Source organism: Carlito syrichta, unplaced genomic scaffold (genome assembly GCF_000164805.1).
Source record: "Carlito syrichta isolate Samal-C Ts95f unplaced genomic scaffold, Tarsius_syrichta-2.0.1 Scaffold303982, whole genome shotgun sequence".
Taxonomy (NCBI): domain Eukaryota; kingdom Metazoa; phylum Chordata; class Mammalia; order Primates; family Tarsiidae; genus Carlito; species Carlito syrichta.
The window spans coordinates 221,894-293,982 of record NW_007248078.1 but is presented as its reverse complement, the minus strand read 5'-3'; the positions used below and the strand labels follow the sequence as shown (position 1 = coordinate 293,982).

Below are 72,089 nucleotides of genomic sequence, written 5' to 3'. Positions count from 1 at the left end.
CCCCTGCTGAGACATCACTGGATTCTCGTCCCCTTTCTAATTCCCCTTCCCGTTTGGGGTGCTAGCTGTGAGAAACTGGACTAAGCCATTCCTTCTCTCTTTATAGCAGCCTTTTACCAGTCACACTTCTCAGTAACCTTTGCCCCATCCCAGCTGTTAAAGGGTGAGCTCTAAACTCAGCCTGGGTTCATGGCTCCCCACTCCCAGACGGGTGCCCTTTGGCACGTTGCTTGACCACTCCATGCTTCAGTCTCCTCGTGTGGCACATAGACCTTAGGGCATCTTAGACAGGTGCAGTCCTGTGCCTGACATGCTGCTAGCACCCAGGAAATGGCAGTTCTCATTGCTACATCCTCCCCAGCGACAGTGTCTCCTACCTGCCCAATCATATAACATTTTTTGTAAGTGGGTTTATAACCGTAGAATATATTATATCCCAGGACTCAGGATGACCCATTCGAGGCTGAAGTGGAGAATAAAAGTGGGTTGTGCCTCCACTCAGGAGCATCCTGGACAGACAACAGGATACACGTCCCCTCCAGTGGTTGTAAGACAACCACTGCAAACCCAAAGAATCCTATGTCCCTACTAAATGTGTAGCTCTCTATACACGGTGAAACATAAAACACGATATTTCATGAAATCAGGTTCTTAATTTTGAAATCTAAGTCACCATTTATTTACTTTGTAACAGACTAGGGTTTGGGTGGGGGCTTGTTTTTGAACAAAGACGCCGAAAGCAAAGATAATCTGTGAGCACCACCTTGTGGTGAGATCTACAACTGCCACATCTCTTTGGACCCTACAGATCTGTGTCCATGCAACACATATTCAACATGCTGGAGTTTGGAACAGAGCAATAAACAGAAGTTTCCGGCCCAGCGGAACTCACTCTCTAGTGCGTTGACAGAAAACAAACAAGGGCACAAGGTGAAATAGATAACATGTCTGACGATGGGTGCTATGGACAAAATAAAGCAAGGACAAGGGTCAAGCAGGAAAGTGCAATTTAAAACTGAATGGTCCATGAAGGGGCTCACTGAAAATGGGAAATCTGAAGGGAGGTGAGAGAGAGGACGAGGCCAGCGTGCTGTCACCTGCAGTCAGGGCTGTCTAGACAGAAGGGAAGGCGCAAAAACCTGGGTGGAAAGACACCTGTGGATTTGAAAAGACTCGAGGGGAATGCCCAAAGGCAGTTGACAGTGATGGAAGATGAAGACAGAGGAGATGCAGAGGGCCAGACCAGACAGGCATCTAGGGTCATAGCAAGGATTCCCATCTACTTCTAATAAGATGGGAGCTTCAAGATGCTTTGAGCAGAGGACTAAGATGAGCCAACTTCCTTTTTAACAGAACTGCTTTGACTGAAGGGGTCAAAAGAAATTAGCTGGGCATGGTGGCATGTACCTGTGGCTTCAACTACAAGGAGGCTGAGGCAGGAAGTTTGAGCCTGCAGTGCCCTATGATCATGCCTGTGAATAACCACTGCACCCCAGCCTGGCCAACATAGTGAAACTCTGTCTCTAATTTTTCTTTTTAAGATAGAAATAGGCAATATTGCCTTTAGAGCCAAGCTAGAGGGGTGTCTTTACTGGAGCCATGCTTTAGAGGGTCCTGCATAAAGCAAGCACACAATGTATAAATGTACTACAGTATCCAGATCACATTTATCAGAGATTGGGGTTCAATTCTGGGGCAGCACAATCTGTTATTTTTTTTTTTTTTTTTTTCCCTCTCGCGCTTCTCTCTTCCTAACTCCCTATTGACCCCAACAATCTGTTATTTTTTAAATGTGCTCCTGTGACTACCATCTTTCAGGAGCCCCAGGAAACTCTTCACCATTTCTCCTGCCCTATGTGCATCACACTTAAGGTGACCACCTCCAAGCACCATCAAGTATTGCTGCAAACATGGGTATGACCACTGCTTTGGCGGGTGGAAGACTTTGAGCAGTGGGTGTGCTTAATTAAAGGAAATGCAACTTAGTTTCTCTAGTTCTTCCTCTTGGGGAGCACAAGTGCCACAGATAACAAAGTTATCAACTCTACTGTGCAGAGCATCCATGTTCTTGCTTCTTTGTCTTCCACTTAATCATTCTTGAGATATGAAATGCATGGCATTTGTAAAAGTGGCTCATTTAATGGCTAAAGGATACGATTCAATATTAAACAATTCTTATCACTCTTCAATTTGTGTTTATGCAGGTCCAGACAGAAAATCCATGATGGATCTAGGTTCTAGAATATTGTTTTAAGAAATGGTGAAATGGTAATATAAGTGATTGTTGGTTTATATGATAAAATTTAAATATTTTGCAACATTGTCTACAATGACAATGCATCTTACACAAGTCTCATTACTATATTTGAACATGGTACATAAAATGACTGGCTCATTTCCAAACCTTGTTGCCAATTCAGAGGAGCAAAATTTCTCTAAATGGAAATTAATTTTTAAAAAATACTAAGAATTTTAGTAATGACTAATTTCATAAAATTACTAAGAATGACTCAACAAAGGTGATCTAATTGACAAAACTGTCAACAGAACATGAAATTGTATGAAAAGTTTGATTACAAAACACATTTTTCTGAAATTAAGTTTTGAAAAAAAAAAAATCTAGCCGGGCTCGGTGGCTCAGTGTGTAATCCCATGCCTTTGGGAGGCTGAGGTGAGTGGATTGCCTGAGCCCGTGGGTTCGAGACACGCCTGGGCAGGCAAGACCTCATCTCTACAATAAATCAAAATATTAGCTGGGCATGGTAGCGTGCGCCTGTAATTCCGGCTACTCGGAAGGCTGAGGCGGAAGGATCGCCAGAGCCCAGCAGGTCAAGGCTGCGGTGCCGGGAGCGGCCACTGCACTCCAGTCTGGGCGACAGAGTGAGACTCCAACTCAAAAAAAAAAAAAAATCTGTGAGATAAGTATAGAATAATTCATGAATTAATGTCTTTATTGTATTGTTCATTTAAACATCACCTGCACATTAATAGGACACCAAGACCTGCACAATTATAATTCAGTCATCTTTGATATTTTGTTTATTGTCAGTCATTAAAAAAGCCTCATTATTTTCAACAAAAAGGTGTACATTTCAAAGTAGAAGGATAGAAGATGTTTTAAATAAGCTTTGTTGGCTTGATTTATAAGTTTTAAATATTTCGACATATGATGTGTTTCGTCTTGGATGGAATGTATGTTGAGGGAACCCTGGTAGGAGGTTATTGCAATAATTCAGGCAATACATGGTAGGGGCTTGACATGGGTTGTGGCAGGGAAGATATGCCAAGTAGTCAGACTCTGTATACATTCTGAAGGAAGTGCCAGAAAGATTGTCTGACACATTGAGTCTAAGCGTGAAAGAGGAAAATCAAACATCACAAGGTTTTTGCCTGAACAACTGGGTAGAAATTGTCATTATGTGAGTCAAGGAAAGGTGTGGGTGGAGCAGCAATTTTGGAAGTTTGATCTTGTCCTGATAAGCTTGAGATTTCTGTAAAATTCTCTGCAGTTTAACCCTCGGTGCTGTACGTTTATTTGGTAGTCATTAGGATAGAGGCAGGGTAGGAGTTATATTCAAATCCTTGATATGAAAGAAATTCATTCTTGGTTTTTCTCCTTTTGACAATATGGGAGACATGATGTAGCTGAAAGAAGGGAACACTTGCTGCTCTCAAAGTAGAAAGTGGCACAAAGAACATAGAACCTCCTTCCCAAAGCCACTCCCAGCCAACAGCTTCCTTGGTTTGGATGTCCTAGAAAAAGCTCATAATCAACACTAGTCTCAAATCCTAACCCTGAGCTCTTAACTACAGACTTTATCTCAAATGTCTAACAGAAACACAAATCTAAGAGGCTCTCAGATATCATAAATCTTACACATGTATTGTTGCACCCTTCCTGGTTCTCCGGCTGGCTCCCTTTTTCATCAAATTCGGTGATGTGGTTTTTTTATTCTATCTTCCTAGGCTAGTTGGCTTTCAGCTTCTCCAGATTACTCCAACCCAGTGACGGGTTATAAATAATAATGATGATGATGCAAACAAGAGGCAAAATTCTAAGTTCCTGAATTTCATCACTATCCAATCTTCAAGTTGGAAAAAAAAGAAAATTCTAAGTATCACTTCTTAAATCACTTGCAAATTATCTTGCTCTCCCTCTGACAGATATAAGCACAGTCACCACTAAAGCAATATTACAATCTAAACAGTGAAGAACTGCTAAAGAAAGGGAGAAATGTCAGGAGTGAACTTTACCCCAGTTGGATCCTTAAGTGAAAAATGAATGGAACATTTCCAAAATTGGTATCCTACAGAATGCTGTTCCACAGGGTGCTACTTGATGAGTCCTATACTCAGCATAAGATCATGTTCTTGAATCTTTGGGGAACATTCAGTTATTCTCAGCACAATAATTTGATGACTTATCAAATTATCTTTGCCATGAGCAAGCAATATCTCTATCAAATTTCTTCTTTTTACATTTCACTCAACACACAAATCTAAATAATACATGTTTTATAGACAAACTCTTGGGATCATTGGATAAACCCAAATTAAACAAATTTATTTTCTGTGAGAACACCAGAGACTACACTAAGATGCTTTATAAATCTTCCAGAGGGAGATATAGACTATAGCCCTTCCCATATTTATTTGACACAGAACCCATTCTTTTTCCAGTAATTCATAATAAGAGCTTCTAGAAGTGGCATTCCTCTGAACAAGATTTGGGAAACACTGTTCATAGATAGATAAATAGATAGATAGATAGATAGATAGATAGATAGATAGATAGATAGATAGATAGATAAATAGATCTCAAAAGTAAATGATGTTTGTCAAAGTTGGCACAGCAAGATCAAAAAGTTCTCAGTCACCCACTCCCTGGACTGATGCATCAAGATTTGTAAATCTGCATAACTATACCTTCATTAAATCAAATTCAGTTTGGAGTCAATAAATTTGCTTTTTAAAAAATGAAACCACTGAATTATCAAATATTCACAATTATTAGACATTCACATTGCAAATGAATTCCCAAATCTCCACCTGCTCCAGCAATGTTATCTCTGAATAATTGGAATTAAATATTATAGAGATGATGATCACGATGCCAAATAATTTTCCTAATTAAATGTTCTACCATAAAGAAAAGCCAAAATTTAGATCAATAATGATTTAATTTTATTCTTGAATCTTTTGAGGACATTCAGTTCTTCTAAGCACAATAATTTGGTGAATTATTGAATGATCTTTACCATGAGTGAGCAGTATCTTTTTTTTTTTTTTTTTTTTTTTGAGTTGGAGTTTCACTCTGTCACCCAGACTGGAGTGCAGTGGCTGCTCCCAGCCACTGCAGCCTCGACCTGCTGGGCTCTGGCGATTCTTCGGCCTCAGCCTTCCAAGTAGCTGGAACTACAGGCGCGCGCTACCACACCCGGCTAATTTTTTTAATTTATTGTAGAGATGAGGTCTTGCCAAGTTGGCCAGGCGGGTCTTGAACCCGCGGGCTCAGGCAGAGCCGTATCTTTACGAACATTTTTTTTACATTTTACGCAACACACGAGTCTATATAATACATGTTTTATGGGTAAACTCTTACATATTAATAAATCTTAAAGACTAAATCTAGTCTTGTCACGCTGCGTAGCCCCCTTGAATTAAACGAACATGAGAATAGCTCCATTTTGTTGGAAGGAAACCTTCCCATGAGAATAAAAACTTTAAGAAAGACCTTCTGTCTTACTATGTCAGCTGCTAGCTTCAAATTCACACTGAAATAAGCAACACTTACATGATACACAGAAGATATTTCATAAGAATATATTTATTCATTATACATCTTATTCATATTTTTGTATACAAATGTCATTAATTATTTAAAAAAATGAGTAATGCCATTATAATGCTGAACTAAAAAGGTTAGCTACGAAGTTAACAGGCACATGATTTCAAATATATATACATATTTTTTCAAGGAGATGCCTTAAAATAATGGTAATTGACTCTAGGTGACATCATTTTTTATGTTTTCTGTATTATTTATATTATGAAAAACATGGAAGTTGTTTCGTTGTTTTTTTTTTAAATGGAACTACTACTCTATGCTAACTGACGTACTATCCTCAACTCAGACCACAGTTTTGGAGACACACATTTATGGTGAAACTCCCGGAATTTCCTCCGGGTACAAAAGGAACCCAGTGAAAACACTGTCGTCCTCAGCGCTGGCATACACGCCGTTCCAGTCTTTGGACACTTCGAGCCAGACTTGGTCACCTGCACTTAATTTCAAGATGATGAGGAGAGAGGCCTGGTCTATTTCCTGACCATAGAGCGTTTCCCTGGACTTGAACTGCCTCTTATTCCGGGCCACCAGGCTGATCCGAGCAGGTCGGCCCTTCACTGTAACATGGTAGGAAAAGACATACGCGCCAGGAATCGTGCAGTTAAATTTCCCGGTGGCGGGACTGTAGCTCCCCTGGTCGTTGTAGAGAAGCCTGTCGAACCGGATGGGGGTGTAGGGAGGCGGGAATGGTTTGGACAAGGCAGCGCTGAACGCCGCCCTCGGGACGCCGGCCGCCTCGCCTTTGGAGCCCTTGAAGCCCCGAGAGCCCTTCTTCCCGATGGGGCCGCGGACCCCCTTGCTCCCAAGCTCCCCCTTCGGCCCGGCAGGTCCCGGGAGACCGGGAGGACCTGCCTCTCCCCTCTCTCCCTTCACTCCCGGGTCGCCTCTGGCCCCAGGCGGACCGTGGGGGCCGCGCCCGCCCTCCGCCCCAGGATCTCCTGCGCTCCCCTTCTCTCCCTTCACGCCCCCCTCGCCTTTCTGTCCTTTTCCTCCCCTTTCCCCAGAGCCTCCACAGTAGCCCTGCTCCCCCATCGCTCCCTTCTCCCCCTTGGCCCCAGGCCCTCCGCTCAAGCCTGGGGAGCCCACGGCCCCTGGGTCTCCCTTCTCGCCTTTGGTGCCGTTCCCACACGTGTCCCCCTTGGAGCCTTTTTGTCCTTTCACGCCTGCCGGGCCCGTGTTTCCTGTATCCCCCTTAGGGCCAAGTCCACCTGAAATGGGAAAATTAAAATAATGTTTAAAGACCATGAAGGCGATAAACAGTATGCTATTACCACAGAGCTCAAAAAGTGGAAATTAAACCTGCTAAAAAACTGGGACCCAGATGGCACTTTGGGAGGCTGAGGTCGGAGGACTGCTTGAGCCCAGGAGTTCAAGACCAGCCTGGACAACACAGTGAGACCTCATTTCTACAAAAAAAATAAAATAAAAAATTGCTGGATCTGGAGACACGCACCTGCAGTCCCAGCTACTCAGGAGAATGAGTAGGGAGGATCACCTGAACCCAAGGTGAAGGCTGTGGTGAGCCATGAACCATAGCCTGAGCAACAGAGTGGGACCCCAACTCAAAAAAAAAAAAAAATACTGGGACCTGGAAACCCCGTATTTGCCTCAATAGTGGCTATGCATAGAAGGATCTTAGAGTGAGCAATTTGTATCACGCCACATTTTTAGAAGGGAAAAAAGTGAATGCTTCCAACAAGCAGTAACTTATATTCACACCTTGTATGTCTAGTTCTTTTTGTTTGTTTACTTTTAAGACAATAAAGAATATTAGAATGTAGTGGTTCACTGTATTCCTTTATCCTTTGTATGTTGGCCCAACCCAAGTCTTCTCCTAAACCTCCATATTGTCCATCCATACCCAAAGTCGGGCAGGCAAACAAGCTGAAACCCAGAAAGAGTCAGGGGTGTTTATTTTCCACTGACAGCTAGTGAGAGAGGCAGAGATCAGACCTTTTTGCCTAGTCTTCAAACTTCCAGCCCAGGGTTACTACATCCAGTCAGCACATTGAATGTTTGGAAGAATAATGGTTATCTGCACGTTCAGCTTGCCTCTCTGATCATTTTAAATGCAAAGAGGAAGAGAATGAAGGGTCGTACTGCACCTGTGACTGTACACAGTAGGTGCATTTTGTGCTCTACCTTGTTCTCCAGGTTTCCCTGGATATCCTGGAACTCCACTGGGTCCTTGGTCCCCACGTTCTCCTTTAACTCCTAAAATGATACCAAGATTAGCATTTCTACCAACTCTATTGCTAATGATATGTCTAACATTCTATTCACAACCATGTCGCCTTCCAGTGTTTTCTATAACCAAGATGGCTTAAAGGTAAAATAGTGAGGAAAAAGAATGCACTGAAGGTCATTAGGAATACTTAATTCTAATTATGGTAGACCATATAATTCAGCCTGGACAACATAGTGAGAACTTGTCTCTACAAAAAAAAAAAAAAAAAAAAAATCAAGAAATTAGCCAGAAGTGGTGGTGCGCACCTATAGTCTCACCTACTCGGGAGACTAGAGGCAGAAGGATCGCTTGAGCCCAGGAGGTCAAGACTGTGATGAGCCGTGATTGTGCCACTGTACTTTTGCCTGGGTGACACAGTGAGACCCTGACTCAAAAATTAATAATAATTTTAAAAATAATTCATCTTAGCCCTCAGCAATCCTGGGGCTCTTCAAACCACTCATAAATCTCATGACCGCCTGCTTGTGTATACGTATGTGTTGTTTTTTTTCCTGTTATGAATTTGGAATGAGAGTTGAAATGTTTTCTTTATACATCCACATTGTCATGCACCACACAAGTTGAAACACAGAGTACAACATACCACAGTTGGCTAAAACTAGTCATAACAAAAATCCATTTGGGAAGAAAAATGTCCTTGACACAGAGCATCAGGAAAAATCCAATTTTCATTGTGTGTTGGAATATTTAATACACTTTTTGGAAAAATTGTAGAGCTGTGAGAATTCATGTTTAAAAAACTTGGAAGAGCTGGGTTTTCAGCTACTAGCCATATTACCGTAAAAAATATTTTTATACTAGGCCTTGAAAAAAGCCCATCCTGTTATAGTAAAGTCACATCAGATTTATTTTCACTGTAAGTGATTATAACAATAATATCTTATTCTTATTGAATATTTGCTTTGTACTAGGTGTTGTTGCAAGCTCTTACCATCCTTTAAATTTAATCCAGTATTTTTATTTGATATAATTTGTATTTGATATTAACATAGCTGCTTATTTAACATGGAGGCTCATATAACAGAGTACATTTATCAATTGGAATATGTTTAATTTACTTAAATATGTTTAATTTATTTATAGAAACTCCCCTTCAAGAAAGGTAAAGCAGAAATTTTCATTATCATTTTATCACAGAAGAAACTGAAGTATGAAAATAATTTAGAGATTTATACAGAGTCTAGCATAACTACATATAAAATTGGTTGACATCAATTTGCCAACTATATTATTGGCAATATAACTAACATCTTTTGTTTTATTTGCATCGGGGAAAAAGAAATCTCAAGTCAAATAAAAAATAATGAAAATAGGCTCCCCCTAATTTCAGAAGACCAACTAGAAAATTTTACCACTGGACACTCAGCAGTTTTCTAAGGTTCTGGCTCCTTCATTACCACTCTTCATAAAATACAAAATTTGGAAATTAACCCATAGGCCATCAGGATAATACCTGGATACATCTTGAGAGAACCCAACCCTAGATGGCAGTGATGAAGAAATATTGTTCCCAGTCCTCACCAGTATTCAAACATCAACCTTCACCACACAGTCATTCCGGTTCTTCTCAAGTTCATTTAAGGACTTTAATTGCCTACACCGAATTTACTCAATCAAGTAATGATTGGCCAGAATGCAGTCAAAATGCAGTCATTCGACTCATTTAGTTTTTTTAAACTTTCAATCTTAACCAAGAATCCAAGCTAAGTCTGGAATTAAAAAGAAAGTAGAGTTGCCACTTTACAGAAACTGGCTGAATGAATTTCCACTTTTGGTCCTTTATCAAAGCATATTCTTAAGAACTTTATTTTATGATACTTCCCTGTTTTTTCTACACTTCCAGAAGTCTGGCTTCCAAAATGTATGAATCACTGGGGAGGTTCATCACTCATCTTTATTTCACAGGGTTTCCTGCTAACATAATTCAGGCACAAAAGGATTAAATGTTTCCAAGAAGGAAAATCACCTAACTGACAAGTGTGAAGTAGCTCTCTTCCTTAGCATCTTTTTTGAGTAATTACTTCACTGAATGTTCTACCAGAAATGAGTTAGGCAGTTCCTGAGCCATGTGGAGAGTGATGTATAGATGATATTAGGTCTTTTGACATGTGACACTGAGGCTAAAACATTTAACTTGATGGATAGATGGTATTGCTACAGGCTGCCGGCATTCACTGAGGAATTTCTAAATGTTCCAGTGAATCTGTAACCTTTCTTCAATACCTTTAAGCACTCACAGAATCAGGGATTTCCTGGGGCAGAAAGCCTTCTTTACTGATCCACCTTTACTGATCCATTATAGACTTTCTAAGCTGGAAAAGAACTATGAAAGTACTCATAACTACAAATCTTCTGTGATAATAAACAGGGTATAAATATCTAGTCCATTTCCCCTAATTTTCAGGTGAAGAAAAGTGAGTGACTGGTTATATGAGGGTAAGTAGGAAAAAACCCTTTCCCTGAGACCATGTTCTGTGGCTTATAGTCACTTGTCAGCCAGGTGGCTAATGAGAGGTTAAAAAATCACGTATGTGTCTGTCTGTGTGTGTTTGTGTGTGTGATGTTCCCAGGTAAGTTTTAAATTTCTCAATTGTGGCTCTTTATAAAGTTAACATTTTTATATCAAATATAACTCATAATATGCTTTACCAAGTATTCACATTTTTAAAAATTGACCCACCTTTAAGAATCTGATATTTACTTAGCAAATTGTTTTCCTTAAAAAATGATGCAGACATGAGAAGAAATGAATTACTTACCTTTCTCTCCTTTGTGGCCTTTTGGGCCTTGGGGACCAACAACTCCTGGTGACCCTGGGATCCCCATACCACCAGTCTCTCCTTTAGAACCTGGAAATGGATTTTAAACCCATCAGAATAGAAAATTTCTCTTTTGAAATGCATTGGTTCTGGCGGGGAGGCAGTCATTTTATTGAGATCAATAATTGTCAATGTCCTAATGATAAAATCTGGGTGACAATAAACTATCACTGAGTTCTAAGGGCAATATTTTTGTCTGATATGCAATTTTGTACTACCTGAAGAGATAAATTGAGCCCATTAGTCCTTGTCACTGTCCCCATGGCAGTGATCAAATGATTCAGGGAAGCAGCACTACATCAAACAATAAGAACAAAATGATCATCTGACACTTAACCTTGTATGGACCACACTTTCAGATTAGAAGGAAAAACACAATACCTAGGGCTTTGGAATTTCCCATTCATTCACTTTTTATTCATTTACAAGCTATTTCTGAAGACTTCTATGCACCAAGCACCATGCTAGGTGTTAGAAATGCAGCCATCAACATCTCAAAAGCCCCTACTCTCATAGAGCTGAGCGTATATGAAAGATAAACATCAGGAAAATAGCCACACAGATCAATAGAAATTGACACACTGCAATTAATGATATAGAGGAAAATAGGAAGGTCCTAGGGTAGGTTATGGTAAAAGGACTTAATTTATGAGATCAGAAGAGGCCTCCCCAAGAAAATGGTCTTAAGCTAACACTCAAAGAATAGCATAGGAGGTCCCAAAGCTGAAAATAAGTAGATCATTGTTTCAGGAAAACAAGAGTAGCAAGACAATGGTGCTTTTTTGTTTTGTTTTTTTCCTCTATGGTCAATGGTGTTTTTAAGAAACTGGAAGAAGAGCACTATGGATAAAGGTTGTAACCAAAGATGAAAGGAGGCAAAGAGGCAGGGAGGAGTCAGTTTATGCAGGGTTCAAACCCCGCCAGTTCTCCTTGCCCAGCCTGGCAGTCCAGATCCAGTCCTGGTCCCTTCCACAGGGGCCCTATGCCTAGGATAATCATCCTTCCTGCGGCCCCATCCCTGATCAAGCCATAGGAATTGTCTCCAACCCCTGCAATAATCCCTGATTGCAATAATGTGTGGTCAGCCTCTTAGAATGTGAACCATATAGATAAGTGCAATCAATGAAATTATGATATTTCATCTTAGTTTCATCTTAATTATTATAATAAGACTGATGGAATGGGGAAAATTATATTCAAGAGAATTCCTCTTTGAAAGTATATTGTATTTCTTTGAAAGGAAAGCTTTAATAAATGGATTGCAATAGAGGTCAAGGCTGAAGGCAGGCTCAGGTAGTTAAAGGTTAAGTGCCTCTTTCTAGAAAAGGAAGGATGTCAGGGAGGAGAGGTTTGAAGAAAGAATACACAGAGGAGACAGAAGCAAACAAGATGCCCATTACATTTCACTGTGCCATGTGTTCCCTTCTCCTTGGCCCCTAAATGCTTGATATGGTTATACTACAGAGAGATATGATTGGCACAGGGAGCTCGAGGCAGCTGCATACAAAGACACAGGGCAGGGAGGCTGTTTCGTACATCTAGGTGAGATGTGCATCTAAGTTTGATCAGTGTAAATACCATAAGGCTGAGCATAATGGGAAGATCCAGGGCTTGACAGTGTACAAATCTGGTTTGACTTCAGGTTCTGCACTCACAAGGAGTGCAACCTCTAGACCAGAGAAGTCCAGACTTTTGAATTCCCTGGGCTACACTGAGTATCCTTTTGACTTCTCTGTGCCACATTGAGTAAAGAGGAATTGTCTTGGGCTGCACACAAATTATATAATATAATTAGTGTATACACATAATAAGACTTCTTTCATTTTTTATAGTTTTATTATAAAGTATCAAGTTTATTATAAAGAAAAATGAGAACAATATATAACTAGTGGAAAATTTGACCTTGTTCTCATATAACTAATCGATCAATGTCTGGTTCAAAAATTAGCCAGGCGGGGTAGCATGCACCTGTAGTTTTGGCTACTTGGAAGGCTGAGGTAGAAGGATCGCCGAAGCTCAGCCTGTGGACGCTGGGATGGCCGTGAGTGTGCCACTTCACTCGAGCCTGGGTGACAAAATGAGACTCCAACTCCAAAAAAAAAAAAAAGAAATAATGTAAAATGCCTAGTCACTCATGAAACACAGCGAGTACTTATTATAACGGAACTAATGAGAGAAACAGTAGAAAAAAACTTAAATGGAATTTTGCCTTTGCTGGCTGTGAGATATATTGGAATACTTCAAAACATTTTCATTCAGAAACTTTATAAAGTTAGACTCATGACTTTTCAAAGCAGATAGTGCAAAATGTGATATATACCTGCAATGTGTACATGTGTGTAAGTGTACTCAAGTGACCAAGGACTGAAAAATAATGAAGAAAAATTAAAATATTGGGTTTGAATTAGTTTATTTTCCTCTTTCAAGTTTGTTCAATGTTGTCTTTATACTATATTTCTAATTGTTAAAATAGAGAAAGAAAATAGTGGTTTTGAAAACACTGATAAAGCCGGAACAAATATCCCTTTCTGAATCTCAAATGCAGGATCTTTTTGTATCAGGCTCAGAGTATTCCACAAGATAGGACCAGGTCCCTACCACAGCTGATTGTAGACATAAAAATAATTTATTGAGCACTCCATTCCAGGCACCATTGTAAGTTCTTGTATGCATTGTCTCATTCAGTTCTTCTGACGATTTCATGAAGTTAGCATCACCCCTATCCAATTTCACTATCTATGAGTGCACCTGTCCTCACTGTGCTGTGTGTTCCACAATTTTTTACCAAAAACAGCATGACCCCCATGACCCACCTTCTCTATTCATCTGAGCTCACCCTGAGTGACTTTTTTTTGTTTCCCTAGATGAAAAAAGTCCTCAAAGGGAAACATTTTGCCATTGTGCAAGAGGTGAAACAAAAAACAGAAGCACTAAAAGGCACAAAAACTGATGAGTTTAAAAACTGCTGAGCAGTGGAAAAAGCATCTCAATCAATGTACTGCATCAAACAGAAAGTACTTAGAAAGTGACTGAAGTTTAAACATGTAAGAATAAATACACAGGCCGGGCACGGTGGCTCCAGTCTGCAATCCCAGCACTTTGAGAGGGCAAGGTGAGTGGATTACCTGAGTCCACGGGTTCAAGAACAGCCTGGGCAATTTAGTGAGACCTCATCTCTACAATAAATCAAAAAATTAGCCAGGCGTGGTAACGCATGCCTGTAGTTCGGGCTACTTGGAAGGCTGAGGCAGAGAGATCATAGGAGTCCAGCAGGTAAACGCTGGGGTGGCCATGTGTGTGCCACTGCACTTCAGCCTGGACAATGGAGTGAGACTCCAACTCAAAAATAAATAAATAAATACACAAATTTTTTATAAATAAATTCCGGTTTTGGGGGGTCCCGCCTCGTATTTAGAGAAGAGGTTGAACTCTGAGAACAACCCATCTGAATTCAATATACTGTGAAACAGAAGCCCTGTTGTTAATAGACCTCACAGCCTTAGTAAACAGTTTAGCAACCTGCTGTGTCTACTTGACCATGCCCTTGGGGTTATCACCCCCAAGCAGCTTACCAGCCAGATAGGATACTAAGAGTTCTGGTAAGTATGATATTCTCAGTCCCATTAAATGTTCAGTAAGGTTTCAACTACCCTGAAATCTTGGTGCCACAGGCTAGTGTCCATCTCCTTTGGCCCTTAATCCTGCTCTGCATAAAAGCTGAACACATTCCCTAAAACGTCCCTACAGTAGGATAAAATAAGTGAAAAGCTTAATGAGGATGCATAATTGCTGATTTTATAACTTCAAATTCTTCAGGCAGGACACAACAAATATTCATATGCATTTTTTTCAGGGCATAGAGAATTTGAAACTGACATTCTGATCTTAATTTTACCTTGAATTTTCTGCAACAGGACATGCAAAAGCCAAAATGTATTAGAATAAAACTGAGAGTCTATTCATTATGTACATATTAAGGACATCTGAAATTCTAAAGCGCACAACCATGGCGTTCAATGGAGAAAACTGCAGGGCAAGGACACAGTGTTGCCTTAGAATTCTAATAAGCAAACCGAATCCTGAGCTCCATTCTCCTCCTCCTGGCATTTCATTTCTAATCCTCGCTGCAAATAGCACTTAGGAAACCCATCAGCCAGCACACATTCTTACCAGGCAGCAGAAGTTCCAGCTACCCTTTTAAAATCAACCACTAATGAAAAGATTGCACTGGTAATCAACCTGCGCTATGTGAAGGACCACAGCCCCGTGCTGGGGTTGGAAGTCTCTGAGTGAGCTCTCATCAGCGTTCCCCAAAGATCTTTCTGCGGTGATGCACACACTCTCCATCTACACTGTCCAATGCAGTAGCACTGGCTACAAGTAGCCATTGACTATGTGACATGCGGCTAGTGTGTCTGATGAACTGAAATTTTTTTTAGATTAAAAAAATATAGTTCATTTAAAAGTAAATTAGAGAGACAAAGAGGGAGAGAGAAGAGTCACCTCCTCAAGGTGGGGGAGGAGGCCAAAGCCAGGAAGCATGGTGACAGCCATGGCTCAAAGAGCACATGATCACACCAGAGTCTAGCAAGACAATGGCCGAAATTTTTATCTTACTTAATTAAAAAAAATCATTCTTTTTTTTCTGAGACAAGGATCTCACTATGTTGCCCAGGATGGTCTCAAACTACTGGGCTCAAGAAATCCTCCTGCCTCAGCCTCCCAAGTAGCTGGGTCTACAGGCTTATCTTATTAAATTTTAATATTTATTAATAACCACATTGGACAGGTTAGTAGCTAATACAATGGGCTACACAGCCCCCAGTTGCACTTGTCACGATATTATACCTAGGCCTGTCATCGTTTACAAGACAATTAGAGATCTTTGGGGCCATTCCACCCCCCAGCCACCTCTCAACCCTGAGGATGTGAAGGTGAGAAAGATGGCTTTTTGTGTTTTCAACATGGTTTCCTGTGTTTTCAAATACCTGGCTTTCCGGTCTCTCCAGGTTCTCCTTTCTGCCCTGGGACTGATGAGCAGCAGTCACAGCAATTAAAAAAGAAGTCAGCCGGGTCAAGAGTGACATTTTCAAGGGGAAAAAGAGTGGCAGTACCAAAGGCAGAATCCAGGGCCGACAGCTGGGTGGTTGGTTCTGCCATTCCGGGCCTTTCTGTGAAGGGGGTCTCCTCTTCCTCCCGAGGCGAACCACTGGACGGCTTCAGGCCCTTTGGAATCTCTTTTCCCTCAGATTTCTTCGTAAATTTGGTGTAAGGCGTGGTCTTGGCTATTGTGTTCAGACCAGCAACAGCCAAAAGAATTAAAATGGTGCAAAGGCAAGAAAACATCCACATGGTTAAGACTGGAAGGAAGATATGATAGAAAAACGTACACATATTACATGAGGTCACAATGAAAATACTAAGTGATACAAATACATGATTATATTTTTAAAATACAGATATGAACCATAAGAATGAACAGCATGCAAAATATAGAATGATATGTTTGGGGTATATTTTATATGTAAATGTGTGCTTGAATCACAATACAATATTTTATTTACTTAAAATAAGTATTATAGAGAACACTTTGATTCTCCTTTCTGGTTGTTTTTTCAGTATTACATGGTCTAAAATATTGTTCTCGATCATTCAAATTGTCTTCCCAAATAGCAAACATGATCTATAATAAATGCAACATGACTTAATAGCGCATATACCCTGTGGAAAATAAATATCTATAATTTCCTGACTGATCTCACTTAGATTTATAGGAATCAAATACTTGTATTAGAGGGAGAGAAAAAATATTGAGCTGAATAGTTTATTCCAGTAAACTCAATTACTTCAAGAAAAAAATACTGGTGAAATAGTCCTTAAATCTACTAGGGATAATGGTCCCATTGTGAAAGCAATTTTTAAAAATCTTTTGTAATAAATGGAGTGAGAGAGACAATAAAAAATCATAAACTTGGATACGTGCTACATTTTTAGATTCTTCACTTACCATTTAACTCTCCAACTCCTTGCTTAATAATTTGGGGAATTTTTCTAAAACCTCACATTTGTCCTTGTATTATTTTAATGGGGCAAAATGTGTTTGTTGGTTTTTTGTTTTGGTTTGGTTTTTTGCGTGTTTGTCTGAGTCAGAATCTTACTCTGTCAGCCAGGCTGGAATGCAGTGGCACAATCATGGCTCACCACAGCCTTGATCTCCTGGGCTCAGACAATCCTTCTGCCTCAGCTTTCCGAGTAGCTGGGACTACAGGTGTGCACGACCATGCTCAGCTAATTCTTTGACTTTTTTGTAGAAGCCAAGTCTCACTATGTTGCCTAGGCTAGTCTGGAACTCCTAGGCTCAAGTCATCCTCTTGCCTCAGCCTCCATAAGTGCTGGGATTACAGGCATAAGCTACCACACCCAGTCTGTGGTCATTCTTAAAAGGTCCTTATTAATGTCCAGAGTGATATAAGGTTCCCATCAAAGTGAAATTTTGATAGTTCACAATATCCCATCAACTCCCAGCAGTCTAGAGGCTGCTAAAAGATAGACAAGTTTGGAAGTGCACATTTTCTGATATGAGATGGAAGGAATAATTTGGATAAATAGGAAGAGGATAAAAAGAATGAAAATAAGGATAGTAAAAACACTTACAATTTGGAGGTGTCTTACTCTGAGCAGGTGACTTTCATTTGTCAATATTATCAGCTTTCAAAACAGTTCTGCCAGGCAGGTGACACACCATTGTTACCTTCACAGATGAGGAAACACGCACTAAAAGCTTATAAACCTTGCCATGGGTCACACAACCAGTAAGTTATAGATCCAGATTTGTTTAATTTCAGAGCCTAAACCCTTTCCCAAAAATCACGTGGCTTTTATAAGAATGAGATTGAAGAACAATAAATCCAAAGGTACCTTGATTGAACAGAGCTGCAAAGGACCTAGATATAAATCAGTGCAGATGAGGCAGGAGAGAGACAGAATGCTTCACTTCCAAAATCATATAAAGATCCAAAATGCCCACTTTCCTTTCAGTTGTTTTGCTGCCATATCCATCCAGTCAGCCAATATTTATGGTATATTGACAATGTCACAAAAAATTAAAAAATATAAAAAATTATATGTGATGACACCAAACATAAGCCATGGTTTTTATCTTCTGGGAGTTTACAGTCTAGTAAGGACAGATGAGAGATAACAAAGAAAAGAGAGAAAAGTGTGAAAAGACAGCTGATCTCACTGTATCTTCCCAAATACAAAACCCACCCACACACGCACATACACATTTTGGCCAGCAGGAGTGCACACATCAAACATGGATACAATGAATCAATCAGCTAAATCCACCCCTGGCAAAAACTAGACAGCAGAAATATTCTATTTAGATATAAAATAATTAAACTTTCATTGGTTCATGCAATTGCATTCAATAAAATATTCATTTGTTCAACAAATATTTATTTGAGCACCTAAGAAGTCTGGGCAGAGTCTTAGGGTTTTAAAGAAAAATAAAAACCCAGCCCCATCCCTAAAACTCTTCTATGCAGTAAACATTCAAAAATAAGCAGATCCACATATTTAAGCTAAAGAGAAACCGGAAATCGGACGGAAAACCCAAAGTGAAATATGGGTGGCTTTTAATTCTCTCACAACTTTTCTATAAGAAGAATTAAAGTTTGCTGAGTGTTCATGCTCTAAAATGCTTCTAATGTTCTCTTAGAACATAAGAGATTATGTGAAACAATAATCATTCTTTCTCCTTACTAAAACTAATTTGTGTTAGTCTTCCATACATACAAAGTATTTTTTGATCTTGCAGATATATGTGATAGCATCCTGGTAAGCCAGTCATGAGGGGACAAGAATGAGACAGCTGATGCGGGACATGGGAGGGGAAGGAACCAACACCGAGAGCATGGCAGGGATTTTCTTAGCCACTTTCTGATTATTTCAAGTGTACCACAGAGGAATCGTGCAAAATAAGATTTTCTATGTCCATATAATGGATTATAAAACAGAGGCACAAAGAGATTAAGTAACCTGCAAAAGACCAGTGTTAGTAGTACATAGGCAGGCTGGGATTGAAATCTAGGTCTATGTGATGCTAGTCAGCCCAAGAACTCCCCACTATGCCATGTTGCTTGAGAAGCTATAGAAATGACCCTTCATGGAGCTCAAATCTGGGTCGTTCAGAAGAAGAAAGTGACTTCCCACAAACAGGATATGGGAACTCAATGAGAGAGATGAGGAAGGGGAGAGATAAGAAGTCTGACTTTGACAGGGGAACATATTTTGGTGTGAGGTAAGCAAAGTTACAGAGAACACAGCACAAGAGGCTGAAGGGTGAAAGGAATGAACAGAGCTAACCACTATAAGGAAGGCACTCAGTGTCCCCATTTGAGGGCATGAATTGTTCTCATATATGTTCCCTTGCCTTATGTTTTCCTACTTCCCAATTTATTATTATTATTATTATTGTTGTTGTTATTATTTGAGTTGGGGGTCATACTCTTCATTCAGGCTGGAGAGCAGTGGCACAATCACGGACTCAGCAGTCCTTCTCCCTGACCTCAGGCAATCCTTCCATCTCCCGAGTTGCTGGGAACTTCAGATGCATGCCACCACACCTGGCTAATTTTTTTTTCTTTTCTTTTTTCTTAAACGTAATACTGTTTATTTAACTTCAAAAACATTTCAGCATTCTAAACATACAAAAAAAAAAAAACAGAACGTTGCAGATCGTGTTTAAGTACAGAAAGTTCTTGAACTTTCAATGGTGCAGTGGCTTTTCACTTTCCTAACAATGAAGAAATCTAGTTTGTTTCAAAACTACTGCACTTAACTAAAAAAAAAAAAGGGAAAGGAAAAAAAAGCCCAAAGACTTCTCATGCCAGCTGACCCCTTTTGTCCACAGCTAAGAATGGCAGCAGGATGCTACGTCACTATATACAAAACAAGACAACCTGGAGCTACATGGATACCGCCGCAATGTCCACAGGTCCAGCCTCACAGTGCATGCCCTGAGCTATGGCCCCTACAAAGGCATCTTCCCCACAGTCTCGATGCCAACAGGAACGTCAAGAGTTTGTCTCGGTTGTTTTGCTCTTTATACAAACTATAGATATGTACAGCTGAGAACTCAGGATTTCTAGTGCCTTTGCCATTTCATCAAATTTAGCTTTCTCTTTTCCAGACATTGTCTTCCATCTCTCAGAGCACTTATTGGAAAATTCTGCAAAATTGACAGGGACTTCTGGGTTTTTCTTCTTATGCTCTTCTCTGCACGTCTGCACAAAGAAGGCATAAGCAGACATCTTGCCCTTTGATTTCTTGGGGTCACCTTTAGCCATCCTGACTGTATTGTTCGCTAGTCTGGCTTTCTTATTTTTTTGTAGAGACAAAGTCTTACCATGTTGCTCAGGCTAGTCTCAAACTCCTGGGTTTAAGCAATCCTTCCTCCTTAGCCTCCCAAAGTGCTGGGAAAACAGGTGTGAGCCACCACACCTGGCTCCAATTTAAATACAGAAGTTAAAGGGTAATGTTGACATCACTTTAAGATTGTGATCAGGCTCCCAAGAGCTTGGACATGAGGAAAACATGGAGCCTTTCCAAAGACAGTGGAGCAAGAGTTGGTAGTCAATTGATTATGTAAACATATCATTTCTTTTTAATTAGAATTTTTCACGGTTGTGTAAAAACATGAAAACCCAGTCAATAAAATTTCCACAGTGAGCCAAGCAAGTATGAACTTTTGGCCAAATTTTAAGTCACTGAAACAATAAAACTTAAATTAGATGCTAAGCCTGAAGTTTACTGTAGGTATAAATCTTAACAGAAGGGCTAGCAATAAAGATCAAAATAGGAAACTGAGGACCCCAATAAGAGAACCCAAATACAATAAGCCCTTTCAATCATCCTGGAGATGACATAGATGGTAGGCATTTCCAGAGCAAAAAGCAAGGTCTCTCTTGTTTCTGTGTTCCTAGTGGCTAGCATCATGTTTGGCAAATAATAATCTGCTCCATAAGTGTTTACTAAACATAAATGAATCAAATGTAGTAAATTGCATAACATCCCCAAGGTTTCATTCCCAATGTTTTACCACTCCCTTTGTTCACACCCTTTGCTAAGTGGATTTTGTACCACCCCACACCAAAGACATGAGGTCTGTATTCTAGTCCCTTGGCTCCACATTCAGCCATGTGACTTTGGCCAAGAGAATAAGGTAGAAATGACAGGGTACCAGTCCCAAGCCTGGATCTCAAGGTCCCTCCTGTGTTTCTACTTGTTCTCTTGTACTTTTGCCATTAGGATATAAAAGGCCCAGCTTACTGGTCACAGGAGGAGGATGAAGAACACACATGGAGCAGAGCTGCCCAGCTAAGCTGTCCTTACCAAACACAACCTAGAGCAGAGTCTCCAGCTGACTAGAAGACACTTGAGTGAGCCCAGGGAAGACCAGCTGAGGCCACCCAAGATCAGACAACCTCCCCAATCCCATAGATATCTCACAGCTATCTACTGTTGTATAACAAAGTACCCCAAACTTGAAATGGCTTGAAACATTCATTTTATTATAATTAGCAATTCTATGGGTCAGAAATTCAGGTTTAGGTGGGCTAGGTGACTCCTCTGCTCCACAAGGCATCGACTAAGGTCACTCAGTAGTGTTCAGCTGTTGGAAAGGCTGGTCTGGGTATGTTTAACTGCAAGTCTGGTGCCTTGATAGAAATGGAAAAAAGTTGGGCTCAGCTGAAACTGTCAACATATGTGTTGTTGTCTCTCTAGCACACCAGTCTCAAGATATTCAAACTTCTCCCACAATGGCACAGGGCTCCCAAAGAGAGTATTCCAAGAACATGGAAGCTGATAATCTATTAAGGCTGTACCTGAAAAACAGTGACACTTCCATTGAATTCTATTAGTCATAGCAGTCACAGAGGCCAATCATACTCAGATGAAGAAGGCATAGACCCCACTTCTCAATGGGAGAAATGTCATGTAATTTCTGGTCATCTTGAATCTACCACAGACACACAAGCTATAATTTGCAAGCTACAGAGTATTAAGGAGGTTAGGCAGTGGAAGTTGACTGATACCAATAGTTCCATCCTCTAGGATAACACTATTTTTGCTACCATTGAGAAAAAAGTGACTAAGAAGCTTCCAGGCTATGCCATCTTACCTTTAACCCAGCAGCAGACACCCTTTGAGCACCCCCAACCTTGTAAGTCAGCCCCCCATACCCTTGGAAGTCTCACCCACTGAAAGTTTTCAAGCAGAAGTTGGGCCATCCCCTGTTGAGATGCTATTAGAAAGTATCCTGAAGATTCTGCAACTTTGAATGTCCCTTCTACCCCTAAACACATAGTAATCTGTCTCCACAAAGTAAGCATGAAAGAAAAAATCCTAAAGGCAGTGAGAGAGAAAGGTCAGACTACCTACCGGGGAAAACCCATTAGAATTGCTCCAGACTTATCAGCAGAAGCACTACAAGCTAGAAGAGACTGGAGTCCAATTTTTAATGTTCTTAAAGATAAGCAATTCCAACTAAGAATTTCCTACCACACCAAGCTAAGTTTTATCAGTGATGGGGAATTAAAAGCCTTCATAGACATCCAATCCCTAAGAGAATATACTGCCTCCAGGAGATGCTGCCCTTCAGGAGATGCTGCCTTCAGGAGATGCTTAAATAGTTCTGGGACACAGGAAAAAAAGAAAGAACAGTCATGTCCATCACAAAAGTACAGGCAAACCAAGAGTTAACAGAACATACAGAGCACCCACAAAAATGGAAACACACACATCTATAGATACAAAAGTTAAAAGGAAACAAAACAACCCACTAAGAGTTACATGGCAGGGATGAACTCTCACATTTCAATCTTCACTTTCATTAAGAAGGTGCCCAAGATTGGGAAGACATTCTTTGAAGATCTGTTAGTTCTTTTCTCAGTTAGAAGTAAGGTGTTTGCACCAACCTGCTAGTATACATTTGGAAGATGATTGACAAACTTTATATTAAGCTAGGGCCGTGAATTATAAGTACATTTAATAACTGACTATCAAATAGTGTAGTATGAGGACTTAAAGCCATCAGTTTTGTAGAGTCAGTCCTGAGTTCAAGTTACAAATCTTCCATTTATTAATTGATTTGGGGTGAAATACTGTCCTTTTCTAAGTCCCTCTCATTTCTAAAATGGAAATAATAATAGGAGAATCATCTTATGTGGTTGTAGAATTTAATAACACATGACAAGCTCTTAGCATAGTGCCTTCAGTAACTGTTGGCTATCTTGAAGTGAAGCTTAGACCTATTAAATTAACTAGACAGAAATAATATCTTAAGGCAGTGACAAGTTTTTCCTAATCTCATATTGTGTCAGATTGCATTTGGACATTTGGCACCATTTCCATCTCCTCTTATCCACTCCCTGAGATCTCAGGGACTTTAAACTTGAAAACCATGTTTCCCAGAATCTCCTACCATCAAGTTTTCAGTTTAGTTTCTGCCAATGAGAAACATTTACCTGAAATGTGGGAGACAGAAAGTAGAAACCATCATTCTTCTGCAGGCAGCAGCCAGTAAATACATGGACTTTGGCAGATGTAAAGTTTTGAAGTGGCTTGAAGGCTTTGAATTCCTGCCTTGGTTCTGTAGATGACTATGTCTAGTGATAACAATTTCTGCCATGCACAGCAGCAGCAATGTCCTGATTCTCTGAAGGCTAGAGACAAATCTGACAGCCAGAGGCAGCCCTCCCTGCTTTTTGCTTCTTCCCCCTTCAATGATTGAATAAGCACCTAACTGCCTATATTAAATCCCTTTCTGCCTAACATACCTATAGTTGTTCCATATTAAACTCTGTCATCATATATTCTTTTCCATTTAATTTCACCTCCACCTCTCTTATTATAAAACCTCATCCTGCCTGCCCTCCTATATTCAACTCTACATCTTCTTTTTTCTTGACCCAATCATTCCTCATCTATCCACAACATTTTACCTAGCTGGATCCAATTATATTCCAAAAAGTTTTGTCAAAAGATTCTCCCTGCCTTCGTTCATTTTGTGTTACTATAATATAATACCACAGACTGGGTAATTTATAGAGAAAAGCAATGTGTATCTCTCAGTTCTGGAGTCTGGGAAGTCCAATATCAAGGTACCAATATCTGGAGTGGGCCTTCTTGCTGCATTGTTCCATGGCAAAAGGGCGAGAGAGGGCTGAACTCACTTTGTAACAACACACTTCAGCAACAATTCCATTAATCCATACAATCACCTCTTGAAGTTTCCACCCTTCACTCCATTGCATTGGGAACTAAGTTTTCAATATATGAATCCTGGAGAACACATTCAAATCACAGAACTTCTACAATGTTCTGAGCCCTCAAATATATCATCTATATCAGTATTCCATTCCAGTTGTATTCTTGAATGCTAATTTGAATACAAATATAAAGACTTTTAGACAGTTTTAGGCACATTGAAATGTGTGCATATATTGTTTGTGCTGCATAGATGGTGACCTTTTTCAACCTTCTACGGAGCATTCATCCCCTCTGACCCTGTGCAATTCCATACAATTGCAAGACGAGCCTTTATGTCTATAGCATTCCTTTACTATTTGAATAACCATTTTTAATTTCTCAAAGCATTTCATTTAGAGCAATATTTCATGCTGCATTCCTTCTCATACCCATGCTTTTCTCTCTTTCTTCCTTTTATTCAGTCAACAAATGCTTATTAAAACTTATATGCATCAGACACCATATTACCTTCAAGAGTTATAGAACAAAATATCTGCTCTCACAGAGCTTACATTCCAGTGGGAGAAGCAAACATCAGTTGGTAAACAAATATCTCAGACTGTAATAAGTGCTATGGAGGAAATAGAGATATTTAGTAAAGACTGATGAGGAAAGGTTGTTCCAGACAGCAACATATTACACACGAATGTAGAAGAAGGAAAATGAGGAGGAGCAGTTGCTTCCACTATTCATTTCTCTTTTCTTTTTAGAGCTACATTCACCAAACAATCCTCTCTTCCTTTTTAAGGCCCCTGGCATTTCCCTTTCGATGATATGCAACCATAAAGATGAATTAGGGAGAAATTCTGATAAGCTGTTTCCTCCTACCTCAATTCTTCATTGAGGCAGGCCTTCAGAGCTCAGATCCTGAGTTCACTCACAAATACATGCCACAGCAAAAGGAAGAAGGACAAACTTTGTAACTACAGACCCCTATTTCCCACCTTACTTTTTTAAGAGCAATTCCAGAATGATTGTAATCAGCTCTGATAGACTGCACACATCCCTTTGGGTTGATAGAGGCAGCAAAAACATCATAATTTCTATTGTCCAGTGGGAGGCTATTTCTTCCTGAATGTCTAAATAAGTGAATCCATTACAGTTCCATTAAGCACACTGAATATCACTCTGCATCCTACCAAGTTAAATGTTTCCTGTATTTAACAAGTATGCAGTCAAATACAAACATTCTCAGCATTTTTCTGTCAGATGGAAAGGGATTGACTTTGGTTCAAATATAACACCATAAAAAGAGTCCAGACGCAAATGTGGATTTTTTTCCTTCTATAGACATCATCACTTGTTCAGGACCTCTTCTCCTCCCACCTTACCTTAAATCAACATATTATGACATGAAGCAGAACATTACTGTGGCAGTGGAGACCCATAGCTTGGGGATGGTTATGGAGAAGGAACTGAGCTTAGGAAAACAATCAAGCCAGGGCAGCACTGAGTCATAATTCAGGCGACTTGTTGATGGAAACGTGAAATCACCCACATGGTTGAGTAGACAGGTAAAAATGTAGATTAAATTTAGACATAAAACTATAAGCCCAGCTCCACCTCTTCAAAACACACACACACACACACACACACACACACACACACACACACACACAAACACAAACACAAAAACACACACACACACACTTTTAAGAATGGATTAAGCAAAGGCAAGAACAAAATTATTACTGCTCAGTTTCTTTTTTGTTTCCCTCACAGTGATATGATTCTGAGTGCACCTGCTGTACTGGTTTTCTTATTTGGGGGATAGAGAGACTGAAGGAGGTGGGGAAAGGGAATAGTGTGAATCTGAATGTGTGGCTGGGTTATGAGCTGGAAGTGAATTTTGCAGGCTGATATATTCCACTGATTGTAAGAAAGCGATGGGGACTAGGTATAAGGAGTGAGGAGGGGGTGTATATGGAAATTCTCTGTTCTTTCTGCTTAATTTTTCAGTAAGCCTAAAACTGCTCTAAAAAATAAAGATCGTTAATTTTGAAAAAGACAAAGCAATGAGGTCTAAACAGGTTGATAGATTGTTCGCTTATTTGTTCATTAGTTGGTCCTGGTAGCAGTTAATAATAGTCTTTCTAAGTTGTTATTGCAAACCTGAATTTAAAACTTATTTATGTCGGTAATACATTTTTGTCAGGTTTTGGCATGTTAACAAGGACCTGTGATAGTGTCAAAGTGGGTTCTGTGTTGGAAACTTACTCCATGAAGCAGAGATTTCACTGAGACTTTTTTTACTCTCTTGATATGAAGTATTTATACACTCATTAAAATAAGTATAGCCAAACCTAAGCAAACTTCTTCACCTTTTCAGGGACTAAGCAGAGTGCCTGTGGTAGGGTATTCCCCAGGAGGGAATTATTGTGAAAAACATACAGGAATGAGCTCAAAATTAGCCAGAGTTTCCCCAAAAAGGAGATTCTGAAGAACCTTCAGGACACAGAAGCTAGCAGATGGGAGAACTTTAGAAAAAAGGAACTTGTCTTTGAAGCAAAAGATGTTTTTTGGATAAGGTGCCAGATATGGAATTTTCATTACTAGCAGCTTACTTCTGCTGATAACCTGGCTTCTCAGTACTTTGATCAGCTTACTTTGAATGCTCATATGTAAGGAACTCAAATATAAGATATATCTGCCAAAGATGCAACATGAAAATAATGTTTTGTTTTAAAAATATTCTTAATTGCTAAACTTTCATTTGTCTTTCATTTATGCAATATGTAAGATGCTCCCTCCCTTCCCTCCTGTTCCACTCTCTATTTTTAGAAACAAAGTCTCGCTCTGTTGCCCAGGCTGGGGTGCAGTGCAGTGTGAGATCATAGTTCACTGCAGCCTGTAACTCCTGGGTCCAAACTATCGTCCCGCCTCACTCTCCCAAGTAGCTAGAACAACAGGCACATGCCATCATGCTCAGTTAATTTTTTTTTTTTAAGAGACAGGGGCCTTGCTGCGTTGCCCAGGTTGGCCTTGAAGTTTCAGACTCAAATGATCTGCCTGCCTCAGCCTCCCAAAGTGCTGGGATTACAGGCATGAGCCACCACATCCAGTTCATTTTTTTTTTTTAATCCAGAGAGTTCTAAACCTATTCTAGGGCTCAAAAATACCTTATAAACAAGCATCAGAAAAATCAGAAATTTGAAGATGACAACAGACATAGCATATCTCAAAAGTTATCTGTTCCTCTCCTGTCCATTGGAATCTAAACAAGTTTCAGAGCCATTTAGTATCATGGATCAAGGTAAGAGTAGGCCCTTTGACATTTTAATCAAAAGTTACCAAGTCAAGTCAATCTAAGGTCAGTCTAGAACCATAAGTACCAGAGTTGGTTCTTACAGTATCTCTAGTTCTCAAAAAGTTACAGAAAACCTCCAAATTATTTCTCACTACTCATAAAGCCATTGTCATTGACCTGTATTATCGGAGGAAATAGGATACATAGCAGTTCTATGGGGTATGCTGACATGCTGATCCTAGCATTTCCGATCTTTGCTCAAACTCCAAAATTTGTCTTCAGGCTCCAAGACTCCATCTGGGTTCACCAAAGGAAGCCCTGAGCCTGGGTCATTTATTGCTGCGTGAACCTGAGGCAAGACCCTTTATAGCTTGGGAAGTAGTGTTCTTACAACAGTAGTAGAAGAGCCAGCTTCAAACCTTTTTCTACTTCTTACATATTAAGAACTGTCTCCCAACAAAACCTGTCTAATCATAGTGCTGGAGAATTAAATATTGTTACATTCTCATTTTGTCACCTGGTCCAGGGTCCAGGACTTCAGAATCAGTTCATGGAAAGCTCTGCCTGTGGCAATGTCTCTTGAAGACCCTTTAGAGGAGAAGGGTTCTCCTAGAGAGTTGAGAATCTCAGAATAACAGATATCTCTGATAAGCATCAGGTTTGGTATCAACTCAGAAAAGAACAGAAGGGAGTCTGTCCCTGAAAAAACTACCAAGAGGTTAATGCATCACATGAAAAACAGCAGTAACTTCCTCTTTCAGGACAACCTTGCTATTTAATACCCCAAAAGACCAAGGACAAAGAATGGCATTGTATAAGCACTGTAACTCAAGCAATTAGCCAGGTAATGGTCTGTGGGGTTCATTATAGCAGAATGTCAATTAAAACACTTGGAAGGAGATTATGCAAAGCACTTACAGTGCTTAGATTTCAAATCTTATAAACTACCAGTAGGACTAAAGTAGAGTAAATGTCATATTACTACAGTAGGTATCACATACCTGAAAATAAGTTTCTTTTCTAATATGAACTCTTGCTTACTATCTCGTAAATTCCAAAAACTGTAAAAAGCAGCCAAGTGTCTAGTCTTTTTCATCAATAAAGGAAATGGGATGAAAGATGCCACATTTGAATTGAGTATCTTCTTTCCTGCCTTTGGCCTAATTAAGTAATACCTTGAGTAGCTCCAGTTCATTGTTTTTTAAAGATTCAAAAATATACTTTCTTAGTTTTATTTTTGATTTCTGTCAATGACTTTAAGGAGGAAGAAGGGAACAGAAGTGGCTAAAATGTGAACTCTGAGAGGAAAATAGTTTCTTAAAAAAATCTTTAGATGAGATTCTTATGTTTAATGACTTACTTGACTTCACCCTCACAGAATTAGCATTTCTATTTTTTCTTTTAGTGTAGATATATTATTAGGAAAACCGACTTCTTCAAAATGGAAAGTAAATGGCAAAGTTCTTAATGAAATTTCAAAATGTGAACAGTACTTTGCATCTAAATAGATGGCCATAATGATTTGTCCTGAATACTAGTAGAAAGAACATAATCTATAAACATTAGCTTCTGTCCTAAAAACCCTCAAGTCAAGTTTAAACCAGCAGTTAATTTTTATTCATGAATTATAAATTCTTTACAGTAGGAAGTGAAAATAAAATGACCAATAGAAGTAGAAATGTAATGTTCCACTAATTCTGTCAGATAAAACTAAATGTACATTAAATTTTTATTATTATTCATAATTGTTCTGTAGAATACCACAGGCATAACATATTTTTAAAAGCAAAATATCTTTTTCCCTTACCAGATAATCATTAGGAGATAAATCATATGTTTTATGCAACTGCCTGTATCATCTTAACTGAAGATACACCACACTTGACAAACTAAACAAAACCCAATTTTTAAGATCTTTGTTGTACCCCGGCTCTGAAAGGTATTCATTATTGCATGGCACTAAAAATATGTAGTTCTACCTTAGTAATGCCGAGGTGTTATATTCGCCCTTTAGAATTTATTTATTCTACTTATCTCATAGATATTCACAAATGTAGTAACTTTAAAATTAAAAATGATTCTATATTCCATGTCACAAATTTCCACACTCCAAAAATCAATATGAAAAATAGATTTAATACCAGAGAGGAAAGACTGCCTTTTATCAATTGCATGCTTTTATCATTCCTATTCATATTCTTATTTCCTTGAGGCAAATTATATCAACAGGAGCTTTTTCAATGGGGATCTTATTGCAAAAGGCATGATGGAAGATAAAATAAATCAATGTTTGTAATCATTTCCTACCTTATGGATGTTGCCTTATCAGTAATCCCTTCCCTGGATGGCACATTGGAAAACTCAATCTCATTTACAAATAGACAGGGGTCTGTTTGATTTCTTTCAAGATTTGCCCCTACCCAATGAGAGGTGAGTGCCCTGTAACAAGGGGAGTGGAAACTTATTCAGACTCCAAAGAAAAGCTCTGAAATCTGATGAAATGGAAATGCCTTAGGACCATTGAAGTCTTCGCTCTCCACTGGCTTGATTTTGCTCATCCTTCCCCTTGGTTTAAGCACTTTCTTTCATCCTAATACTTTAAAGTTATGGCACCAGGATGCCAAACAACTCTCTTGTTTAGTAAGTAAAATATAAGGAAGGACCCCCCCCAAAAAACAGAATTTATTTATTAAAAATTGTCTATTTATTCTTACATGTTTAAACTTCAGTCACCTTAGAAATATTTTGTTTGATGCAATATGCCTATCAAAATGCTTTTTCCACTACTCAAAACAGTTTTTGAACTCGTCATTTGGTGCTTCTGCCATTTTTGGTTTCACCTCTTCCACATCAGCAAAACGTTTTCCTGTGAGGACTTTTTTTTCCATCCAAGAAAACAGAAAAAAAGTCGGTCGGGGAGAGATTAAGTGATAGGGAAGATGGAACACAGAGGTTATGCCATTTTTGGTCAAAAACTACTGAACACTCAGTGCAGCGAGGGCAGGTTAGCTCGTAAATTACCCATAATGAAATGGGCAAACGCATAGAAAGAATCCCAAAAAGAAATTCACTGAAGCCAAACGCAGCCTCTCATAACAACACTAGTTGGTGCACTGATGCCAATGGGTTCCTAGAACACTTATCTAGTGGGGGAAACCTTTACTACAAGGGACTCGCCTTCCAAAAGATAATTCTGGGTTTTGGGGGGCTCCCCCTCATAGTTGTCTGAAGCGTGTCCACTATAATCTGTTATTTGGACAACATTCAAGTATTCAGAGGTATCTGCTTCCATGTTGACTGTTCTGACTGCAGGGGAACTGCCACTTAGGTGACATTTCTAAACATACATATCTCCCCTTCTCCCACAAGTCTCCCCTTAACTAAATGAGCCTGCCACCCACTGAGAAGTGAGCAAGACTTATAGATTCTTGACCAGGTTCATTTCTAAGAAGATACCTTTGTCATTATTGAGGGCCCACAATGAGATGTTCCCAAGAACTTGTAAATCACAAAAATGTCATTGGCCTCTTGATTCATTCATTTATTCGACAGCATTCATGAGAACTCACCAAGTGCCAGACCCTGTTCTAAGTGCTGAGCACAGAGCAGAAGGAAGATTGACAAGGACCCTGCTTTCATGAAGTTTATACCTTAATGGGAAATACAACCAAAAAATTAAAATGCAAATATGAAAACAATAAATATCAGATTCTAACATGCTAATAAGCATTTTGCACAAACAGAAAATGAGATAACAGAGAAAGACTGAGTGTCTTTCTCAGACTGGGTGTTCAGGGAAGGCCTTTCTGATAAGCGGATCTTTAAACTGCTATATTGAGATGGAGTAGAGTCCCTCCTCTTTGGAGCCTGCTGGTCAGCCCCCACCAAACATCAAAATAAAGGAAAATCTTGAGTCCCTTCAAGGGAAATTCCAGACAACTAGCTAGCCCTGAGAAGCAAATGAGCAAATGGATAAGTAAGAAGGTAACAGTAGCTTAAAAACAATAACCAAGGGAGTTAGAGTCTTGAGATGTTCCCTATAGAAACTAAAGACAACATCATAACATACGTCCCTGAGTTGTTTTTCAGAAACCCGATCCCCACCAAAGGGATTCACTGGCACGTTGACCTCAGATAGAGGGGAGCTGAGGACTGAATTCTGACTACTAGTCTTTGTTCTCAAGTTTTTTTCTGTGAGGCCTGGAGTAGGTCACACCCATGAGCCAGAGCTAACATTATTTTCTGCTGAACCCAGATTAATTTTTAGACAAAGCTTTGCCTCCCTAACCAGAAGCAACTCAGAAAAATCTTTGAATTTTCCTACATCTTCTCGGCCCCACTTCAAGTAGTCCCATCATTTTAGGTCGAACCAATGTTTAACCTCCATGTATTGATTTATGACTTTGCCAGTAAACTTTACCACCTTTAAAAACCCCTCCCTGTAGGTTATTGGGGAGTTCGAGTCTTAAGCATGAGCTGCTCAATTCTCCTTGCATGGCGTCCTGCAATATATGCCTCGTTTTTCTCATTGCAATCTCGATGTCAGTGTCTGACTTTACTGCACAGGGCAAGCAGACCCAAGTTCAGTTCAGTAACACAATCAGAATGACAAAGGAATCATCTGGGAGGGGGGAAGCAAACCAACTGTAGAGATCTTGAGATGCATCATACACTGGACTGTACCAGTAACACAAAACAGATCAAAGCAAAGATACAAAGAAAACCAAAATAAATCCCAGATTAGCAAAATGGTGATGTGGTTTAGGATATTAACGTGTCTAATGCACAATCCATCAAAGAGAGCTGATTGGCATCAAAGTCATAGAAAAAGAGAGTGAGCCAGGTGTGGTGGCTCATACCTGTAATCCTAGTACTTTGGGAGGCCAAGGCAGGAAGAATACTAGAGCCCAGGAGCTCAAGACTAGCCTGGGCAACATACCAAGATGCCATCTCTACAAAAAAATAAAAAAATTAGCCAAGAGTGGTGGGATACGTCTGTAGTTCCAGCTACTTGAGAGGCTGAGGCAGAAGGATCACCTTGAGCCCAGGAGGTAGGGGCTCCAGTGAGCCATGATTGTGCCTCTGCACTCCAGCCTGGGTGATAGACAGAGAAAGACTCCAACTCAAAAGAAAAAAGAAAAGAAAAGAAAAGAAGAATGTATGACACAAACAGAATTCCCACCCATTTAGACAGTCCCAAGGAGCCTGAGACAATGGGCCTTAAACATTGCAGTCCAATTAATAAGTTGATGCCCATTAGGAGCTGGCTGCAACTAATTTTGGTGCCATGAAATATTTGACTGATGTAAATCCTCTCAATTGAAGTCCACAGTCACCACTCTGCCCTCTGAGAGAATGTGCTGATCACAAGGCTTCAAAGAATTTGATACAATGATTGTTCACGGTAAATCACAAAGTGGGTTACTAATTATCATTTTGCTTCCTCTGTAGCTGTTAGGTTGAAGGGAATACTGTGGACACATTGATATAACAATAGCAGCCCATGTGGTTCTATTTCTCATTGCAAATTAATGGGCATTCTGGAAGCTATATGTCTCCTCCTCATGTTAGTGTTTCTGGAGATCCAATCACTGCTAGACACTGCCAAGTTCAAGTTGAATCAAACCACTACCTAATGTATCCTCGCCCAACCTCAGCTGGCCTTTTCTTAGCAGTCTTTCCCTCCTCCTGGTGCTGAGGATATGGCTGTGGCTACTATATCCTCATCCAAAATGGTTGGTTAGCTCAACTAAGTATGAGAAAAAAAGTCACTGCCCTGGGACATGCCACCACGCACATGAGGTCAATTTGAGTTTACCATGCTGCTGAGACCCCTAGGAGACAAAAAAAATATCAGTTTCTTATCAATAAAATGGAAGAGTTGAGCTAAATCATTTTTCATAGATTTTTAATTACTCAGGTAGCATATAAACACATTTTCTTGCCAGGCATGTTGTCTCATGCCCATAATCTCAGTGCTTTGGGAGGCCAAAGCAGATGGATTGCTTGAGCCCAGGAGTTTGAGACCAGTTTGGGCAACATTATGAGACCTCATCTCTACAAAAAAGTCAAAAAATTAGCCAAGTGCAGTGACATGTGCCTGAAGTCCTAGCTACCTGGAAGGCTGAGAAGGAAAGATCACCTGAACCTAGGAAATGAAGGCTGCAGTGAGCTATGACCATGCCACTGCACTCCAGCCTGGGCAACAGAGTGAGATCCTGACAATTAAATACATGCATACATACATTCATACATTTTCACTGTAAACATACAAAACATTGAAGAGAATCACACTTCAATTGCTGTCTCCTTCTCCCAGTTGAGATGATCAACTCCTTCTCCCAGTTGAGTGTTACTAGGCATGAGTCCTTTCAAACCTTTTTAAGCATTTGTATCATATGTCTACATACATAGACCTTCCATTTAAAAAAGATAGCATTGTTTGTTCTGTGTTTAATAAATAATTCACATTGTACACCTTGTTCTGCAACTTGCTTTCACTAAGCAATATGTCTGGGGATTTCTTCACACCAGAACATATAGATTCCCCCTTAGTCTCTTTAATTGTTGCGTAGCATTCCATTATATGAATACACTACACTTTTTTAGTTATCCATCAGTTGAGGGCTCTTTCCGATTTTTAAATTTATCTTTAAAAAAGGTACAGTACTATTCACAATGGCAAAAACATGAAACCAATCCAGATGCCCATCAAAAATGGACTGGATAAAGAAAATGTGGTACATATATACAATGGAATATTATGCAGCCATAAAGAAGAACAAAATCATGGCCTTTGCAAGCAACTTGGATGCAATTAGAGACAATCATACTAAAAGAACAATTGCAGAAACAAAGATTTGAATATTGCTTGTTCTCACTCATAAGCGGGCCCTGATCCCTGGTTACATTTGTACAAGGTAGAATTGGCAGACACTGGACACTGCTAAGAGAGGGAGCAGACAGGGAGGGAAGCACGTGATGACACACTGGGTACCTGGTCTATTATCAGTGGGAGAGAGGGCCAGCTAGAAGCTTAAAGTTCACCTGCATGCAACCTACTTATGTAGTAAATCCCCACTTATACTCCACAACTCTAATTTATTTTTTTTAGTGCTATAACTATCCTTGTATATTCTGTCTATTGTCCACAACAGCCAGTTTCTGTAGGATAGTTCCAGGAAGGGTGCTGTCACATGAAAGCATCTGAGTCTTGGCTCTAGTTACAACCCACAGACCACCTGAATCAGAATCATAGAAGTGTTTGGCTGGGCACAGTGGCTCAAACCTGTAACCCCAGCACCTTGGCATGCCAAGGTGAAAGGATCACCTGAGCCCAGGGATTCAAGACCAGCCTGGGTAACTTGGTGAGACTTCGTCTCTACAATAAAAAATGAAAAAATTAGCTGGGCATAGTAGCGTGTGCCTGTAGTTCTGGCTGCTTGGAAGGCTAAGGTGGAAGGATCACCGGATCATCAGGGTGGCCGTGAGTGTGCCACTGCACTCCAGCCTGAGTAACAGAGTGAGATCCCGACTCAAAAAAAAAAAAGTGTGTATTAAAAATAAAGTGAGAAAGAAATAAGGATGAAGAAAAGGGCAGCTTGCTTGGTTCTACCTCAGACTTTCTGAGCCAAAAGTCATGAACATGGGAGCCAAGAGCTATGTTTGTATGAGCACCATCAGTAGTTTTTAGTTAAAGTTGGAGAATCTCTGGACTAGGTGGCTCTAAGGTGCCTAACATCTCTAAAAATTTACTAAAATGCCACTTACCAATGACTTCCAGAGCAAGATGCTGCATTAAGAGCTATACACGTTTCCTTTTGAATGATAACTTTCCTAGTCCAGAACCAGACCTGGGGTGCAATTAAACCTGGATTCCAATCCAGGCTTACATCTATTAAAATAGAGATGAGGGCTCATAGACACGGTGCTTCACTCCAAGTAAGCTGTTCCCAGAAGAGTCCTTTTCACCTCCATGCCACACCTCTGTGGTGGTCCTCTCCATCCACATCTTCTTCCGTCATAGTGCTCTCTTGGGACATACTCCTGGTGAATTGTCTCCATAATACATGCTGCCCCATGCAAGAGTGTGATTGGCCTGCAGCTCTGACACGTTTTCCTCCAATTTTTGCTGTTATTATCAAATCCCTCTGAATAGGCTTTGTCCTTAGAGAAGGGAAGAGAAGAGAAGCTAAATGAGCAAAAACTCATGTCTGTTGTAGATCAGAAAGTTTACAGATGAAGCTATAAATATGAACACATGAATAGTAATGTTTAATTAATAATTTGCCAATAAATTAACCTGTGACGTAGGTGCTATCATCACCAACACCATCACCACCACCCTCCTCCCCCCCCCCGTATTTTCTAGATTACCAAGATAACTAGCCAGGGACTCGAACCCAGGTCTGTCTGGTGCCAAAGCCCAGCTCATAAGCCTGCTTTATACTGTTTCACATCTCTAAACCTCACCTGTCAGTGATTTTTATCCTTCCTCCTTTCTGGAGGTCTTTATTTATGCAGGTCTTTATTGCTGAAGTACAAGCAACAACCTTGAGCATGATATTTAAAGGAGTGTGACCCACGGAAATCGTCATCAATTCACTTGAAAGTGTTCAGCAGGCAACACACATTATGCTGAGTCACATTAGGAATTCATGCCAGTCTGCAATTCTTTGTACTCCCCAGCATGCTGGCACTGGATGGATTTATGTGCCACTAAACTTAGATAGCTTAAAACACCTCACTGTCTGAGCCCTCAGTAATGCTGATAAAATATATGTAGCTGCACTTATAAATCATTATCTTTACTTACATTTAATAAAATTGAAAATAATGTTTCCCAAGAAGTTGTTGGACAGTTTCAACTCACTATGAACTGGCTGTGGATGCTTTTTACACACCATTTCCCCACACTATTATTGCTTTTTCTATAATACTAGATTACTAGTATTCCAGTAATCATTTTCATGCATTTCTTTTGAAATAAAATTAAGATAATTTTATTAAGCTATAAGCTAGCTCAAATTTGGTTGAATTAAATGGAAATGGAAGAATATCATTGTTGTGGACTGAATGATTATGTCATCCCAAAATTACTATGTTAAAACCTTAATTCCCAATGTGATGGTATTAGGATGGAGCCTTTGTGGGGTAATTAGGTGCCTAATGAATGGGGTTAATGCCCTTATAAGAAAAGACACAAGAGATATCATCTCTCTCTGTCCTTCCCATAAGGAAGAGGGCTCTTACAAGGAACCACTTTAGCAGGCACCTTGATCTTGGACTGCTCAGCCTCCTGAACTATAAGAAATAAATGTTTGTTATTTAAACCACTCACTCTATAGTATTTTTTGTTATAGCAGCCCAAACTATCTATTCTTAGTTTTTATTTTTAGATAGTTTAGAAGCTAAAGTATTTGTGAGTGAGGTATCAGATGCTTACAACTTCTTTTCAATGGTTCCCCCTCCCCCCAAAAAAGAAAAAGATAAAATAAAAATTGTACAATGTTAACAATAGTTGAATTTAAGTGAAGAGCATACAGGTATTCATTCTACTCTTCTTTCATTTTTCTATAGATTTCAGTTTCTGAAAATACAAAGCTGAGAGTGTACTAGTCAGATTCTGCTCTGATATTGCTATATGACAAGCATCCCAAACATTTCAGTGGCTTACAAAAAAAGCATTCATTAATTTCTCAGAAGTTTGCAAGTTGTCTAGGTAGCTCTACTTCAGGCTGTAGGTCTGGTTTATTTCTGCTATGTATGTCTCTCATACTAGTACCATCATCTATCCAGTTCATATTCAGCTTATAGCAGAAGGCAGATGCAAGAAAGTGAGAGAAATATACAGTGTCTCTTCAGATTAGAATTAGTGTAGTCATTTCTTTTTATATTTCATTAGCCAAAGCAAGACACATGGTCAAGTTAACATCAATAGATCTAAAATCATATGTGCAGTATACCATAGCAAGTGTAGGTGGCAAGGGAGAAAGTATTGTTGACAAACAATACACTCTATGTCAGAGAATGTTAAAAAGGTGAATGGTGAAAAGTATCAGAGGAAGAGGAAGAGAGTTTTTATACCCAATACAACACAAAACTTTTTTTTTTTTTAGAGTTGGACTCTCACTCCGTCGCCCAGGCTGGAATGCAGTGGCACGCTCATGGCCACCCCAGCGTCAACCTGCTGGTCTCCGGAGATCCTTCTGCCTCAGCCTTCCAAGGAGCCAGAACTACAGGCACGTGCTTCCACATTTGGCTAATTTTTCTTTTTATTTGTTGTAGAGATGAGGTCTCACCATATTGCCCAGACTGGTCACAAACAACACAAAATTTTGTAAGTTCAGTTTTAAAACATCAAAGGAAGCCTCACTGAAGAAGTCATGTTAGAAGTACAATCTGATGGGGGCCTAAAGGTTTAAAAATATTCTTATTCGCTTTGCTTGATAATGAGACGCATGTAGTGAGATAAGTGATTTTAAGAGAGAAGTATTTCTTTGGACATCACCTGGTTTCCAGCCACTCAAGGTCCCAGAGAACATGGGGCCTAAGGCAGTTGCCCTGATTTACCATCCCTACAGTCAGATATCCATCGGAAACTCCAGGGTACAATTTAACCCTGAGCTGTGCCTCTGATGTCTGACTTATTTCTCAGTAAACTGCACTCTCTCCCTGACTGGGCATCTTAACTCCCAAATTGTATTTTTGTACTAATACAGCCTCTAAATACTACATTTTCTTTCATGGCCATCACAATGATCACTTAAAGAAGTCATTCTATGTATTAAATTTTAGAAAAGAAAATGTGTCAAGGTGCAATTCAAACCATGAGCAGTATATTATCAGATATATATACAAATATTCATATATAGTCTCCAAAAATGATGTCACAAAATATTTTGTGTTCCTCATCAGTGTTGTGTTTGTATTCAAAAAAATTTATTAGGAGGATAAAGGTGAAGTCCCAGAATAAAGCTCCTTTTATAAAACAGCTACATCACCAAGCAGATAGTATTCCCGGCCCTGAATTGAAGGAGCTTGTCAGCTTTCTTTCTTTCCGCGTAAATCAGTCTTGTTGGGCTTCAGTCCAGAAAACCTCTCTGGCTTAGCTTACTTTATCTCCCACTGACCTTTATACCCCAGATGTGTATCTCTTGTAACAGGTCTGCGCACTTGACCCTGACTACTTTGATCAAACACAATAAAGAAAGGAGTTGAAGAAGAAAGTTTCCCTTAATAAGGGCACAACAGAAAACCTTGACATTCCAGAGCCTATAGTGTTTAAGAATGTCATTTTTTTCTTAAACTTGCCTATTTAAAAAGTAAAGTTTCATTGGTAACATGGAGTTCTGAAAGTTCCAAGCAGTCTGAAATTAATTTTATTGCTTATAAGATTTTAATTGCTGTGAAGTTTTGTTTCATCCTCCCTTTTACTGAAAATCTTATTGCAAAAAAAATATTCATTTGTTTTTCGGCTCTGGGAAAGTTATAAATGTTATAGTAGAAAATTTAAATGGTAAAGAGCTTCCTTCTATTTTGTAATTTAATGTGTAAATAAAGTCAAAATTTAACAACTAGACATCTCTCCATACTTGTTCATCATTCAAGTTGACTGCCAGAAGAAAAGAAAGATTATCTTTTTGGTTACTTCAAACTTTTTTTAAAACCATTTAGCTTTTCTCCCATTGATTCAGGCAATAAGAGACCTAATGTTCCTTGAACAACTTATATTTGAAAATGCTTTTTGCTTCCTGAAAATATTCAAGTTTTATAACACTGAGGAGTTTTTTTCAATAAAGTAGAGTTCCAGAATATAGGCAAATCTCCCACCAGGGGCCTTTGAAATATTGCAATATATCAGCAATTCAATTTAAACACTAAAAATAGTTTCTTTTATATCATACATTTTCTTAAAGTCTGACAGATTTATACTTTCCCTCTATAAAGCCAATTAATATTTGCTAATAAGCATCCATCACTAATACAGTATACATTAAAATCTAGTGTTTATTTTAAATACATGGTAAGATGCCAATTAAAACAAAAAACATTTTTCAGTTATTTGAATTCAAGCAGAGTACTGACTTTGTGCATATGGAAATAGTCCTATCTAGCAGCAAAATAATAGAATGACAGATCAAAAATAAAATATATATACAAACTGATTTTTCTCCAAGTTCTAGGTCACTTTAAGAGTAATTACTTAAATTGTACTTGCTTTTACATCTATGTCTTAAGACCCTCCCCCAACTATAATTAAAATTCTTGTTGGGTGTCTTGCCAGGTGGTCCCATGGGCCTTGCACAGTCCATGTGCCCCATCCTTCTCTGTATCTCTGACTGCATCTCTTCCTCCCTCCCCCAGCATTGGAGGACAGTGGAGCATCATGAAGCTGGGAAGATACTCTTCCTCCTTGTGTTGGGCCCTCTTGGAGAAGGCTGAGAACAAACTTTATTCTCTTGATGTCTTAGGGAGATTTAAGTTGTTAAATTAAGCTTGGCCCAAAGCGATCTCCTTTCATACTTCAAGGTTATCCTAAAGGTTCTCCAACCATAATGCACTGCAACCCAATTTGATGTGGAAACAGACTGTAACCCACCTTTGTAGCAAGTAGCTGAGTCTCAGCAAATCACAGCAGCTGAACCTCAGCCAACCAGAGTTCAAATAAGGCAAAGATGAAGCCACCCAGTTGTTTCTGTGGCTTGCTTTCAATCCCATTCATCACTTTCCTTCCTCTGTCCATAAATATTATCCAATCATGTATGTGACGGCCCTGGAATTGCCCTCAACCCTCAGCCTCTTCTGGTTCTGGGGACTGCCTGATTATGAACCACTCTTTGCTCAGACTCTGTTCAATTTAATTTGTCTCAAGTTTTCTTTTAACGAAGTGAAAAACATTTTCTGTTTCTTTCTTTTACTCCACATAGAACTCAAACATGAATCCAAGGAGGGCCAACCTGGGGGATAAATTAAATAATGCAGACGTGTTATATTAGAATTAATATAACACCTAAGTAGCACCTACATTCTAAGAATGAATTCCTCTCCTGGGAGGCTTCTTTGTCCATGTGCTTATCTTCCCCTTCCTTAATGTTAACCCTCCATTTTCCACATAATGGAGCTCAGGATACCATTACAAAATATGACTGTAAGAGTCTAGAATATGCCACCCCAAAATATGCCTGTCTGGCATAAGAATTATTTTGAGCTGGTTATTTTGAGAAATTGCAGATACAGGAGCAGCTCTAAAAAGTAGCCTTTTCGTAAAAGGAATTTACATCTAATAAAGAAACTTCCATTTGTAAAGACGTCTCCCTCTCTGCACCTGGAAGAAAAGGATGATTAAATGACTAGAGACTCTTAATTCTTAATCAATGAAGGGGCCTCAACTTAAATCTGCATTACAAAAGAAAGCTTTGTTTAAGGTGCTTTTTGTGTTTCAGAGAATGATGGTACCCAGGCCTGAAGTGTAAACTCCTCCTCAGAGATCTACTTTAGAGATTCACTCATTTCTCTGAGTTACTACTCATGTATGTGGAAGGTATGCATGTGCTATGGTCTGAATGTTTCCATCCCTCCAAAATCCATTTTGAACCCTAATCTCCACTGTGGTTGCCTTAAGAGGTGGGTCCTCATGAATGACATTCATATCGTTCAATTATAAAAGAGATTAAAAGAAGCATGTTTTCCTCTTCTGCCCTGTGAGGACATAGCATTCACTCCTTCCACTGTGTGAACACACAGAAAAGGGATCATCCACGAGGAACAGGCCCTCACCAAACACTAAATCTGCTAGCACCTGATCTTGGATTCCCAGTCTTCAGAAGTGTGAAAAATGAATTTCAGTTTTTTATAAATTACCCTGATTTTTTGTTATATTAGCCCAAACAGAGAAAGAGAACACATTATTAAACTTTTACTTGTTTTTCTCTTATTAATTTATTTTTATTACAGGGATCTGTCCCAGCTAAGGACTATGGACAGTAGAAAGAAAACTATCTTTCCTTCCTTACACAATAACCCTAGAAATATCTGGATCCTATTCCAACTTAAGATCCCTGCCCTGTTTCAGGTGATTACTTGCATCTAAAGTAACATGTAAATATAACTAAAACATTTTAAAAACTATTTCTATTTGCATATTAAAATAGGAATTTTAAGCTCTTATAGCTTAATTTCAAAGGTAGATGCTGTTATAGACATTGATTGGTAGGTTTCCTGACTGACAAGCTTATCTCTTACTGTTTGGCAGATTTCTAAGCTTAAGAGTTCCACATTTTCAAGACAGAACCCAGGAAACTCAATGTCCCTTACAGCTAGCACTCAGGCAAGTGACTTGGGCTCTACTAATAAAGTGTACTCAATGAGATTTCAACTCAGAAGTGAGCAACTTGACAAGGGAGGCTCTGCATGCAATCCAACATGTTGGTGATGCTTACAGAGGAATTGTTTGGCTTTCTTAGAGACTTAACCTATGGAATGGTCTATGGCAGAGTGGAAGAGAGACATTCTCTCCTTAATCTTTGCCTTTGTTAGCAGAATTTCAATGCACTCCTGGGGCAGCCTCAATGTTTTACAAAGCTTTCCCTGAAATACCTTTTCCTATACTTTCAACAGCCTTTCTGAGTGACATAGAACTCAAACATGAGTTCAATAAGAACTACACTCTACTCTGAGTATGTCATTCTGACTGCCATTCTTTCCCAAATAAGATTCCTCAACCCTCCTGCAAATAAACATCTGGTCTACCCAACCCACATGTTCACTCTAGTCATGACCAAATCCCACTTAGATTCAAGCTGGAGTCCCTACTTAATCATAGTATCTTAAATGGGGTTAAATTACTAAAGAATGAGAATATTTAAACAGATCTAAATACGCTTAAATAGAAAATCATAATATTCCATTTTAACACTGTGGAATACCACAAAAAGCTTTTCACTGCTATTGTAACTCCAAGTCCCTTTTTACAATTACAAAAAGGCCCTATCTTTTTCCCAGAGTGTTTATCCTAGATGTTCCTAAGGACCTCCAGGACAGTTTACTTAATCTAAAGTGTTAATTCCTGATGATTACTCTCTGAGCTTCCTCACAGCCCAAGAACTCCTGCAATTTCTCCAATACCAGTCAGAGTCATCCAGACTAATTTGCTGGTGCAATTGTCCTCTCGGTGCTGGGGCCAGAGAAGCTCACGAGACACACTGTACCCAGAATCAGCCTCCTCAGTGAATTGCTTTTAGTCTGGCTGAACTTCCCACAGGCACAACTAAAAGCAAGCACTATGCTCCTGACAAGACCCTCTCAAATTCTTAATTATTTAATCTTAAACAAATCCAAGTATAGAGCACTAATAGACCCTATCGAATATCTTTTAGTGAAACTATCTCTGTCTCCTGTTTAGAAGTAAAATATGTACATCTAATTGATATTATTACATAGAACACAATGTGTGCATTCTGATTCAAGGTAACCTCATACTTTTCTCCAAGAGCAAAGGGTGGGTATTTACTTATCTTACATACTCGGAATGAAAGAGCCTATTCTGAAGAATTTCCTTCACAAAAGTAGTCAGTTCCAAAAGGTAAAGATGTCTCTAACTCCATAAAACCAAACTGCCAGCAATCCTGAAAAGAACGGTGTCCTCAGAAAATCTCTTTAAAAGTAATATATATCCCTGCTATGTAATTAAGGCTTTTTAACATCTAAAAACTAATTAGCGTTTTTTTACTGTAAAAATCACTTAAAGGTTTTTAAAATTAAATTATGTACATTTAATTTTAATAAATCTAGCTGCAGATGGTACAAAATTCAAAATATACAATGTAGATTGCTTTCCCACCCCATTCTCCTTCTCAAAACCAACCTCTCTCAGAGGTAATTTTATGAATCCTTCCAGAGATTGAGGAAGACTCAATGACAGTATAATGGCATAATACTGCTTTGAAAGCTTCCTGTATCTCTTTAAGATTAAGATTACCTTCTTGTATGTTTGGCTTTGTTGTCTTCCAGTTTCTGTGTTTCTTACAGTTCTTATTATTGTTTTGTCCTTTTGCCTTACCACCAATTAGGCTGTTCCACTTATCTTTGTTTTCCCCGCTGCAAGATGGTTTCTATCTTACCCCCTCAAGAAGTAAGACAATAACTTTGTCCTGACGAATGGGGAAGTTGAATTTTTTTTAGATGTTTCTTATTTATTTGTTTTCCTTATCTATTCTATTTGGCTACTTATTCTGACTTTTTAAGCTTTTATAAGAGCATGCACTTTAGCGAAAAAAAAAAAAAAAGCATGTATAGAGAACCAAGAACTGTAAAGGAGCTAAGATTTTAACCTAGTTGCAAACTAGCACATTAGCCTCCCACAGTCTAATGGTGCCTGGTGGAAAAAAAAAATGAGGCTCCTGGGTCAGAAACAAAGGATAACGTATTGCTCAAAGCAATAGATACAACCAGAGTGTCAATATTTGTGCGAAATTTCCTAAGCCTCACTTCCTATAAAGCTTCATCAAGAGGGCTAAATGATACCTGCTTATGTAGTATGGTGTACTACAGGAGAAGAACCTTCGGCATAAAGATCCCAGATTGCTTATAGTAGGAAATAAACCTGTCTGACTTGCTCCTGGAGGAGACAACTTTATTATCCTGGATAGCAAGCAAGCCTGCCAGTGCTCTAGAGGGAGCCACTATCACTATCTTCCAAGACTGCTTAATACACAGGCATCCTTGAAAAGATAGTTTATAACAGGCAGTCTATTCCTCTGCTCACAAGATTTGCAGAAATGGGGGATAAGTGAAGAATTGTTTCCAAACACAGAGTGCTTAGACACTGGGAAGAAATCTAATTCCTTCATTTAGCAAGCATTTATTGAGTAGATACTTTGTTTCGGGGACCATAACAGTTATCTTGTTAAAGAAAATGATGTATATGAAGAATATTTTTAAACTATGGAAAGACAAGTGTTAACTTTTTCCCTATTACCATTCACTTATCTTTTTAAATATTTTCCAGTAGTAGTTTTTGTGTCCCTTTCTGATGCTGGTTATCTTTCAATATCTGTATTGGTCTTTTACCTCCTCAATTGAGGTTTAGCTGAAGAGTCAAGTTCTCAAGCCTGAGTCTCGGTCACCTTTGCACAAAACAGACTGACTTCTCTGCCTGTAGCCAATTTTCTTGGGGCTTTCAATCTCCTTTCAAAAAGGGATGAGAACAAAACTGATCAGGCTGGGTCTCAAAAATGCAAAAAGTCTCAGCTGTGACATTAGACAATACTTTAAACACATTAAAAAATGTTCAGCCAAAGATTTTTCCATTGGATTGCTTTCTAATTTGAACTAATCCATTTTACTTATCCAGATTTTCATGTAGTATATATTTAATTATGGTGTGTTGTACAATGCATAAAAAATTACTGGTAACTCTAAGTATTTTTAACATATATTCATGTAACAAAATTTTCAAAATAAAGAAATCAGTTATTTTCAAATTCATATATAACATAGATTTCATAAAACTAAATTTAGAAAGTACTTTAGGCAAGAGAATATAAATTCTTTTTGCTTTTGTATCCTTGGGGGTTTTTTTCTTTCTTTTTCTTTTTTACAGTATATTGAAATATAAACACTGATGGTGGGAATGCAAATTTGTACAACCTCTCTGGAAAACAGTGTGGCAATTTTTGAAAGAACTAGAAATTGACCTTCCATATGACCCAGTAATTCCCTTATTAGGAATATACCCGGAGGATCTCAAATTATTCTACAAAGAAGATACCAACACACATATGTTTGTTGCAGCTCTACTGACAATAGCAAAAACATGGAACCAACCATGTTGCCCATTGAAGCTGGACTGGATTTTTAAAAAATGTGGTACATAATATGAAATATTATGCAGCCATAAAGAAGGACAAATATATGAACTTTGCAGCAATCTGGATGGATTTGAAGTCGATCATACACAGTGATTTATCACAGAAACAAAGAACAGAGTTCCATATGTTCTCACTCATAAGAGGACCTTGAACAATTATAATGCTATAAGAAAGTGATTGACAGTAATGGGAAACGGTCGGGGGTGGGCAGGGTGGGATTGGCAGTTGAAGGAAACTGCTAAGGGAGGAAGGGGCATACCTCATCAACAAGGGTACCTGCATGATCAATGTTTGTATACCTAACCCTGAATTGTACCCCACATCTTTATAATAAAAATTAACTAAAAAAAAGAGATATAATTGACCTGCAGTCACCTGAACATATATTTTTTTAAAAAGTAAATATAAGTATACAATTTGAGGAACTTTAACATAAATAACATAAATATATATTTAACATAAATAAATATAATATATAAATATATATAACTATATATATATTGAGTCAGAGTCTCACTCCATCACCCATGCTGGAGTGCACTGGCACAATCACAGTTCACCATGGCCTCAACCTCCTGGACTTAGGCAATCTTCCTGCCTCAGCCTCCCAAGTAGCTAGAACTACAGGCATGTACTACCACACCTGGCTAATTTATATATATTTTATTTTTTTAGAGATGAGTTTTTACTATATTGTCCAGGCTGGTTTGAACTCCTGGGATCAAGCAATCCTTCTACCTCAGCCTCCCAAAGTGTTGTGAGTGCAGGCATGAGCCACTGTGCCTGACAGACATGTAGATATATTTATAAAACTAACACTACAATTAAAATAATGAATGTTCACCCAAAAAAGTCCATGTGTCCATCTATAATCCCTTCCTCTCTCCACTTCCACTCCAACAACTGTTGATTTTCATCATATCACTATAAACACATTTTTATTTTCTAGAATTATAATTAAATAAAATATACATTTTGCACTGTGCTATTTTTTGGACTGGCTTCTTTCACTAGCATATCTTTTCAAATTTACTCATGCTGATGTTTGTATAATTGCTTTCTGAGGAGTGTAGTATTCCTGTGTGTGTGTGTGTGTGTGTGTGTGTGTGTGTGTGTATACATATATATATATCACAATCAATGTATTTATTCATTCACCTGTTGATGGACATTAATTAGGGCTGGTTGTGGTTTTGAAACTATTATAAATATTCATATACAAGACTACGTGGGCATATACTGTCACTTTCTTGGGTGATAAATAATGGTAAGTTAGTTGTTGAGTCATGGTAGGTAAGCATGCTTAACTTTTTAACAAATTGCAAATATAGTTTCCAAGGTAATTGTACAATTTTACATTCTCGTGAGCGGAGGATGAGCATTCCAGCTGCTACACGTTCTTATCAATACTTAGTAGAGAAGAACATTTTAATCTTAACCATCTAGTGCATATGTAGTGGTATATCATTATAGTTTTAATTTTCATTTCCCTAATAACTAATGCTACTTAAGTACCTTTTCACAAACGTATTGACCATCTGTATATCTTATTTGACAAGATGTCTATTCAAATTTTGTGCTCATTTATTATTGTCCTCTTTTTGGTAGATTTTAAACACTCTAGATATATAATATATATACTAGACACAACATCTTTGTCTTGTATATGTTTCACAAATGTGTTCTCTAGATCTGTCATTTGCATTTGCATTTTCTTAACAGCATTTTTTTTTTTGAAGAACAAATGTTTTTAATTTTGAAAAAGTACAATTTTATTTGTTTTTTGTTCATTTTTGCAGGTCATGCTTTTTTGTGTCTTATTTACCAGACTCATGGTCACTAATGTTTTATCCCTGTTTTCATCCAAAAGTTCTATCGGTTCAGGTACATGATTTATTTAGGTTATATGTAGATCTATAATTCACTTCAAATTAAAGTCTATATATAGTATAAGGTAAGAGTCAAGGTTTTGAACTTGATGTGTGTGTCTGTTCAATGAGTCTAGCACTATTTATGGAAAAGACAGTCCTTTTTCCATTGAAATATCTTGCCAACTTTGTTAAAAACCAATTGTAGATATATGTGTGGTTCTGTTTCTGGACGCTCTGTTGTTTCTATTAGTCTATATATCTTCCTTTATGCTAACATGATGCCATATTGGTTATTGTAAACAAATAAAAAGTCTTGAAATTCAATAGTATTAATAAAAATAAATAAGATAAGCAAAAATCAAAGTGTTTTTTTCTATTATCTCACTCAGCAATCAACACAGAACACTTATGTGATCCCAGACATGTGAGAATTCTTTCTCACACACCAAGAAATTCTGCAGCAAACACCAGCTGGGTGTTCTCTAACTCAATTCAATTCTGATACTAACTACCTGGAGATTGTATCAGATCCCACAGGTTGAGGGATCTGACCCAGAATACCACCTCAAACTTTAGATACCAATTGTAAACCGTAGATTATAGCCTGTGATTCTTACTGACAGGCTATAAATTGGGGTCACTGTGACTTCTTCCTTGGGTTCAACTGATTTGCTAGCATAGCTCACATAACTCAGAAAAATACTTTACTTACATCTAGCAGCTTATTGCAAAGGATAATTGCAATGGATACATAAGAACAGCCAGGTGGAAGAGATATATAAGGCAAGACATGTTGAAACGGAAGCAGAACTTCCATGCACTCGGCACACCACCCTCCAAGAACTCCCACGTGTTCAGCTATCTAGAAATTCTCTTCAGTAGTTCTTTTGGGGTTTCATGGAAACTTTATTTCATAGGTATGATTGCTATATCATTAGCCAATGGCGGTGAATTTAACCTTCAGCCCCTCTCCCCTCCCTAAGTTTGGGAGAGTGTCTTAGTCTATTCTGTGTTGCTATAAAGGAATAGTTGAAGCTGGGTAATTTATAAAAGAAAGAGGTTTATTTGGCTCACAGTTCTGTGGGATGTACAAGAAACATGCCACAGCATCTGCTTCTTGTGTGGGGCTCAGGAAGCATCCGCTCAAGTAGTAAGGTGACAGGGAACAGGCATCATATGGCAAGAGAAAAAGAAGAGGAGAAGGAGGTGCCAGACTCAAATAACCAAATATCATGGGAACAAAGAGAACTCATTCACTAACAAAGAAGTGGCACCAAGTCATTCATGAGGGATCCATCACCATGACTCAGCCACTCCCCACCAGGTCACACCTCCAACATTGGGGATCAAATTTGGAGAGGACAAATAACCAATCTATGTCAGGGAGTGAGGCTAAAAGTCTCTAATCTTACCTCAGTTTTTCTAGTGAGCAGACCCCAATCTGAAGCTATTTAGGGGTACTTAGGCCACAGTCGTCTCATGGGCATGCAAAAGATACTCATTACTCCAGAGATCCCAAGGGTGTTAGGAGGTGAATATTAGAAAATGAGAAGCCCATATATGTCCTTTCCATTTCCATATATATGTATGTATTATATTATAAATAACAACATCACAAGAATTTTAAAAATGGTTTTGAAATTGTTTTGGCTATCTAGGGCCATTACCTTTCCACATAAATTTAGAATCAGTTCATCAGTCTCTACTAAAAATTTCTTCAGGGATTCTTATTGAAATTAATTTAATACAGAGCAAATTAGATAGAATTGACATTTTAACAATATTGACTATTTTGGCCTATAAGTCGGTATATCCTTCCATTTATTCATGTCTTGTGTTTTGTAGTATTTAATATACAGATCTTAACCAACTTTTTAAAACTTTATCCCCAAGTATTTCATACTTTCGTGATATTATAAAGGGTAATGTTTATTTAATTTAACTTTCTAATTTTCTTTTAGTATTTTATTTTTTTAACCTTTATTATGATTCAAGCTGATAAAATCATTCCAAAACATGTAGGCTGGAAGAGCCCATTTTTTTATAATAACTCTTCCAAGCACTAATTTTATAATAAAGTAGTCTAATAATATTAATTAACTGAACCAGTACTAAAGGCAACCAAAATTTTTTAAGAATAAAAAAGTTACGTGTTTTTTTTTAGTGTATGGGAGGGAAATGGCTTCTCTTCATTCTCTTAGATTCCTTGGTTAGGCTACACATTAAATTGATATTTGATTAAGATAAATAACTAGAGGCATTCAGCACTTGCCTCCTCCACAAAGAAGGGCTTAAACAACAAATAGATGATCACACACAAAATACATGTTTTTCTCAGAGACAACACTGGAATTTGGGAAAGAAATGACAAGACTCTCTGAGGCATAGAGGGCCAGGATAGCAGCAAAAAGAAAGAAGTAAAGCACCCACCCAACTAACATTAGCTCAAAGCTAAGAGAGACTCCTCATTGTGGGGAAAAAGTAAGGGAGATTCCCAGCAGTCTGCATTTCCACCATAGGAGAGCCCCATAGCTCTCAAAGTACAGGGAACTGTCCAGTACAGGGAGTTGTCTGGAGTCCATATGACTGAGGTATTCCAGAGAGGAAATCTCTCTGAGAGCCTCCTACCATCAGGGACCCAGGCTGCTATAGTCTGGCATAATTATAAGAGTGGCGTCACCACCAATGTACATCCTTCCCTGAGGCCCAGAAGTCCTTGCATCTCCACATCTTTGGGGCCCTGCTTATCCTACCACATCTACACAGAGGGATGCAGCATAACAACATCAACTGAACCCAATGATACAGCCATGACCCTGGCTCCTGAGCCTAGGCAGCTCCCCATGCCCTGGGGAACAGGTAGCCCAGCACATCAAGGAGTCTACCCCAAGACAAAGAAAACTGAAATGTGTACTTCCCAAAACCTAAGAGCCCTCTCCCTGGGGCCCACCATCACTGCCTGTGACTCTGTTCTCTCCAGTGTTGGAAGAAGCCATTTACCATGGAAAATCCCTGGAACCCTAGGACCAGCACTTCCTGGGCCCACAGCTGCCACTAGCATCTCAAGTAGTAGAGCAGCTACATGCCCATAAGCATTCTCCCAGAGGCCTAAGGACAGGCATACCTGGAACCCACTGCCACCAGCAGCCTCCTTCACTAAAACAGATACCTGCAAGTTCTAAGGAACAACTTTCCCAGTATCCCCACCACAAGCAGAATTATACCACAGTTTTCACAAACAACCACAGCCTAAGCCACTGAGGCACTACAAACACCAAATTCACATTGATTACAGTAGAAGAAATTATATGGAGACTATACTACTGCACCCACCCATAACCAAAGTGAAAGCCTTCAACTCAGCTGATGCTATGGGACATATTTACAGGAAAATGTATTTCCTTATGAAAGCTGCTCTATAAAATTGGAAGCAGTGACTATTCCTCCAGATGTATAGATACCAACACAGACACTAGAAACACGAATTTTTTTTAATGGCATCTCCAAAGAAATGTAACAATTCTTTATTAATAGATCCAAAAGCAAAAGAAAATCTTAGAACTAAAAATTCAATTAATAAAATAAAAAATAAAATTGAGAGCTTTAATAATAGGCCAGATCAAGTAGAAAAAAGAATTTCTGAATAGAAAGACAGGTATTTTGGAATAACTGTGTTATACAAAAGAAAAAGGCAGAAGAAGAATACAAAAATGAATCAAGAAAACCTACAGGATATATGAAACACCATTAAGTGAACAAATATTTACACTGGAAATGTATTGTTTTAAAAAAACCCGAGGCACAGACAGCACTGGTGGGAAAGAGACCTTCAGCTATGCCTTAGTCATGCAGGGACAAGCCTTGGGTCAGAGATTTGTGTAACACATCAAGTTAATGTGACCTGGGAAAGGCTGCCAAAGATGTCTTCAACAAAGGATATGGGCTTGGCATAGTCAAGATAGATCTGAAAGCCAAGTCTTGTAGTGGAGTGGAATTTCTACTTCTGGTCATGCTTACACTGATACAGGGAAAGCATCAGGCAACCTAGAGACTAAATATAAGATCTGCAACTGTGGACTTACCTTCACCCAAAAATGGAACACAGACAATACTCCTGGGACAGAGATCTCTTTGGAGAATAAGTTGGCTGAAGGGTGAAACTGACTCTTGATACCATATTTGTACCAAACACAGGAAAGAAGAGTAGGAAATTGAAGACCTCTTATAAATGAGATTGTTTCAGTCTTGGCAGTAATATTAACATAGATTTTTCTGGGTCAACCATCTGTGGCTGGACTGTGTTGGCCTTTGAAGGGTGGCTTGCCAGCTATGAGTTCTGACACAGCCAAATCCAAACTATCACAGAAGGCTGCAGCCTTTTAGCTGCACACTCATATAAATGATGGCACTGAATTTGGAGGTTTTATCTACCAGAAGGTTAATGAGAAGATTGAAACATCAATAAACCTTGCTTGAACAGTTGGCAGTAACAACATCTGTTTTGGCATTACTGCTAAATATAAACAGGATTGTAGAACTTCTCTATCTACTAAGTAAATAATGCCAGCCTAATTGAACTGAGTTATACTCAGACCCTTCAACCAGAAGTCAAACGGACCTTATCAGCTTTAATTGAAAGAACTTCAATGCAGGATGTCACAAGGGTTGAGTTTTGAACTGGAAGCTTAATGTGATTTGAGTAAAGCATCAAATGTGTTCCTGGAAGTGAAGAAAAATGAACTCAATCTGTTTTGACCTTAAAATTCTTTGCAAAATTTCAAAAGTGTGAAATTTTTATTCTTCCAAAGAATTTTAGTCCTCTCCACACTGAAGTCTAGAGATCACAAGCCCATCCTGAGGGAGGAGCTTGAAAGCATGCCTGGAAGTTGTCATATTTGTGCCATATTACAGTTCAGTACTGCAGTGTTAATTTAATGTGTTCCTCAGCGAGTGTAGTGTCATGTTCCAGGAGATACCTGAACCTCCAGTTTGTACATCATATCCTGCATGTCCCACCCCACTTTTCCATGATTTTTTAATATATTGGTCTCTGTGCTGTAGTGGAATCTTTGGTTTTGCATCAGAGCAAAATAAAATAAACCCATCACATTTAGAAGATTAAAAAAACCTGTTTGATGAAATAGTAGCTGAAAACTTCCCAAGTCTTGGGAGACTTACAGACATACAGATACAGGAAGCTCAAAGTTCCCCAATATATTCAATCCAGAAAGTTTATCCCCAAGACACAGCATAGTCAAGTTGTCAAAGATGAAAACAGAATTCTAAAAACAGAAAGAGAAAAGTGTCATGTCACATATAAGTTATTCCCAGATTGGCAGTAATTTTTTTTTTTTTTTAGCAGAAATCTTACAGGGCAGGAGAGAATGGAGTAACCTATTCAAACTGCTGAAAGAAAAAAAAGTGTCAGCCAAAAATACTATATCCAGCAAAACTATCCTTCAGAACTGAAGGAGAAATAAAGTATTTTTCACATAAGCAAAAACTGAGGAAAATAATCATCACTAGGCCAGCTCTATGAGAAATGCTTAAAGGAGTACTACATTTGAAAGTGAAAGGGCCAAACACAGTTGCTCACACCTGTAATTCCAGCACTCTGGGAGGACGAGGCAGGAGGAGTACTTGAGCTCAAGTGTTCACAACTAGCCAACATAGCAAAATCCCATCTCCACAAAAAAAAAAAACTTAAAAATTAGCCAGGCATTGTGGCATTTGCCTGTAGTCCCAGCTACTTGGGAGACTGAGACAGGAGGATTGACTGAGTCCAAGAGGTCAAGTTGTAGTGAGCTATGATTTTGCCACTACACTCCAGTCTGGTCAAGAGAGTAAAACCTCATCTCAAAAATAAAAATTAAAAAATTAGTGGAGTATAGGGGATCACGCCTGTAGTTCCAGTTACTTGGGAGATTGAGGCAGAATGATCACTTGAACCCAGGAGTTTGAGGCTGCAGTAAGCCATGATCATGCCACTGAACTCCAGCCTGGGCAACAGAATAAGACCCAAACTCAAAAAAATGTGAGAAGATAATATCTAACATCATAAAACACACAAAACTCAAAATTTACTTATAGAGATGATGTATAAATAACAAAGCAAAAGTAATTAAGCATTAGTTCTATAGAAAACCATCAAACTACAAAAGTAAGCAATAAGAGAGGAATAAAGAAACAAAGAATATACAAAAAAACTGAAGAAAAATTAACAAAATTACAGGAATAAGTCCTATCCTATCAATAATAATCTTGACTATAAATGACTTCAATTTCCCAATTAAAAATATAGACTACACTGGGCTCAGTGGCTCAGCCTGTAATCCCACATCTTTGGGAGGCTGAGGTGAGTGGATTGCCTGAGCCCACGAGTTCGAGACCCGCCTGGGCAGCGAGACCTCATCTCTACAATAAATCAAAAAATCAGCCAGGCGTGGTAGCACGTGCCTGTAATTCTGGCTACTTGGATGGCTGAGGCAGAAGAATTGCCAGAGCCCAGCAGGTCGAGGCTGTGGTGGCTGGGAGCGGCCACTGCACTCCAGTCTGGGTGACAGAGTGAGATTCCAACTCAAAAAAATATATATATAGACTGCAAGAATTAAAAGAACCAACTATATACTGCCTATAAGAAACTACCTTCAACTATAAAGACACACACAGACTGAAAGTAAAGGGATGGAAAAATATATTCCATGCAAACAAAAACCAAAAGCAAACAGAAGTGATTATATTTATAACAGACAAAATAAACTTCAAGTCAAAAAACATTTAAAAAAAAAAGACAAGGAAAATTATTGTGTCATGATAAAGTGATCAATTCAGCAAGAGGATATAGTAGTTTTAAAATATATAAACCAAATACCAGAACACCCAGATACACAAAGCAAATATTATAAGAGGTAACGATAGAGATAGACTCCAACACAACAAGAGTTGAGTACTTCGGCATTCTCCCTCTCCACATTGAAAAGCCATCTAGACAGAAAATCAGCACTGAAACATTAAATTTAAACTGCACTATAGACCAAATGGACCTAATAGGTATTTATAGAACATTTTATTCAACAGCTGCAGAATATACATTCTTCTCATCATTATATGGAACTTTCTTCAGGATAGACCATATGTAAAGTCACAAAACACTTTTAAAGTTTTAAAAATCAAAATTTTATCAAGTATTTTCTAGAACCACAACAAAATAAAACTAGATATCAATAATAAGAGGAACTTTGGAAATTGTACAAATTGTACAAATACATGAAAATTAAGCAACAGACTTCTGAATGACCATTGGGTCAATTAAAAAATTTAAAAGGACATTTTTAGAAATCTAGAAACAAATGATAATGGAAACAAATCATACCAAATCATATGGCATGAAGCAAAATCAGTGATAAGAGGGAAGTTTATTGCAGTAAACTTCCAGATCAAAAAAGTATAAAAATTTCAAATAAACTATCTGATGAAACACCTCAAGGAAGTAAAAAATCAAGAATAAACCAAACCCAAAATTAGTAGAAGGAAAAAAATAATAATAATCAGAACAGAAATTTTTTAAAGAATATAAAACATAAATGAAATGAAAAGTTGAGTTTTTGAAAAGATAAACAAAATTGACAAACCACTAGCCAGACTAAGAAAATAAGGGAAGTCCCAAACAAATATAATTAAAAATGAAAAAGGAGACATTACAACAGATACCACAGAAATACAAAGATTCATTAGAGACTATGATCATTAAAAAAAAAAAAAAAAAAACCTCTCTGCCAACAAATTGAGAAGCCTAGAGGAAATGGAAGAATTATTCCTGGGCACAAATAACCTACCAAAATCAAACCCTGAAGAAATAGAAAACAAGACTGAATCAGTCATAAAAATCTCCCAACATAGAAAAGCCCAGAAGTAAATGGATTCACTGCTCAATTTTACAAAACTTTGAAAGAGTTACTACCAATTTTTCTCAAACTATTCCAAAAAATTGAAGAAAAGGGAATTCTTTCCAACTTATTTTATGAAACCAGCATTATCCCAATACCAAAATGAGAACACACATACACACAAAGGAAACGACAGTCCAATATTCCTGATGCACATAGAAGCAAAAATTCTCAACAAAATACTAGCAAACCCAATGCAACAGCAAAACAAGAAGATTATTTACCATGATCAAGTGTGATTTATCCTAGGGATAGAAGGAGGATTTAGCATTCACAAGTTTATATATAGAACAAAAACCATGTGATTATCTCAATGGATACAGAAAAAGCACTTTATAAAACTCAATATCCCTTCATAATAAAAACTATCAACAAATTAAGAAATTAAGAAGAAACATACTTCAACCTCAAAAAAGTTATATATAACATAGTTATAGCCAACATCAAATTGAATTGAAAAGAACAGAAAGTTTTTCCTCAGAACTAAAACAAGACAAGGATGCCCACTTTTACTAGTCTTACTCAAAATACCAGTGATTTTAGCCAGAATTATTAGACAAGAGATAGAAATAAAGGGCATCTAAACTGGAAAAAAAAGAAAAGCCAAACTGTCTTTCATTGCAGATGATATATAATATAATGTTTTTTTAAAACTTAAGACTCTATCTTAGAATTGATAAACAAATTCAGTAAAGTTGCAGGATACAAAATCAACATGCAAAAACAATTACAATTTATATACACCAATAACAAATTGGCTGAAATAGAAATCAGGAATTCAACCCCTTTTACAGTAGCTTCAAAAAAACCAAAAACTAAAATACCTGGGAATAAAATTTAGCCAAGGAGATGATTTCTGCAGTGAAAACTACAAAACATTGACGGAAGTATACCTAACCCTGAATTGCACATCTTTAAAATAAATTTTTTTTAAAAAAAGAAGAAAAAAAGTTGAAGAAGACACAAAAAAGAAAGACATTTCATATTCATAGATTGACCATACTATCCAAAGTGATATGCAGATACAATGCAATCTCTGTCAAAATACCAATGATGTCCTTCTCAGAAAAAGAAAAAGAAAATTCTAAAATTTATGTGGAACTTACAAAAGACTCCAAATAGAAAAAAAAAAAAATTCTGAGCAAGGAGAACAAAGTTGGAGGCATCATGCTATCTGACATCAAAATATCCTACAAAGCTGTGGTAAACAACAAGGCGTAATATGCAATTAAGTATATAGAACAACAGTACAGAACAGAAGACACAGAAATAAATCTGTGTATTTACAGTCAACTGATGTTTGACAATAAACCATGATGAGAAAACTGGATATTCATATGCAGGAGAATGAAACCAGACCTCTATATCTCACCATATACAAAAATCAAGTCAAATAGAATAAAGACCTAAATGTATAAACTATAAAACTGCTAAACCATACCGTAAACTATAAAACTTATAAAAGAATATATAGGGAAAACACTTCAGGACATTGGCCTGGGCAAAGATTTTATGGATAAGACTTCAAAAGTACAGACAACACAAACAAAAATAAACAAATGGAACTATATTAAATTAACAACCTTTTGCACAGCAAAGGAAACAATCAACAGAGCAAAGAAACAATATGTAGAATAGGAAAATATATTTGCAATCTATTTATCTGACAAGAGATTAATATACAGAATATATAAGAAACTCAAACAACTCAACAGCAAAATAATAATAATAATAATCTGATTTAAAATTAGGCAAATGATCTGAATAGAACTTTCTTAATAGAAGATAGACAAATGGTCAACAAGTATATGAAAAAAAGCTCAACATCCTAATCATCAGAAGGATGTAGATAAAAACCACAATAGGATAGCATCTCATTTGGTTAAATTGACTATTATCAAAAATACAAGAAATAGTAACTGCTGGAAAGGATGAAGGGAAAAGCAAATTCTGTTATACACTGTTGAATGGAATGTAAATTAATACAGTCATTATGAGAAACAGCATGGAAATTTCTCAAAAAATTAAAAATAGAACTATCATATGATCCAGCAATCCCACTACTGTGTATTTAACCAGAGGAAAAGAAATCAGTATACAAAAGAGATGTTTGAACTCCCATGTTTATTGCAGCACTATTCACAATAGTCAAGACACAGAATCAACCTATGTGTTTCCAAATAAATAACAGGATAAAGAAAATGTGATATCTATACACAATAGAATACTATTCAACCATAAAAAGAATGAAATCCTGTCATTTGCGGCACCAAGGAGGAGTCTGGAGGACGTTATGTTAAGTTAAATGAGTCAGGCACAGAAACATAAATATCACAAGTTCTCACTCATATGAAAGAGAAAAAAAAAAAAAAAGTTGAGCTAAAATAAAAGGTCACATCTAACCCACATGACATAATTTATCTGTCCTTGGTCTAGGGCTAATTTGAAATTTTACTTGATTCTCTGGGAGTAGAGAGACCATTTCACCCTGGCTGGAAGAAACACAGACTATTCCTGGCTCTGTGTGAGTTCCATGTACTATACTTGCTGACCCTTTCTGGATAAACATTTGGGAGTCAGATATTTAGAACTCCTGACTGTGCAGCTTTCTCCTCTCCACCCCTTCCATTATAAAGTATTGGTCTTCATGGACCCTGTGAGAGAGGAGCTAGTCAGAAGCTGGTTAGGCAGACAGAGAGGGAGGGTCTTGAGGAGAGTGTTATAACACCTGCGGGAACGCTCACTGCACCGCCCCTTATATAACTGTTGGCTGAAAATGTGGTTAATGAGCATCCTCTCAATCCAGGATGTACTGCCAAAACAGACTTTTTGATGCTTAAACACAGACGCAGTAACTTAACTAAATGTCCTAACTTTACTTTAGCTTATAATATCATTAGCATAGTATTTGCATTGCGGTTTTTACACACACACACACACACACACACACACACACACACACACACACACACACCAGTGGGCTTTTCTGTGGTACTTATGGGCAATATTCAAGATGCAGTAACCTTGGTCAAGGACCCCGCATGCACAATAAAAACTGGGTCTCAGGAAGTAAAGGGCGGATGAGATGTGAGAGAAACGCCCCCAGTAAAGATAAGATTAAAAACACAAACTTGCCGGGCTCGGTGGCTCAGCCTGTAATCCCGTGCCTTTGGGAGGCTGAGGTGAGTGGACTGCCTGAGGCCGTGGGTTCGAGACCCCCCTGGGCAGTGAGACCTCATCTCTACAATAAATCAAAAAATTAGCCAGGTGTGGTAGCGCGCGCCTGTAATTCCGGCTACTGGGAAGACTGAGACGGAAGGATCGCCGGAGCCCGGCAGGTCGAGGCTGCGGTGGCCGGGAGCGGCCACTGCACTCCAGTCTGGGCGACAGTGAGACTCCAACTCAAAAAAAAAAAAACCTGTTAGCACAGGTTACCCATTTCAGGTCCCTTCTCTTTCTGGAGAGCTTTGTTACTTAATAAATTCCTTTCACTCATCCTTTTGGTGTCCACATTCCTTAATCTTCTTAGTCGTGGAACAAGGACCTGAAGTTGCTTGTTTAAGCTGACTGTGGAGTTCAAAACTCCTACAACACCTGCATACCCGCTCCTCAACTACAAGAAACCACCAGGTTCTGTTTGGGCTTCCTTCCCTGTACTCAAGTCTAGAAGTTCTCTCTTCATCCTGTAATCCTCAACAACCATAGAGCTTGCCTTATGTGTTCTGTTTCCTCAGAAATCACTCTCTTGTACTGCCTGTAGGCCAATATCTGAAAACCATTGTTTTTTTTATATTTTGTCTGCTTATTTAGTTGTTTAAGATAAACACTGGGGTTGTGGTACCCAGCCCAGGGTCCCCGGCGCGCGAGGCAGGTTGTCGAGGCGCTCCAGAAGGACCGGGACGTTCAAACCAGATTAGCTGCAAGATGCTGGCACAAATGTGGAGAAGCACTTTGGAGAACTGTGCCAAATCTTCGCCGCCTACGTGAGAAAGATTGCCAGGCTGTGCGACAAAGCCTACCTCCTGATGAATGAACTCAATGTGTATGCCTCCACGAGACCCCGCATCTCAAGCAGGGTCTCAAAAACATGGCTGATGAGTTTGCCAAACTTCAGTATTATCAGCAGGCAGAGGGTGAAAGACTTGAAACCAAAGTTGTTGAACCTTTGAAGGCTTATGGGACTATTGTAAAAATGAAACGGGATGACCTCCAAGAAACGTTAAGAGCAAGTTATCCACACAAGCTAAGCAGTTAAATCAATTAGAAAGAACACATCAACGAAACTCATCTGATCGACATGTATCCTTTGAATTTTGGTCTTTAAAAAAGTGTTCTGTAAGGGATGTAGCACAAAAGTAAATGCATATGGAAATTGTGGAAAAAAGCTAAATATTATCCTTGTTAGTCCATTATGGACAGAATGGGAATCAAGAATATAAGTCTTTGACATTTATTTATATAACATTAAATATTGATTTCAACTCAAGCAAAAGTACCAGAGTATCATATTTGTCTTCCTACAATGTATGTAAATTAAATTTTGTTCATAAATACATGAACCACAAGAAGAAAATATATCCTTAGGATGACATTTTTAAGTAAATTTTAAGTGCAAATATAAATAAGAACTTATCTATGATCAAGTTTACTTGTATGATTTCCTGAAAATGAGAAAATTAGCATTAGGGGTAAGGAGGAGCAGAGAGAAAAGGTTAGTCAATAGGAACAGTTACAAATTAAAAAGAAGAAGAAGTTCTGATGTTCTATAGCCCAGGAGGGTGACTACAGCCCACAAAAATGTATATTTCCAATAGCTAGAAGAGAGAATTTTGAACATTCCCAACACAAAGAAATAATAAATGTTTGAGATGATGTACATACTAATTACTCTGATTTGATCGTTACAATGTATATATGCACCAAAACATCACAATGTACCTCATAAATATGTACAATTGTTCTGTCAATTAAAAATAAAAATAATGTTTTAAGAAGGTAAACTGATGCACAATAAAATTTTACAGTTTTTTAAATTAACATTATCTATAAAAAGCTATAGGATATACCTCACCTAGATATTATAACTAAGATGTATTCATATTTGCTTAAAAATTCTTAAATGTGGATCTGACATTAATTTGGTATTTGAGTAAGCATTATATTCAGAACAGCATTAGATATTTTTAAGGTTATAAGCAATTTAATTTTTAGAAAAAAATAAAAGAGTTTCAGCTACTTTTTAAAAATCTATAGCAGCAATTTTAATATTAGGTATTTAAATCCTTTAAATGTATAAAGTAAGTAAATTCAACTGCATGAGTCTTCTAAGAACCACCAGCTAATTGCTTCAAATTCCTCTAATGACTTCTTTCAGACTTTGTTTAGAATGCCAATTATTCCAAGTGACATGCTCATTATAATTTTAAGTCTTCCTGTATTTTAAAACTATTTCAACTTGTGGTGATATTGCTTTCCAGCAATTAAGCTAATAATATGCCATAAATATTCAACATGAGAACCTAATTTACATGTGCAATAACATCTCATTCATTAACTTCCAAAACAAACTTTCTTTAGTATTTAACTAACCACACTTCTTCCGCTAAATGAAAAAAATAATAATAATACTCCTGAGAAGAATCTTCCATTAAAATGCCGCTTCTAACTTGTGATAAATTCACAGAAAACAAGTCCATCTTCATTGGAAGACATTAGAGGTCGCTTTGGTGCTAATCAAATACAGCTTCATATTCTCATTTATCAACAAAGAGCATCTTTTTCACAGAACTTAATTTGCATCATGTTAAACACTCTGTAACAAGGAAATACAAAATGCATGCTTCCTGCCTGCATGGAGCTATCTGTCTAGTTGCAAGAAAAGGCATATAAACATGAGAAATCAAATAATAGAGGAGATATAGCATGCAATTTATAACTTAGTACAAAATGATTCCACTTATGAAAAGACTATCATGCCAGGAAAATTATACGTATTATGTCTAATCCTCTCCTAAAAAGCATTTAGGAGGGTAAATTAAAAAAAAACTCTTTGGTGGCAAATAATATCTCTTTCCTCCCACCTCTCTTCCTGTTCTCTCTCTCTCTTTCTGCCTTTCTTTCTTTTCTCTCTCTCTCTGTCTCCCTCTTTCTTTCTGTCTCTATCTCATTGTGTCTTTCTCCCCACGTTACACACACACACACACACACACACACACACACACACACACACACACCCACACACACACATACACACCCCTACCTTTCTCCTTCACTTTTCAGGCTTCCTTTATTCCCTCAAGATTTTTTCAGGCCACTCAAACCTGAAGCTCTGATGAGAGTCATCTTGGGGCTTGTGCACTCTCACAACCAGAGATAAAAGATAGTTTTTCGCTGCTGTTTCATTTAAAAAAAAAAAACCTAAAAGAAACATTCTGATTGGTCTGCCTTAGATCAAATGTCCAGGTCTTGGAGAGATTACTGTAGCTGTAGGGATGAAGAACTATAGTTGGTCCAGATAGAGGGATCTTCTACCACCAAGAGAAAGGACAGCAGGGTAGGGCCACTGAAAGATATGTTGTCAGCCAGTATATTTTTTCCAAGACATTCCTTTTTATTTCTCAATCAAGAAATGTGTAACATGAGATCAAAAAGCGCATTTATGGAAGAAGTAGAATGTAAGACTTTGTCATGCCATTGACTTTTTTTTAGAGAGAAACCAAGTCATCTTGTCTGATTTTCTGAGTTTGGCTGATTTGATGTGTTTCTAACCCCAGGTTTCCCGTAGAGTGGATGTGAGATCTCGCATTGGTTGGCACACTATGGTCCATGTTCCAGATCTGACCTGTTGCCTGCTTTGTAAATAATGTTTTCCTGGGGGCAAAACCATGCTATTTATTTATATATTGTCTATAGCACCTTTTGTGCTGCAACAGCAGAGCTGAGCAGTTACAACACAGACTTTATGGTTCACAAAACCTAAAATATTTACTGTCTGGCCCTTGACAGAAAAAAAGCTTTCAGATTCCTGATCGAGATGCTTGATTATATTCAGTTCAATTGTTTAGGACAAAATAATTTATATGTAGGCTGTGCAACTTCTTGCATCACTTTATAATGCACATAATACTTGATTTTTCCACTGTGAGCTCAGTAATGTTCTGGGCTTAGCATCAGTGACTCCATCTTGGGCTACTGACTTCACGTTGAACTGCTGATGAACTTTGACATACACAAAGAAATGGTAAATATATATATATATATTTAACTTCACAGATATCTGTGCTCTCGAGAATATACAATAAGGCCAGATGCAGTGGCTCACACCTGTAATGCCAGCACTTTAGGAGACTGAGGTAGGAGGATCGCTTGAGCCCAGGAGTTTGAGAACAAACAGCCTGGGAAGTACAGCAAGACCTCACCTCTACAAAAATTTTTAAAATATACATATAGCCAAGTGTGATGATGCATGCCTGTAGTCCCAGTTATTTGGGAGGCTGAGATGAGAGGATTGCCTGAGCCTAGGAGATCAAGGCTGCAGTGAGCCATGGTTGAGCTACTGTACTCCAGTCTGGGCAACAGATTGAGACTGGAGTGCAGATTGAGACCCTGACTCAAAAAAAAAGAAAAAAGAAAAGAAAAAATAGACAATGCAAGGGAACTGGTCCTCAGTCTTTAAGATATACTGTATATAGCATTTTTTGACTAACTGATGTAAGTACTCGATTCCACTAATGACCAAAGACTTCTTTGTTTAATCGACTAATGAAATAATCTGACAACCAACATATGTAATCTAAAAGCCCTCCTGCCTGTCTCCAGTGATGCAGTCTCTGGCTGTTACCTGGGTAGCAACCTGGATTTTCGAGTGCATGCTAACTTACCTCTGATTTGTTGATTTTTCCTTTTTAGGATTAACACCACTTTCAGTAGTGTTAAGATGGAATCATCTACAAAAGTTAAACACAAACCTTCATATGACTCAGAAATTTCTCCCCTGGGCATATAGCCAGAAGAACTGAAAATACATGTTCACACAAAAACTAGTACATAAATGCTCTTAGCAGCATTATTCAAAATTGCCAAAAAATTGAAACAACTCTAATGTCCACAACTAATCAGTGAACACTAAAATAAAGAAAATGTGGTACATTCATACAATGGTATATTATTTAACCATTAGATGGAATGAAAAACTGATACATGCTACAACTTGAATGACTGTAAAAAAAAAAGCATGGTGTATGAAAGAAACCACATTTTATGATTCTGTTCATATGAAATGTCCACCGTAAGCAAATCCACAGAGATAAAAAGTAGACTAGTGGTTGCCAGATGGAAGAGAAGAATAGGGAATTACTGCTAATAAGTATGGGATTTCTTTTTGGAATGATGAGAAATGTTCTGAAATTGGGCAGTTGTTAAATAAAATGTATAAGATGATTTGGACCAATCTCCAGCACTAGACCCAACAGACCAAACTAAAATGAAATTACTTGTGCTGAAATTCCATGTCAGTATGCCAAAACTAAGTTGATGACCTTCCAAGACATCGAGAGAGAGAGAGAGAGAGAGAGAGAGAGAGAGATAACAGGCAAATCCTGAAACAGGCTGGTTTTGGTGGGCACGGTAAAGAAGTCCCCTCCACTTTAACTTTTGCAGGGACAGGAACTTTGAAATGATGAATCCATGTTTTGTTATCTCATTCTGCCTTCTTCAGCCCTTTCTGCCTATAAAGCCAACCTCCTCTGCTCAGCTCACCAGAGCACTTACTGTATTTTATAGAATGAGATGTTGCCCAATTCTAGAATTTCAAATAAAACCCAGTTAAGATCTTTTGACTGAATTTGTTGTAATTTTATCCTTTGACAGAGTGGTGTTGGTTATTCAACTCTCTGTGACTATACTAAAAACCACTATACTTTAAAGGATGAATTTTATCATATGTGAATTATTTCTCAATAATAAGAATAAAGTTGGTTTTTGTTTGTTTTGTTTTGTTTTTTGTTTTCTTGAGTCAGAATCTCACTCTGTCATTCATGCTAGAGTGCAGTGGCATGACCATGGCTCACCACAGCCTTGACCTCCTGGGCTCAGGTGATCCTCCAGCCTCAGCCTCCCAGAGTAGGTGAGACTACAGGTGTCCACCACTACACCCTAATAATTCTTTTATTTTTATTTTTTGTAGAGACGAGGTCTTGCTGTGTTGCCTAGGCTGGTCTCAAACTTCAGAACTCAAGTAATCCTCCCACCTTGGCCTCCCAAAATACTGGGATTACAGGCATGAGCCACCACACCTGGCCATTGTTATTTTTTAAAAAGATGAAACCAGAGGGCTCAGGTTGTATCAATCTTACCCCCCTCATTATCAAAATCTTCATCATTTTACCTCATGTTTTTATCATTTTTACAGGCTTGTTGCCCAGAAGGATTATTTCATTAGAACTTACAAAACAGTGATATTCTAATTCTACCACTCTGTCTGCATCTATTTGCTGCAATTCTTTTACAAAGAAGAATGTTCTCTCATCAACTATTTGATTACATAAATATACAACTCACATAGGTAAGGGAGAATGAGATTGATTCTTTTCCTTTTTCTGTTTTTCAGGATATTGGTGCTCTGGCAACCTCCAGTGGTGAATGGTGAGATATTTTGTTTGTTTTGATCTGTTATTATAAACTCACTGATTTTTACATACATGCTGTGTTTCAATTCAATGCAGTCATTCTTCTTGATGCTTACATTTTCCCACCCACCAGGAGTTCCTTGTTGGCTCCTAGGCTTTTTGACATGACTTGATGAGACTAAGTCACATATCATACCTTTAAAGAATACAATTCTAGCTGGGCATGGTGGCTATACCTGTAATTCCAGCACTTTGAGAGGCCAAGGCAGAAGGATTGCTTAAGGCCAGGAGTTTGAGACCAGCCTGGGCAACACAGTGAAACTCTGCCCCTAAAAAAAAATTAACTGGGTGTGGTGGTGCATGCCTGTGGTCCCAGTTACTTAGGAGACTGAGGTGGAAAGATCACCTGTGCTCAGGAGGTCAAGGCTGTGGTGAGCCACGATCATGCCACTATACTTCAGTCTAGGTGACAGAATAAGACTCTGACTCAAAAAAAAAAAATACAATTATATTGTTTTAGTATATTCATAGAAACATGTGATCATTACTACAATGAATTTTAAAACATTTTCATCAGCCCAAATAGAAACCTACCCATCAACAGTAACTCCCCATTTCTTCCCCCAACCAATAGTTGGGGGAAGAAATGAATTCTGCTTTCTGAATCTGTAAATTTGTCTATTCTGGACTTTTCATATAAATGAACTCATGCAATACGTACGTGATCTTTTGAGTCAGCCTCCTTTCACTTAACATGATGTTTTCACAGTTCATCCTATTGTAGCATGCATCAGTACTTCATTTGTTTTATTGGCTGGATAATATTCCATTGTACAAATATGCCACATTTTGTTTGTCCATTTTTCAATTGTTGGACATATGGATTGATTCCAGTCTTTGGCTGTTATGAATAGTGCTACTGTGAACATTTGTGTACAGGTGTTTACATGGGTAGGTTTTCTATTCTTTTTGGTATATAACTAGGAAGAGAATCGCTAGATCATATTGCAGTGTTTGTTTTGTTTTTCTGAGTCAGTGTCTCACTGTGTCAACCAGACAGGAGTGCAATGGCATGATCACAGCTCACTGCAGCCTCAACCTCCTGGGTTCAGGTGATCCTTCCACCTCAGCCTCCCAGGTAACTAGAACTGCAGGTGCACAGCACCAGGCCCGGCTAATTTTTTGATTTATTGTAGAGACAAAGTCTCACTGTGTTGCCTAGGCTGCCATATTATAGTTTTATTCTAAATTTTAAGGAACTGCCAGGCTGTTTTCCAAAGAGACTGCACCATTTTACATTCCATACATATGCTAGCAGTATATGAGGGCTCTGATTTCTATAATCTTTGATTATATTTTGGGTGGTGTTATCTCATTGTAGTTTTGATTTGCTTTTGTTCAGTGGCTAATGATGTTGGGCATCTTTTTTTATGTGCTTATGGCCCATTTTCATATTTTCTTTGCAGAAACAAACATTCTGATTATTTTCCCATTTTTAATTGAGTTTTTTTAATTGTTGAATTTTAAGAGTTTTGCATATCAGTCACCTGTTTGCCACAACTTGGACATGATAGATTTGCATATATTTTATGTTAGTAAATGATAAAATAGACTAATATATACACACATCTTATGCATCCATGACATATTTTTCTTATCTTTTTATATATCTAGGCTATACAGTTTATCTGTGAGCTTTTCAAATTGTCACCAATCTCCAAAAATTTTCCAATATATTTATTGAAAAAAAATTCACATGTAAGTGAATACATGCAGTTCAAACTCATGTTGTTCAAGGTCAACTGTATATATGTATTTTATACAATTGCCTTTACAATGTAGTCAAGAGAAGAAATAAAAAGAAATATTTTATTTATATTGTCTTTTGTAATTACATAATTGTCTTTACCAATACCTTTTGTTTTGGGAGGTACATTTGAATTAAGATCTGGAATTACTTGCTTTCTGGCTGAAAAATTTCCTTTAATATTTCAGGTAAGTTGGGCTTCCTAGCAACTAATTGTCTCAGTTTTTATTGATCTGGAAATCTTTGTTTTATCTCTTTTGCAGAATGTAAGATTCTTAGTTGACAATTGTTTTTCTTCTTGCTCTTTGAATATATCAACCCACTATCTCTGGCCCCCATTGTGTCTGATGAGAAGTCATTTATTGATTTTATTGGGGTTCCCTTGTACATGAAGAGTCATTTTCCTCTCGCTGACTTCAAGATTTTGTTTATTTTTGTTTTTCAGCATTTTCCTATAATGTGTCTAGTTGTAGACTTCTTTGTGTTCATTCTACTTGGAGTCAATTAGTGTTGCCTAGGTCACATATATAAATTTGTCCTTGGATACATCCCACTAGGCAGAAAAGTCAAAATACTGTCTTTAAAGATTTAATTTATCTGTGTAATGTTGCTACCAATTTGATATGCTATCAATTTGAAAGTGTTTGTTTCCTTTAGTTTTTTATGTTTAGAGGTTCCTTTTTGGTTATCTAAGTTTAGTTTTAATTATATAAACCTTTTTCAAAGTACCAAAGTCAAAAATGTCACAAGGTATATTTACAAAATTCTCTCATCAATATTGGTTTCTCCTCCTTGGTCTCAGACTCCTCTTCTAAGTAGCCATCCTTTGTTTATTTTGGTTTATGAGGCGCAACCCCCCCAAAAAAGAAATGTATTTATAAAAATTGTGTCTTTATTCTAAATATTTAAACTTCAGTCACCTTCAAAGTACTCTCCTTTTAATGTGATACTCCTATCAAGATGCTTTTTTCATTTCTCAAAACAATTTGTGAACTTGTCCATTTTGATGCCTTTCAGTGTTTCTGCAGTTTTTGTTTCCCTTTGAGGACTTTTTTCATCTGGGGGAAAAAAAAAAAAGACACTCCATGTGAGATGGTGTGAATAGGAGGGTAGGGCATGGGAGCCATGTAGGGTTTTTTTTTTCTTTTAATCAAAAACTGCTGAACACTCAGTGCAGTGTGGGCATGTGCACTGTCATGGTGGAAGAACCAGTCACCTGTTTGCTACAACTTGGACATTTTTCCCACAAATCGTGATACAACATTCTCAAAACTTCCAGGTAAAAACTTTGGTTGACCATTTGATCTGGAAGAACAAATTCTGGATGTGCTACAAGGGAACTGCCCTCCAAAAAAGATAATTTTTTTTTGGAGTGGGTCCCCCACCTTAGTATACTACTATTTATTGTTAAAAATATAAGCATTTTATATTCCCCTTTTCTTATGCAAAAGGTAGCATATAAAAACACCATTTCTAACTTAGCTCATCTATATTCTTTTTTTTGTTTGTTTTTTGAGTCAGTGTTTCACTCTGTCACCCAGGCCGGAGAGCAGTGGCACAATCACAGCTCACTGCAGCCTAGATTTCCTGGGCTTAGGTGATTCTCCCACCTCAGCCATCTGAATAGATGGAACTACAGGTGCACACCACCATATCTGGCTAATGTTTTGATTTTTGTAGAAATGAGGCCTCTCTATCTTGCTTAGGCTGGTCTTAAACTCCTGGACTAAAGCAATCCTCCTTCCTCAACCTCCCAGAGTATTGGAATTAGAGGCATGAGCCACTGCACCTGGCCAGATCATTTTTATTCCTTTATAAACTACACATTACTCCATTGTGTGGCTGTATCATTATTTAATCTCTCTCCTATTGAGCAATATTATGGTAGCATTTTGTTTGTCAGTGTATTACCTTTCTATTCCTGCATAAAAAATTATCACCATTTGACAGCTTTAAATAACACAAATGTAATATATCAGAGTTTCTGAGTCAGGAATCCAGGCATAGGTTAGCTGGGTCCTCTGCTCAGCATATCACCAGGCTGAAACCAAGGTGTCAGCTAAGGATGTGATCTTATCAAAAATGTGAAGTCAAAAAAAAAAATGAAGTCCTCTTCCAGCTTTACTGGAGGTTGGAAAAATTCAGTTGCTTTTGGTTGTAAAGTGTAGTCTCTGTTTTCTTGATAACTATCAATTGGGACCACTCTTAGAGGACTCCCTCGGGTCCTTACCACAAAACCCTCTCTAGAGACCCTCTGAAAAGTGATCATTTAGCCAGGCATGATGGCTTACGCCTATAATTCCAGCACTTTGGGAGGAAGTGGCAGGAAGATTGTCTGAGCCCAGGAAGTTGAAGCTGTGGTGAGCCGTGATTGTCCCACTGCACACTGGTGGGAATGACAGTGAGACTCTGACTCAAATTTTTAAAAAAGAATAAAATTCTACCTTATACACAGATTCTACTTGCACTCAAGAGGAGGAGGTTATACAAGTCATACACTAGGGAACAAGAATCTTGGGTCCCTCATAGAATTCCATAATATCTACCATAACTAGCATTAAAATGATGCCACAATGAAGAACTTCCTGCATGTGTTATTTTGTATTTTTGTCAACGTATCTTTGTAACAGATTCCTAGAAGAGCTGTTATGCATGGGTAACTTTTCCATACATTGCCCAAGTTTCCTCCACAGGGGCCAGACAACTGTGTCTTTCCATTAGCAATACAAGAAAAAGCCTGTTTCCCAGCATCTTCACTAACAGAGTGTGTTGTCAAACTTTTGGGTGCTGCAAGTCTTATTGGTAATAAACTACCTTGCTGCAGTTTAAATTTGGGCCAGGCTTAACGGCTCATGTCTGTCAGCCCTTTGGGAGGCTGAGGTAGGAGGATTGCTTGAACAAGACTTCATCTCTACAAAAAAAAAATCAAAAAATTAGCTGGGCATGGGGCGTGCCTGTAGAACCAGCTACTTGAGAGGTTGAAACAGAAGGATCTCCTGAGCCCAGGAGGTTGAGGCTGCCATAAGCCATAATCATACTCTGCCCTGCAGCCTGGGTGACAGTGAGTCCCCGACTCAATAAATAAACAAGGAAATAAATAAATAAATAAATAAATAAATAAATAAATAAATAAATAAATAAATAAATAAAATTTGCAATTTTTTTGCTATGGGACAGTTTCATCACTTTTTATTTAAAAACATTTAAGGCTCATTTTAAGCTTTGTGTGTGATGGGTTCTAACACTTTAGATGTCAGAGAATTAAAAAAATTTGGTGCCGAGCTTGGTGGTTCAGCCTGTAATCCCAGCACTTTGGGAGGCCAAGGTGAGTGGATTGCCTGAGCCCACGAGTTCGAGACCCACCTGGGCAACTTGGCGAGACCTCATCTCTACAATAAATCAAAAATTAACCGGGCATGGTAGCTCGGACCTGTAGTTCCAGCTACTTGAAAGACTGAGGCGGAAGGATCGCCGGAGCCCAGAAGGTCGAGACTGCAGTGGCCGGGAGCAACCACTGCACTCCAGTCTGGGTGACAGAGTGAGACTCCAACTCAAAAAAAAAAAAAAATTGGCATTAAGGACAGGATAAAAAGACACTTACTTTTTGAGTTGATAAAACATATTGCTATTGGCCGAATCTGTCCCCCTTGAAATTCATATATTGAAGTCCTAACCTCCCTGTGTTTCCAGACTGTATTTGGAGATAATATCTTTAAAAAGGTAATTAAGTTAAAATGAGGCTACTTAGAGTAAACTCGAAGGCAACACAACTTTTGTCCTTCTAAGAAGAAGAGATTAAGATATGGATGTACAGTGGACAGGCCATGTGAGGGTACCGGGAGAAGACGGCATCTATAGACCAAGGAGAGGCACCCAGAAGAAACAAACATGACTGACACCTTGATTTTGGCTTTCTAGCCTCCAGAACTATGACACACTACATTTCATTGTTTTAGCACCCCAGTGTGTGGTATTTTGTTATAGCACCCTAGCAAACGAATATACATATGGACCTTTTCCTTGCCCCCTAAAAATTTTTTACAATACCCATGTTCGTTTTAATATACAATTCCTATTACTGCTTTGACTGTGTATTGCTTTCACATAGACAACACAGAAGAAAACCTACTTTTTATTAAAAAAATTGTTTCTCTCAATAGTGTAGATGAGTGATATTTCTATTTTTCTTTTGACTTCCTGGCATATGATCCCTATATTATCCCATCACTGCTCATGCCTCCCTCTCAGCATGGGAGCTCTGAAACCCGAAGCTTGTTCCCAGCACTTCTGGCAAAGCATGGGTGACTTGGGTAGTTTGATGAAGCATCCCAGAGCCTTGGGAATTTGGACAAAGAAGCAAGGACAGGAGATGATTCCATTAGGGCAGCAGCAGCTGGGTCCAGTGCCCAGTGTCTTTGGAGGCAGTGGAAACACAGAGGTGTCCAGGGCCCTGAGATTGGTCTCTGACACAGTCTTGGCCGTAGCTCTGCCTGTCTGGCCCTGCTATGGTTCCTACTGGCTTCCCAGAGATTGTCTACCAGCCCTCCTGGAAACCCTGGAAGCAATCCCATATTCTTTCAATACAACCCTTTACTGCTTTATTAACATTGACCAGTACACTTGCATTTCTTTTCTTTTTTTTTCTTTCTTTCTTATAGAAATTAATGGCAACTTACTCAAAAATTTGAAATAAATCAAAATTCTTTCTGTGAAATGAAAGTTATCTGGACTGCTTGGAAACAAGAAGTCTGAAGATACTTGGCAAGAATAAAAAGAATTAAAATTGTAGCAATCTTTGACATAGCACACTTGTCAGCTTGAATACCAATTTATTTTGACTTGTAGTTTCTAATAAATGCTTAACCACAAAGATGTGCATTATTGAAACCCTCAGGACAACTGGAGGCTTCACTACTCCCTTGATCTTTAGGAGAAAGTTTCTTGCACTAGATCATTCCATAGCCCTTGGAAAGTCAAAGTTTAACCTTGAGGTTTCTGCCCGCCCATCAGCACCCAGCCTCCTCCACCTTCAAGTTCTGACGTCCTGACATTCTGCACATCCAACACTGACTTTGCCCTAGTCCCCTTCTCACATATCAAGTTTTTGTGACATTAATAGATTCGACTAGGTCTTTTAGGGGTTTCCATGAGGGGTCACATCATGCAATGTTCTTGATCATCAACAAAGCTCTACCATTTTTCTGGCTCTAAATTTTTCTCTTGCTACTAAGGAAAGCAGTTATGATCATTCTTTAATACAAGCTATGCTTTGTACCCAATAGTAATCATTGTAATTTGTCTTTGTTGTTTAGTACCCACCTACCTCCATCAACCAGAAGCATCCACATTGCCATGAAAAGAATCAGATAGAACGTAGTACAGGATTTGGGGGGTTTATTCACCTTTTGATTTCTGTTTTACACCTAACATAGGCCATTAGGAGTCAAAACAGGAAGGCCTTGAGAGAAACAGCACACTGAATTTAAACCA

At 38.3% G+C, this 72,089-nt stretch overlaps 1 protein-coding gene and 2 pseudogenes across 1 annotated transcript; 2 read left to right on the top strand and 1 right to left on the bottom strand.

Moving 5' to 3' along the window:
- Positions 1-6,157: 6,157 nt before the first annotated feature.
- On the bottom strand, positions 6,158-16,267 carry OTOL1 (otolin 1). Its single transcript, XM_008059257.1, has 4 exons — positions 15,904-16,267; positions 10,856-10,945; positions 7,991-8,062; positions 6,158-7,056 (listed from the first exon to the last, which is right to left on the bottom strand). The coding sequence occupies exons 1-4, from the start codon at positions 16,265-16,267 to the stop codon at positions 6,158-6,160; spliced, it is 1,425 nt and encodes a 474-aa protein (XP_008057448.1).
- A 2,780-nt stretch (positions 16,268-19,047) lies between these two features.
- On the top strand, positions 19,048-51,889 carry LOC103261682 (annotated as a pseudogene).
- Positions 51,890-52,180: 291 nt separating this feature from the next.
- Positions 52,181-59,525, top strand: LOC103261681 (annotated as a pseudogene).
- Positions 59,526-72,089: the final 12,564 nt, after the last annotated feature.

Excerpts from the sequence above, each read along its gene's own strand:
- OTOL1 (XM_008059257.1), bottom strand. The coding sequence starts at position 16,267 with ATGTGGATGTTTTCTTGCCTTTGCACCATTTTAATTCTTTTGGCTGTT. Across the intron at positions 10,946-15,903 it reads TGGAGAGACCGGAAAGCCAG|GTTCTAAAGGAGAGACTGGT; the intron begins GTATTTGAAAAC and ends ATCCATTTCCAG. Across the intron at positions 8,063-10,855 it reads AGGCCACAAAGGAGAGAAAG|GAGTTAAAGGAGAACGTGGG; the intron begins GTAAGTAATTCA and ends GTATCATTTTAG.